This window comes from Arachis ipaensis, chromosome B3 (assembly GCF_059453495.1).
Source record: "Arachis ipaensis isolate K30076 ecotype BB chromosome B3, ASM5945349v1, whole genome shotgun sequence".
Taxonomy (NCBI): domain Eukaryota; kingdom Viridiplantae; phylum Streptophyta; class Magnoliopsida; order Fabales; family Fabaceae; genus Arachis; species Arachis ipaensis.
The window spans coordinates 4028802-4090092 of record NC_142438.1 but is presented as its reverse complement, the minus strand read 5'-3'; the positions used below and the strand labels follow the sequence as shown (position 1 = coordinate 4090092).

The 61291-nt window shown below is 31.2% G+C and overlaps 6 protein-coding genes and 1 non-coding gene across 27 annotated transcripts; 3 read left to right on the top strand and 4 right to left on the bottom strand.

The window, feature by feature from the left end:
- The first annotated feature begins 4019 nt into the window (after positions 1-4019).
- Positions 4020-6677, top strand: LOC107629160 (transferring glycosyl group transferase (DUF604)). Its single transcript, XM_016331871.3, has 3 exons — positions 4020-5196; positions 5361-5903; positions 6307-6677. The coding sequence occupies exons 1-3, from the start codon at positions 4264-4266 to the stop codon at positions 6412-6414; spliced, it is 1584 nt and encodes a 527-aa protein (XP_016187357.1). The 5' UTR covers positions 4020-4263; the 3' UTR covers positions 6415-6677.
- A 36-nt stretch (positions 6678-6713) lies between these two features.
- LOC110269894 (Serine/Threonine-kinase RLCKVII protein) lies at positions 6714-7558 on the bottom strand. 2 transcript variants are annotated; one of them, XM_021117813.2, is made up of 2 exons: positions 7273-7558; positions 6714-6909 (listed from the first exon to the last, which is right to left on the bottom strand). In XM_021117813.2, exons 1-2 carry the CDS (start codon positions 7556-7558, stop codon positions 6719-6721), a joined length of 477 nt encoding a protein of 158 aa, XP_020973472.1. In that variant the 3' UTR covers positions 6714-6718. The 2 variants fall into 2 exon arrangements, with proteins under 2 accessions (XP_020973472.1, XP_020973473.1); XM_021117814.2 differs by having other exon boundaries at positions 6714-6906.
- A 1816-nt stretch (positions 7559-9374) lies between these two features.
- LOC148569673 (putative serine/threonine-protein kinase PBL7) lies at positions 9375-13042 on the bottom strand. The gene is made up of 5 exons (XM_088509882.1): positions 12731-13042; positions 11725-11978; positions 11383-11572; positions 10902-11293; positions 9375-9894 (listed from the first exon to the last, which is right to left on the bottom strand). The coding sequence occupies exons 1-5, from the start codon at positions 12825-12827 to the stop codon at positions 9595-9597; spliced, it is 1233 nt and encodes a 410-aa protein (XP_088366008.1). The 5' UTR covers positions 12828-13042; the 3' UTR covers positions 9375-9594.
- An 8035-nt stretch (positions 13043-21077) lies between these two features.
- LOC107629161 (two-component response regulator-like PRR37) lies at positions 21078-29698 on the bottom strand. Of its 20 annotated transcripts, none has more exons than XM_088509874.1 (15): positions 29178-29413; positions 28947-29029; positions 28559-28636; positions 28386-28478; positions 28191-28278; positions 27462-27927; positions 26569-26730; positions 26331-26464; positions 25808-25969; positions 24171-24351; positions 23639-24086; positions 23502-23529; positions 22193-22963; positions 21515-21588; positions 21078-21412 (listed from the first exon to the last, which is right to left on the bottom strand). In XM_088509874.1, the coding sequence occupies exons 6-15, from the start codon at positions 27799-27801 to the stop codon at positions 21346-21348; spliced, it is 2367 nt and encodes a 788-aa protein (XP_088366000.1). In that variant the 5' UTR covers positions 27802-27927; positions 28191-28278; positions 28386-28478; positions 28559-28636; positions 28947-29029; positions 29178-29413; the 3' UTR covers positions 21078-21345. The 20 variants fall into 20 exon arrangements, with proteins under 20 accessions (XP_088366000.1, XP_088366001.1, XP_088366004.1 ...); XM_088509875.1 differs by having other exon boundaries at positions 28386-28439; XM_088509878.1 differs by having other exon boundaries at positions 28559-28613; positions 28970-29029.
- Positions 29699-38135: 8437 nt separating this feature from the next.
- ATMPK13 (Protein kinase superfamily protein) lies at positions 38136-41177 on the bottom strand. The gene is made up of 6 exons (XM_016331874.3): positions 40873-41177; positions 40670-40799; positions 40462-40599; positions 39305-39637; positions 39009-39192; positions 38136-38930 (listed from the first exon to the last, which is right to left on the bottom strand). The coding sequence occupies exons 1-6, from the start codon at positions 41019-41021 to the stop codon at positions 38755-38757; spliced, it is 1110 nt and encodes a 369-aa protein (XP_016187360.1). The 5' UTR covers positions 41022-41177; the 3' UTR covers positions 38136-38754.
- An 11582-nt stretch (positions 41178-52759) lies between these two features.
- On the top strand, positions 52760-55728 carry LOC107629163 (rRNA 2'-O-methyltransferase fibrillarin 2). Its single transcript, XM_016331875.3, has 7 exons — positions 52760-52893; positions 53277-53590; positions 53739-53834; positions 53937-54014; positions 54095-54271; positions 55164-55232; positions 55390-55728. The coding sequence occupies exons 1-7, from the start codon at positions 52878-52880 to the stop codon at positions 55564-55566; spliced, it is 927 nt and encodes a 308-aa protein (XP_016187361.1). The 5' UTR covers positions 52760-52877; the 3' UTR covers positions 55567-55728.
- Positions 54783-54853, top strand: LOC148569672 (small nucleolar RNA snoR60). Its single transcript, XR_015908953.1, has one exon. It is a non-coding gene; the product is annotated as a small nucleolar RNA snoR60 (small nucleolar RNA).
- Positions 55729-61291: the final 5563 nt, after the last annotated feature.

Below are 61291 nucleotides of genomic sequence, written 5' to 3'. Positions count from 1 at the left end.
TATATATCAATTATGCATCAAAGGAATGTTCCGATCCTTTATATATAGTAGTGATAGTAGAGTTAATATAGAATACAATAGTATTCAAGAGTAAAAAACCTACCTCACAGGGATAAATGGCTAACAATGATTCTTCTACTGATTCTGTTGCTTCCTTCATTATTCTTAACCTTTTTTATATTACCTTGAATCATTTCTTCTCCCACCAGCAGTAACAAAATGTTAAGTCTTCTTAATATATGTATATCAAAAATACTTGGAGGCACCAAAAATCCGTCACCGAATCCTTCATAATGTATTTATGTATGAAGTAAAAGTTTAAGGGACCAGCAACTTTTTTAAATTATGGCCAGCATGTAACCAACAAAAAAAAGTAAGCCATTGGATGAAATCTCACACCATTAAAATCATTATTGATGGCTATTTGATGACTACAAATCACAAAAATTGCTGGCCTCCTAACATTCCTCATGTATGAATATATATATATAATTTAATTTATTTTTAATATATTTTTTATATTTTAAAATATATTCTATAATAATAATAATAATTTTGGTAATTGATTTTAATATACACCCAATGTGATTATATATATATATTACATGTTATGTATAAACTTTTTACTGGTCCTATATAACTTTTTTTCGAAAATTTATCAGGGAAAAAGAACAAAAAAAAAAAAGAAAAAGAAAAACAGGGATATATAGCATTATTCATAAAATTGGAGCTTGTCACAAAGATATGATTGATTGCAAGGTCCACGTGAGACCACACATTATATGTCTTCTACATTATTAACTAATATATATGATTTTAATTTCGTAAAATAATTTTGATGTTTACCTATTTGATGTAGTGATGAATAAACGTAACCGAATTTCAGTTAATTCAATTCTTTGATCATTTTCAACTTCGTGGTGATGTCTATAGTTGGATAACTAGGACATATAACTAGATAAGTTATAGTTCAACTATCAATCAATCATAGATACCTCCCAAGTCCCAAGTTGCAAAAAAGAAAAATATATTATATTATTCAATCATTAAGTCAATCGTTACATTCTAAAGTATGATAATAATTGGTTGATGAGAGGAGATGAGATGAGATTTGTACATTTAATTAAGTTTCTAATTCCAAGCAAATATCTCTAGAATATAATTAAAATCTATATATCTATTAATGATTAATATATTACTTCATATAAAAATATTTTCATAAAAAATAATAATTAAAATATAAACACATGTTATATTAAACAGTATAACGATTCTCAACTATTTTTTATTGCCCTAACCTTACCTAATAACCTGTTTGCATGCATGGCTGAAACTTTGTTTTGATTTTGATTAAAAGAATGTTGCCTTCTTCGGACACTATGCCACCTTGTTATTCATGATCTAAAATGATACTTTCTAGTTTTAAATTTGTTGTGAATGTTTTTAGTGTGAATAGTGTATACGAGACAATACAATAATGTCAAAAATAAAATGAATTATCCAACTCATATACATGTATATTAAAAAATGTAGAGAGTAGATAGAAACGATGAGTAGGCGATGCCCCCAGAAATGTTGGTGATGAGGTCCCATAACCATGTGATGAATTTGTATAGAGAAAGTTTAGGGGTAAGTAATTTTTGTGTTTTGTGGCCAGTACTTAACCATCAAAAGAAAAGTGAGTGATCTTTTACCATTAAATGTAATCTCACACCATTAAAAACACTATTGATGACCAATTGATGATTACAAAACATAAAAGTTGCTGGTTCCTAACACTCTAAATTTGTATATTATGCAAATTGGCCGTTGCATAAGTACGAGGGCAATTTTTTTATTTTTTTTATCATGGTCAAATATATTCAATAAACCGAAGCGAGGGAAAAAATGCTACGTACACCGACTATATTATTATACGATGAAATATGAAAGTTTTATTAAAAGGAAAATATAATTTGGTAGAAATATATATGTTCATGAAAATGTATGTATATATGAACGAGAAAAGATTTAAATCAAAATTTTTATTTTTTTACAAGTATTTAATACCATTAAACTAATAATTTTATTGGCTAATAATTTAAATAATATTTGATATTACGACTAAATACTATGAATGAAAATAAATTTATTTTTTACGAATTAGGTTAAATTGATTAGATTGAAAAAATTAGGATGTAGGCAAAAATCATACAAACTGGAGAATTTAAACAAATGAATAAAATTAGGAAAAAAATTGGGTTAAGTACGATTTTAGTCTTAAAGTATAGGCCGAAAATTTTTTTGGTCTTCAATCTTTTTTTTCATAAAAAATCGTCCCTAAAGTTTAACTTGATTTTAAAATTGTCTTTATTTTAGAGACCAAAATTGGTGGCGAAAGCAGAGATAAAAGTGGATAGTGGTCAGCTTCTTCTTTCTTTCTTCCTTCTTCTTCCTCCCTTCTCCTTTTGCAAGAGTAGAAATACTCTCTTTCTCTTTTTTTTTTTTATTTTATATTTTTTTTGTTATGCGTAATTTAGATCAAAATGTTAAGATTTAAGTAAAAAGGATGATTTGTATGAAAAAACTTTTTGGCCTATACCTTAGGAACCAAAATCGTACTTAACCCAAAAAATTCATATGTAATTATCTTCATGTAATGTTCATAGTTGATAACCGTTAGATAATTTCATAGATTTGACTAAATTGTCGTCTAACAATTTTCGATTATCAATTTCACATAAACACAACTACATATAAATTTTCTATATAAAATTAAGATGAAATTTAAACTCTATCCTCTCTACCTGTCACCCAAGTGTCGTTTGCCTTAGATCACTTTCAGATTGCAGCAGCTCCTTCTAGTCCTGAGTGAATACTATATAGTGAATGGTGATAGTACTTATTGCTCTTCATAATTGGACTTTTGGTGGCGACAAGATCCTCACATTATTATTCATTTGATTATACTGCCACATGGGTTCTGTCGTTCATTTTCATCCCTAATAAGGAAATAAAGACAAGTGATGCAGAGATCCACATACAGCAAATGTACGTGTGGATCTGGGAAATTAAAAGAAATCAGGAAAATTAACAGTAAGGACCACTAACATGATTCGAAATGTGAGTCGATTGATGCCGAATCTAATCGAAGGTTAAAGTAAAGTGGCTAGGTATTAAGGTATATATATGAGATGTCAAATCAAAATAAATCTTAAAAGAATTGAACAATTGAGCTCTAATAATCTTCATACGCACAATTATATGTTTTGTTCACAATTTTTGTATATATTGATACAAAGATATTGCTCATGGACAAAGATAGGAAATTAGGAACACATGAATATGTATCATCATATTATGCGTCTAGTTAATTTTATAAGAATTAAAGTTGTGTAAATATTATATTTTTAAAAAAATTCTTTCTTTATTTGTTGTAAACAACTTTGGCCCGTAAGAGAATACTATGTCCTACCAAACTAGTATGCTGCATGAAAATAGGTCAACACGACCAAAATCACTAATGAGCCACAGTTGCGACACCATCTATACAGCAAAAATATTATATACATTATTTTTGTGTACTTTTATTATATATTATTTATTTTAGTAATAAAAATAATTGATAAAAATGACAAATTTATTTTATGCCACAAAAAATATAAAAGTGATGCAAACATATTTCTCTTTTTACAATTGAGTCCAGCCCAAAATTTCAAAAGCATGAAAAAAGCTGTCCACAAATATACGATAGAGCCATAACAAAAACAAATGAGAGAGCATTTGAGCTAATCTTTTTTTTTTTTTTTTTGGTAAACATTTGAGGTAATATATGAGAATGCCTTTTTTTCTGGTAAAAAAATCGAAGAGTAGAGACCAAGAAAAAAAAAAGAAACCCAAAGGATGATCCTTGTTCGTTTTGGGACAAGGGTTGAGGTACTACTATACATGTTAGAAAGCAAACATGTAATGCAACTTTCAACGTTGTTTCCATTTTAACCGCATTCAACTTCGCTTCATGACACAATAACCTTGGCTTAGAAGCACACCCACAAACATCTAATCCATAGAGGAAACAAAATAGCAATGCCCCTCTCTCTCTCTCTCTCTCCTTTAGTGCGATCCGAACAATTCTGAGTTTGAATGCCTTTGTCACCACCCCCTTTCTTCCATCCCTACACTTGGGAGCTGAAATAGTAATGCAACAACCTGAAAGGAACTGAGGAAGCTAAGGACTAATTAGGAGGAACAGATTAATCTCACACATTAAACTGGAAGAACCAAATGCCCTCTTCTTTCAGGCAACGCTTCATCACTTGGTTCATCCTTGTCATGATTTTACTATACATCCTTTATTCTTCCAATCTTTTCCTCTTCACAGGCCATAGGAAAAATTGTCCCACGGCGGTGCGAAATTTAGAAGATGAAAACGCCACGGATGAACGTGTACTTGAGATTGCTAATAACATTTCCAAAACTATAACTGCTACGGTTGAAGATACTGTTGTTCATGATGAAGTGAAAAAAGAGAAGGAAGAGGTGGTGGTACCTGTGGTGGTGGAACGACAAGAAGAGGAAGATGAAGAAGAGATACCCATTGAACAGTTATCCCAAAGAGATGACACAGAGCTTAAGCACATTGTTTTTGGGATAGCGGCATCATCAAATTTGTGGAACATAAGGAAGGAATACATCAAGGTGTGGTGGAAGCCTAATCAAACAAGAGGGGTGGTGTGGTTGGATGAAAAAGTGAAGACAAATCCAAGCGAAGGGTTACCACAGGTTCGGGTTTCTGCGGATACATCACAATTCAAATACACGAATAAACAGGGAATGAGATCTGCATTGAGGATTTCAAGGGTGGTAACGGAGACGCTGAAGCTTGGGATGAAGGATGTGAGATGGTTCATGATGGGAGACGATGACACAGTGTTTGTGGTTGATAACTTGGTTAGGGTTCTGTCCAAGTACGACCACACACAGTTCTATTATGTTGGAAGCACATCCGAAAGCCACGTCCAGAACATATTTTTCTCGTATGCAATGGCATATGGTGGAGGAGGATTCGCTATAAGCTATCCATTGGCTAGGGAGCTTGCAAAGATGCAAGATCGTTGCATGCAGAGATACCCTGCATTATATGGCAGTGATGACAGAATGCAAGCATGCATGGCTGAGCTAGGTGTCCCAGTAACCAAGGAAGCTGGCTTTCACCAGGTAATTTATGATTAACACCAGGTAAATTAGAATGAGTCTAATGTATGTAAATAGATGCTATATCTAAAACAAAGACAGTGGTGGTTATATTCAAATAATTAGTGATTATTCAGAAAGGATCGGGAATTGAAAATTGCTTATATCTATCTTGGTTGCTTATACAGTATGATGTGTACGGGGACCTGTTAGGACTTCTAGGGGCACATCCTGTGACTCCACTAGTGACATTGCACCATCTCGATATAGTGCAGCCAATATTCCCAAGCATGAATCGAGTGGAATCACTACGACACCTAATGAAAGCCGTGAAGCAAGACTCGGCTAGCATAATGCAACAATCAATCTGCTTTGACAATAAAAGGTATTGGTCCATTTCAGTTTCATGGGGCTATGTCGTTCAGGTTCTGAGGGGAGTCATGTCCCCTCGAGAGCTAGAGATGCCGACTCGGACCTTCCTGAATTGGTACAGAAGAGCTGATTACACTGGATATTCATTCAACACAAGGCCTTTCAGCAAAAACGCATGTCAGAAACCTTTTATTTACTACATGAACAGAACTCGATATGATCCAGTCAGAAAGAGAATTATTGGCACTTATTCTCGCTTGAGATCCAGGAGTCTTGAGTGCAAGTGGGAGATGGAGTCACCAGAGAAAATCAATACCATCATTGTTTCAAAAAGGCCAGATCCTCTCCGCTGGCAACGGGTAGGGATACTCCAAACCTCATTCATATGCATGCTTAGTATACAATAATGACACAACTATCAACTTAGTTTGTTTCTTCAGTATATTTTTAAAATTCTCCTATAGCAAGAAACCCATAAAAGAAAGTGAAAACGAAAAGATTGCTGTGCCGAATGTCATTTATAGCTTAGCTCTATAATTAGCTATCTAGCTTATTTCTCACATTCACTATATCTTGAATGCAATAGCAACAGTGTAGCATATTAAATTCAAGCATGTAAAAATTTCTATATCTTTTCATTTCTATCAGAGTGTACTTTACTATGACATGTTTGTGTTGACATATTTTGTGCTAAAATCAATATCAAAACATTGAGATACGATTCTCTTACTGACTGAACCATATGCTTGTATTATTTTGCAGTCTCCAAGGAGGGACTGTTGTAGAGTCCAGCCATCACGCAAGAAGTCAACTATGCGCCTATGGGTTGGACGTTGTCGAGAAGGAGAGGCCAGTGAGTTGCTTATTTAAAGGCTAAACCCCGATCTTCCAAACTACTGTTAGTTTGCCCAAATTCTTGGCCGTACCTGCAATTAGATAGCGCACAGAACACAAAATTCAGCTATGCCATATTGATCATGATGTCATGCCAAATCTAGAGTTTCTACAGTTTTCACCATTTTTTAAAATTTATTGTATGTAAATTCAACAAAGCATGTTAGCAGCAGTTATAGTTTTCTTGTAATGCACTCTATGTAAGAAGTTCCTGAAGTTCATCCAAAGAGAGTTCAAAATTCTTACCAAAAAAAAAAAAAAAACAGATAGCACCAATCCTTCAATTAGGCGAACTTGCTGGATTCAAGTTTGTTTCGTCCTCGCCGGATGACACGTTTTGAGGAATTGAAGGAATCGGTGATGCTGTTGAAACTGCGAGTATTGTGAGATCAATACGAGAATCGTTAGGTAGCGGCATGTTGATCTGCCTTATGGTTGTAATCCTACCATTATTGATCTCCACATCAACTGCTTCAGAATAGAAAAAGGAAAAAAGATTTCACTCAACAAAAACGAACGTAATTCAATTCCAAATCAACACATACGTTGAGAGGCAAGCCAATCAGTTTCAGCAAGCAATTGCATCGCAATTGATACTAGAAATTTGTGATAAATGCATTTTGTTCTAATTTAGAAGCATAACTGAACAATATTACTTGCGGCTTGTTCTATTTTCACATAATCTTGCATCCGAAATCTGAATACAAATCTTGAGCGTGATAACATGGCCGGCCAAATAAGGAAAGATAATAAGAGAATAAACTTGAAAGAACATCACGCGCGATAGGAATATATGAGATTGAAGAAACAACTAAGGAAGTTACGTTGAGGTACCTGGAAAAGAGAACCACCAGAGAGTGAAGAGGCAGAGCAGAACGAGCGCCGGGATAGCATGAATCCATTTCTCCGGCGGCAACCGCGACGAGCGACTGGAGAAATCCCTCCGGACGGGAGCTGCGGTGCGGAGGTGGTAGATCGGGAGGCCGTCAAGGAATTCGTTGTCTTCAGTGGTCTTTCGGCGCTTGGTGTGCTGATTCTGCTGCTGCTCTGCGGCGATGTTGATGGCTCTGTGTTCGTCGCCCGTGAAGCGCGAGCTCGAGCTTGAAGATCTCTGCTGCATCTCGAAGCACGTAGAGAAGAAGAAGGAGAAGAAGAAGAAGAAGAAGAAGAGTTATGAAAAGTGGAAGAAGAAGCTCGCGATTTTGTTTTCTGTCGCGGGTTGTTACGCCCGTTAACAACTTTTTGGCGGGAAAGTGTCCGCATGTGCAACTCACGTGCTATATTAATATTATTATATTATTTGGATTGGATAATTCTCCTTTTCTTTTAAAAATATATATTCTCTTTTTAATAGTGTTAAATTTGAGTTATAAAATAGAAAATGGAGGATGCTCCTGTAAAGACGCATAAAACGTCTTTTTGTAAATATATTTATCTATTATTAGACGTATTAATGAATCGGTTATTTTTAAATTTTTTAATAAATCATAATAAAATCTATTTTTTTATAACAATAACAATAAACCTAATTATTATCAGATCCGGTCGAATTGACTAATTTACAAAACTCACTAGACCATGATTTTTTTTAGCTTTTTTTAAACAAAAATCAGTGATATATTTGTCTTTTTATCAAAAAATTTAAACATAATTCGGTTCAATTTGTGTAAATCGATCGGATTAAATCGGATCTAATAATTATAATGCAGACAATTGGGTTTATTATTGTTACTATAATAAACCGATTTTATTCTGATTTATTAAAAAATAAATTATTAACCGATTTAATAAAAATGTCCAATAATATCATAACATATATAAACATCTTAAAAAAAAAGACATTTTTAATGTCTCTATTAAAGTGATCTCCATAGAAAATAACTCATACTTAGGTAAATATATAGTTTCCGACTTTCTGGGATCAAATTAGTTACATTCATAACACTATTAAAAAGAGAAGTAATTTTTTTAAGTTAATATTATTTATTTTTTAAAAATTATTTTTATATTAAATTAAAATTCTAAATATTAAATCTTCAATTCTAAACTTTAAAATTTAAAATCTAAATTCTCAAAAAAATAAAAGTTTTTATAATTAAAAAATGACTAATATTAACTAATTAAAGATTAGTTGTCTATATTTATTCATTTTAAAGATGTTTTTTTCATTTTTTGTTTTTCATTAAGAATGAATCGATTCATATTACATTATTACTAGTAAATACATCAATGTAATCTGATACTTACGTAATCAAAATAAATTACAATTATTGATTTGTATTGTTTATGGTAACCATTCAACAAGTTGGATCATCATTTTGTTTGCTTCTCCTAAGATTTGTCCAAGTGGTTTTAGATTTAGTGTTTCAAACAAATAGAGAATACTTCTTTGAAATGGCAACTCTAAATTCAAACTCAAGATTGCAACTACAATTTGTCACATTTTAAAAAAGGTTTAATTATTCTTTTGGTTTCTATAGTTTCGTGAAATTTTCAATTAAGTCCCTATACTTTTTTTCTTTTTAATTAAGTCCCTGCATTAATTTTTTTTTCAATTAAGTCCCTCTTAGTAGTAATTAGCTTAATTTTATAGGGACCCACTAAAAAAAAGAATTGGTATAGGAACCTAAATAAAAGGAAAAAAAGTGTAGAAACCCAATTAAAAAAAAATTTGTGCAAGGACTCAATTAAAAGGAAAAAAAGTATAGGAACCTAATTGAAAATTTCGCGAAACTATAGAGACCAACAGAGTAATTAAACCTTTAAAAAAAAGTTTCATGATATTTGTGATGGGTTGTGGTATCCATTTTTTACTAACATACAAATCATTCTTCAATATTTGGTGTGGATTCCCATTGAGATCTATTGAGCATGTAACATGTTTCAAAATAAATTACCAAAAGAAATACAAAGAAAAAAGCTATAGTAGAGATCATGATGAAAGGAGCTGAGAAATTTTATAGAACAAGATAAGCTCGAATGTACACCAAGGAGTACTCTAAAAAGGTGATTTTTTTTTTTTTTTTTGGGTTCTTTTTTCTGTATGTGAAAGACTTACATTTGAGGCACCAGTTATCTTTCTATCAAACAAAAATTGATAACTAGGCACATTCCCATTATGAACAGAGACAAATATACCAATCTAACCTACCTTTCCTAGTTTACAGATTTCTCTGACTCATTCTCATTACCGTCATCATCCCTTCTCGCTTTCGGAGAATTCGGACCTCTTCTAGAGCCCTGTACAGGAGGAATTTGAGGATCGTACTTCTGCGATGCGAGGTAGTTCAGAGCTGTAACGACGTCAACTATAACCGGCCGCATGTTAGGCTGCTCTTGAACACACATCGCCGCGATAGCAAGAGCTTGGTATAAACCTCTCACGGGGTATTTCCCTTCAAGCAAAGGATCGACCATTTGTGAGAACTTCCTCCGGTCTCTAAATAGCGGTCTTGCCTGAAAAACAAATAACAAGTACTCTAAGTTCATAGGTTCTCGAACTGGTAACTGAACTTCACACAAATCACGAGCAGAAAATAAATTAACAGCATACAGAAATGAGATAGAATGCGTGCCGTATATGCACTCGGCATGCTTAAAATGGGAATATGGAAACTTTTTAATGCTAGATTACGGCATCAGACAGCTGAAAATTAGAACACATTATTTTTCGAGAGACTAACAAAGGAAAGGCATACCACCAAGCATTGAGCTCAATGTGGCAGAGAGGATTTTCACTTCACCATGAGAGCTAAGATCGGGTTTGTTTCCTCACCAAGATGCTTGATGGGCTAAGGCTAACCCTAGGCACCGCTTCGCACAGCATGGAATCGCTCCAGCTATTAAGATGCATAGTCCCCATGCTTAATACATGCATACATAGTATTACCTTTTTGTAACAGTATTTCAAGACTATGAAAAAACATTGAATGTACCTTCTTTCAGACTAATTGATTAAAACTTGTAAATTTCATATGACAAAAATTATAATCTTAGAAAAAGTGCGAGGGGGATGGGGTTTTTTTCATGGTCAAGCTCCTAACTAATTGTCTAATAGTTTTTGAAGGAGGAAGTGCATAAAATGAACAAGGATCGGAAAAAATGTCTAGCTGCCAAACTTTACGGTGTCCCTGAAAGAAAATTCACAACAACAAAAGAAGCTGATCTGTCTGCAATGGTTCAGAAGAGTCAGTAGTGTCCTATAAATCCCTACTAGGATATTTTAACTAACTTCCCATGCCAATTAAATTATAGGACACCATCGAAAATTCGAAACATGAGAGAAGATAACAAAGAAGTAACCACAAACTTAACCAAAAGTAATACCACAGATATACAACTAATTATGCTCGCAACTCATTTGTTGGCAACAGCAATTCGACAAGAACAATCACTACAAAGGTAAGTGAACAAACAAGGAGTTATCGGTTAAGCATAAATATAGGTAAAGAGCATTGACATACCCAAGCAACCAGATTTTGCTCTTTGCCGGATTTCGTATGGTCAATGGCCTTCCTCCCCGTGATGAGTTCCAAAAGAACAACCCCGAAGCTGTAAATATCTGACTTGAATGTCAACTGACCTGTCATCGCATAATCCGGGGCACAATACCCGTATGTACCCATCACCCTTGTTGAAACATGTGTCTTGTCACCACTCGGGCCTACTTTTGCCAACCCAAAATCAGATAACTTGGGATGATACCCCTCACCTAACAAAATGTTAGAGCATTTCAAGTCACGATATATGATGGGAGGCTTCATTTTATCGTGCAAATACTCCAACCCCCTAGCTGCACCGGCTGCTATTTGCATTCTTGTATTCCAATCAAGTGGTTTTTTACCGGGCGGAAGGTCTATAGTTACGAGAAAGAGAAAATGAGATGGACCAGACAAAAGAGCGTATAATTGTATTCTATAATAAGAAAATTAAGATAATATATACCTAGCAAATGATGCTCGAGTGATCCCAACGGCATATACTCGTAAACCAACAGCCTCTGATCTCCATCAGTACAAAACCCAATCAGCTTGACCAGATTAGGGTGGTCTGCCATACTCAGTGTCAACACTTCAGCGGCAAATTCCCGAACTCCTTGAAGTCCATTAGGGTCTAATTGCTTAATGGCTACAACCTACAAATCAAAGAAACTATAAACACGCAATCTAACACGATGCCACATGAATCCATTAATCTTATAAATATGCAAGTAAATGACAAGAGTAGAATCAGGTTCAATACATCAGCAGTTCCATATTTTGCTCCCAACTTTTTTTTTTCACAAACCTGGTCTATTCTCTGCAAGTATCCTTTGTAGACCTTGCCGAACCCTCCTTCGCCCAAAAAGCAATCCAATGCAAAATTTCTGGTCGCAGCAGTAAGTTCCTCAAAAGTGAATATCTCTGCCCGATTACCGCTGTCTTCTCCTTCAATGGAAACATTCTGTTTCATATTCAAATTCCTCACATCCTGAGCAAGTTGATCACTCTTTGGAGTATCTTCTTTCTTAACATTTGGTTTCAAATCAACTTTGACCTTATCTGCAACACATCAAAGAACACAAAACAGAGAGATATCAAACAAATTAGCACATACAAAATTGTTTAAAGAAAAAAGAGAAGATAAAAAAAAAAAAAAACAGATAATGCAGCCACCAAAGTTTGAAGCTAAATAAGCCACAAAAATGACAATTTACAGCTTGGGCTTATGGATCAAACCGTCAACCAGAAAGAAAAAACAAATTGAGCTTGATGATGGTGATGACTATGATCATTATTACCGAGCCTTCAAAAATATACCGTTCAACGTTCAAAACTCATTGAATGAATTCCCAGAAGAGAGAGAAAGCTTATTAAAGTTAGCAGAAACTGCCATAAAGGTGCGTTACAACCGAATAACAATTACTAAAATTAATTATGTTGTTGGAAACAATTCAAACAATACCAAAGTGTAATCTTTCTCTTTCTTTTCCCCTAAAAGGTAATAATTCCAGTGAAACGCGCTTTCCAAATTGAAAACACAGAACCATTCAACAATTCTCACAAGAAAAAACCCAGTGACTAAAAAAGAACGAAACTTTGATCAGTCTAAGACATACCCACAAGCCACAACCAATAACTTCATATTAAAACAAACAAACCCATTTAGAAATTTTAAAAAATATATATATATATATCATGATCACAGATAATGGGCACAACAAAAATGGTGCCTTTTTTCTCTGTGTGTCAGTGAAATGCATTTCATCACAGAAACATTCAAGTAAACCACGAACTGAAGAAAGAAAATTTACCTGAAGGAGAGAGATTGGAGGGTTTTTGAGTGTGGGTATAATCATCAGTCTCAAGCTTCTTCTTGCTTGATTTCCCTGGCAAACAAAAGCAATTCATGTTCTTTCTCTAAGGGGCTCTATCTATCTGAGCTTAGAACACAGAAAAGAAAACCCCCCAAGAGCATGAACAGGGAAATCAAAAGTGTTATAGAAACTGAAGCTTAGAGAGAGAAAGAAGAGAGAAGGAGGGGTTTTGATGGAAGTTGTGGGCAACGTTAGAGGGTCTAATATATTCGGGGCTTCAAATATATGAGGTGGAAATGAATTCTAAACAAACAAATGTGCCACAAGTCACAAAACAAAACAAAGTACCCAAAAGGGTGTTTTCGTCATTTCATACTCACGCGGATATGATAGCCTGCCTCGCATTCACCAAACGCCTATGTATTCGCGTTTCTTCTTTAAAAAAACTCTTAAGACTTTTAGTAATTAAAAAAAAAATTGTTCATTTAGTTTTTTTTTTTAAAGGTAGAAATGAGATTGGAATCCGAGATGTTTAAATGAGGATGAAAAAATTATGTCATTTGAGCTATATTTTGTTGGCAAAAAATTTGTTTATTTAGTTTTTATTTTTTAATGTGTGTTTATATTTGAGTAATTTTGGGATAAGGTTTTAGCAAATATATTAAGAAAGAATAAATTATCATTTGTACCCATAAAAGATACAGACGCTAACAAATATACTCATATAAAAATAAAATGACAATTGTAACTACAGAAGATGGCTTATGTGTGTAAAAAGTACCTTAATAGACCAATTACATGACGAACGTCCGGTACATTTGTCAGCATCTGTATCTTTCATGGTATAAATGATAATTTATTCTATTAAGAAATTGTTAAAATATAGTAACGTATATATAGTAAATAATTTTTTTGGTGTCATAAAGTAAATAATTTGGATCAATTAAATAAAGTTTGAGATTTAAAAGGTAGCAAAATTTGGATAGGTTATTATTAATAATAAATAAGCTATTTGTACCATTGTACCATGTCATTCATTGTTTGATAGGTTAGTAATGCAAAATTTTGGTTTTGTTTTAAGTTAACTTCTAAAAATAGCTATTAAAAATACTAATAATATAAAAAAATTTAACTAAAATCAATATAATAAATTTACATTGTTGATATGTTAAACAATAAATAATATAAATCAAATAACATTTATTCTTGAAACACAAAAAATTATCAAATAATTTTATGATCAAATTAAGTGGTTCATTTTTTTTTATCTAGTAGTGATGTTTTATGTTTGACTACTATTTATTTTTCTCCGTGTCTTTGATTAAAAAGTACTTTTGACTATTCAAATTTTAAGATAATTAATTATTTAATCAAATAGTTTTATTAATATAATAATATACTTAATTAAAGCTAATGTCTTTATGTTTAACAATAGTTATTATATTATGTATACGTAAAGAGAATTATGTTAATAATATTATTTTTTTTATAAATTATGCAACATATAATATAAAAATATGTGTAAAATAATATTATAAAAATAAAAATAATATATATATATATATAATTAGTCAATTAATTAATCACAATCACACGTACAAAATATATTTAAAACAATATGTATATTTATATAAAAAATATAATAATAATTTTTTTTGTGTATATAATATTGTTTAGAAAAATGATTTCTAATTTAAAATAGGAAAATGTGGTGAATAATTTTTTTGTTTTGGTTATCCGCGGATTGGCGATATTTTCAATTTCAACCGGTAAAAAACTAATTTATTGCAGATTCTAAATTTTATTTTTAAATTTTTGAAACTTGTTTAAATAGAAATGAGCTGACCACTTAAATAAGGTGGAAATTCAGGTGCAATCGATTTCATGTGAAGTTAATACCTGAAAGCTGTTAGATAATTTAACTGATTTAACTAAATTTTCATCTAACGGCTCTCAGATATTAACTTTACGTGAAGTCAACTTTATCCGAGAGCTTTGAATAATTAGCTTTCATCTTTCCCTCAAGGGTAACAATTTGGTGACGTGGCTGCCAATGATTGGCTCGGTGGAAATTAGTGGAAGTTCGTTCGAAACACAGATCTTTGTCTTTCGCCGGTGGCATTGGCTCATACAAATCACATTGATTAATTACACATATATCATCTTTGAATAAATATACGAATTGAAAAGAGGAAAAATAAAATTTAAAAAAAAAAAAAGGTCAACGTCTCGAAAATTCAACTAGGCCCCACATGATGACGTAATAATGTGGGACCCACTTGCCTACGCGTATCGCACTTCATCGGTTTCCAATACTTGTGCTCTAACTCTAAACATCAGGGAATTCAAAAATAATTATTTATTATAGATTCTAGTATTGTATTCTACACTCTACCAATCTGACCGTTTTTAAATGGAAAATAATTAACTTTCTCTGTAAAATTTTCTTTATTTTTTGCTATATTTTTAATTTAATTAGCTAAAAAATAGATTTGAATTTTATTAAGAATTTATTATTAATTAATAAATTGTTAGATAGTGCATATATAAGATAGAGTTTTTTAAACGTTAACACTCACTTAAGTAAACGAATAATTTAATTACTTGACTAATTCATCAAATTAATTTTAAGTATGTTAATTTGGACATTAAAAAAATTAGATTATTTTATATTAGTTTTTAAAGTATAGAAGAGTTAATTAAAGGTGAATTATACGGTAAAGATGTAAGTTTACATATTTTTTTTTTAATAGAATGAAAGAGAGATTAATAAAGGTAAGACTCACATTTTGAATAATAATAAAATAATAAAAAATAACTATAAAATGAATTATATTCTCTCTCTATACCATTTTAATCTGTACAGTAGAACGCCACATAATTAAATTATAGTTTATTAGTTAGATAATAATTTGTAACAAATAATTTATAATTTAAATGGCATAATCTTCACATACTCAATGAAAAGGTTGCGGATTCGAATCTCCTATCTTTTGGTAAAAAAAAAATTATATTAGTTGTTATTCTAGAATTAATATGAGTCATTAAATTCGGTATATTAATGTAAATTTATTGCTATTAAAAAGTTTAGAAATTAAAATAATTGTAGTATTGGAGCTGAAGACCGAAGAATATGAAAAGGGAAATGTAGGGATAACCACGTTGCATGGTCGGTTCACCAAAACAAAACAGAATAAGTAATCTAGAAAGTTCCATTTTTTCTATATATATATAGTGCCACTATTCAAATTCCAAATTTCAAGCACTACCTATTAAGTAATGTGAAAAATTAAAAATTGTGGTGACAGCAATTAGCTTTGGTTAATTATTACCAAAAAGGAACAGGTTTATGCCCACGTATTGCTTAGAATAATCTCAGATTTTTTTAATTATTAATCATTATTGTATGTCATTAATTAACAGATAAGAAGTTTATGAGCAAAGTAGGGGGGTTTGTGAAAGAGACACATGGAATAAGATTGGTAGTTGATTAATTTGGTACGCATTCAACCGTTTTTATCAATGTATGTTATTGCGACATTTTTTGAATGATAATAAGACATGAAAGGTGACAAGAGATACACACACATGTCATTAAATTTAAGGTGGAAACTTTTAAGTTCGGATTAATGATGCGGAATATATGATTAACCTTTTAAGAAGATAATATATAATGCATGGATTACTTTGAAGAGAGCACAATAATTTTTGTTTCCTTTTACTCTCTCTTATTAATGTTATTTATATTTTTAAGTTTGTGTGGACGGTCCTTGATGTTGATAGCCACATAGCCACATATCATATATGTATATAATTAAGTACTTTGCAGGCTATTCATATTTAACTAAATAATCTTTTCCTTCCGGTTTAACTAATTAAATTAAACTTATGTATCCACCAGAAACTCGTAGCCGACAATTTTCTCCAAGTAGTTAGTAAGATAAAGAGTAAATACCCATCCGACCCTGATAATTACTTCGAAAGAACAACGAGATCTTCAAGAAAAAAAAAATCTAATCTGATCTTATTTTTTTTTTTATTGATTAATTTCGGTGCCAAAAAAAATAACATTGACTTTTTTTTTTGTACAGGAACTTCGTTGTCCTTTCAAGATAATTGTCAGGAGCCGGATTAAGTTTTTTTTTTTTTTCAAGGATCTCGTTGTCTTTAGAGATAATTGTCAAAAGCTGTTTTAGATTTTTCTCTACAAGAAACAATTATACATCATTTAGTTCCGAATAAAATTGTTTAAAGATTTTGAATCATTTGAGTCAGGGATTTTTTGTTTTTTTTTTTTTGTTTTTATGGTAGATATCTTTTTTCTCTCTCTATCTCCTTGTTTTTATTATATATAACTAAACGACATTTAAATTTGACTTTTTTTTTACTTAAAAAAAATAAGGATATAGTATCTGTTAATTGGTGTATTGCATTCATTTTCTCTAAAATCATTTGATAATAGTAATAACAATAATAATAATATATTAAAAAAAGAGGTCAATATCATATTTAATTATCCAAACAGTTATCTTTACATTTTAAAATACAAGAATTTTAACTATCATAACCTAAATTTCCTTGTGATTATAATGTATTTGATTGTTTGATAATAAAAATTTGTAAAATTTATACCATGTTAGCAAATTAAATATGTTTTTTTCTGTATAAGCAATACATTGCCACATGAGGCAGTGTTTAATTTAACCACCGACTCTTTTATCTTTAAATTTTATAATAAAAATACTTAGTTGGTTGAATAAAAATCCAAAGCTCTTTTTTATAATATATTATTATAAATTAAAGAGAAAAAGATAAATAGGTCCCTAACTTTTTACTCTACGAATATTTTTGTCTCTAACCATTGAAAAATACTTTTAAGTCCCTAACATTCACAAAATTTGAACGGACCAGTCCCTGACAGAGGCATTTGGACGGATCAGTCCTTGATGGAGGCATTTGGACGGAGGGACTGATCCGTCCAAATTTTGTGAAGGTCAGGGATTTAAAAGTATTTTTTAATGGTCAGAGACAAAAATGTCCGCGAGACAAAAAATCAGAGACCTATTTATCGTTTTCTCTAAATTAAAATTATATTCATTTTCTTCTTATTAAAAAATGGCTTTTTGTTAGAACATGTGTCCGCAAGAGGTTCCTTTTAGTTTACGCTGATAGGGGAGCAAATCTTTTATTCAAGTAAACATTGATTGATACCGAATTGACTAAGGAAGAAAATTACTTAATTTTTTTTTTTTTTGGGTATTCGAAAATTACTTAATATTAATGTATTATTATAGCACACTAAGCCTATATAGCCAGCCACCTTTATTATTCTTTTGAAAAAACAGAGATCCTATGAGATATCCATATCCCATTTGTGCCAATGCAAGGGAAGCTGATGACGAATATGCCCATATCTCTGTCTCCACCTCACTACAACTATAGCTCTTAGTGGAACAAAGCAAATTTAATTTCATTTAAGGAAAAGTATGAGGAGCCAATGGAATATTTGTACAATTTGTATAATGGAGGATTAAGAAGTATTAAAGATATAATTATTAGTGTTATCTTTTGCCATTAGCTGAAGTTTTTTGGATGAGTGGTATCATAACATGGTATTAGAGCTCTAGATCCAAAAAGTCAAGAATTCGATCATTAGTAAACTCCAAAATTAGTTTACATTTTTGGGAAGATGTTTATTATTCCAGGACTCTTCATTTAATTTACATAGCATTATAGTGCATGTTCGAATTATTAGTTTCAAAGATAAATACTCGCATGCAATTATTTTTATTATATGAAATTGATAAATGAAAGATGTTAAATAACAACTAAATCATCTAATGATTTTCAATTAATAACTTTATATAATAAAGACAACTGTACTTGAATTTTTTCTGCTAGTTTTAACTTTCAAACTATTTATAAACCGAGTTTGTCTTAGATATTTTAACTTTTAGATTTTGTCACAGTTGAAAACCTTCTTAACAGATGTTTTTGCTAAAGTGTTTACGTACCTTAGAATTTTGAGAATTTATTATAAAATAAATGTAAAATCACTTAAACTCACTGAAAATTTAAGAATTATTTATGTCAAACTGTAAAGAAAATGGAGTACTATTTTCAAATGGTTAACAGCACATATATGATATATGATATATGAATGGAAAATGGAGAGAAATATTCGCTTCTATTAATTTACGTGTTCTTAGCAAAAAAATATATCAACATTTTAAAATGACAAATCTATATTATATATAAAGAAAACATAGACGAAAGTTGGGTATACATTTTTTCAAAACATCTTTCATCATATATATAATTTATAAAAAAAATATTTGAATACACGACCTTTTGATTTTAATATAACATACTTACTGTTTTATTTGATTTCAAATTCATTATTATTATTGGTAGATACATAAGTACTTCATAACATCTTAATTACATTGGTAGAAATAGTATTTGAACCTGAAACTTTGTACAAACTTCTTGCCATTATATCGTTTTGTAAACGAATTGAAGTTCCATTGATTCAAGTATTTCTTCCAAAATTAACTTGGTTAGATATTCGTAGCTTGAGGTTGTGGTTTCTTTAAGCAACTTTTTTTCTTTAAAACCCCACAAAAAGCAGAAGTGGAAAGTGGAAACTGTGCCTATTTGGGTTGCCAAAGCACGAACTTTATTTGTCCTATGGTATTTTGGCTATGTACTCGATTTAGTGAAGGGATTCTCCAACCCACCATCATTTTAATGGTAGCGCCAATATGGCTAATCAATGAAAAAGTGCATGTGCTCCACGATGGAGGGTATGGACCTTTGTTTAGTTTAGGGTCAAAGAAAGAAGAAAGAAAGAAGGTACCTCTATTACTAGCTAGCCCACTTTGAATCACACATTTTAGTGTTTTACCCTAAATATGTTACTTAAACATAGTATAACCATGTCAATTCGAACACTTTATTTTTAGGGTAAAAAAAAAATGATCCAATTTACCCGTTTTATTCCCTATGTAGGGCCGTAGGGGTATTATAGCAATGCAACTGGATTCCCAACAAGAGATGATGCCCCTCTTTCGATGGACGTAGGTACATGGAATATGGGCAAGTGCTTAATAACCAATAAGAATGTTTGTGCCCTGAGAATGTACTACTATAAATCTGCTATGGTTCAGAGTTCAGACATCATTTATGACTAGCAAGTGCTAAACTCCAAGGAAGTTGATGAGCTACAAACATATATAGGTAGGTAGGTAGGCATCATTAGGTCGGCTAATGAAGCAAAATAGCATTGGTTTGTAGTGTGGTCCCTAATGTTTCAACGAAACCAATTGGATCTAACAACTTGCTTTTAATAATTTTAGAATCCAATCCAGAGAAGAATGGAAAAAGGAAGGAAGGAAGGAACCCTCTCTGTTGCATTCCAACCAGCAAATTGAGAGCGGTGACATGACATTTCAGAGTATCATAAGAAAATGATTGAACATACAGGGATTCAAACTAAAACAATCCTTGCTAGGAGCTATAGGTATCGTTTAGTTCCATCTTTTAAAACAAATGTTTGAAAGAAAATAAAATATGGACTAAAACTTAGAATTGTCTTTATGATAGTCTTTGTATTTTCAAAATAAAAATATATTTAAAATAAAAAACCGAAAAAGTGACTATTCAAATAAAAAAATATTGAAGATATTTTTATGTAAAAATATGAGTTAAATGACTTATACGTGTCATATTACGGTTCACAAAATAACTGATTTATATTTAAGAAACAGTTCAATTGTAATATAAAAAAAAAATCGATTTAATCATTGAACCTCTATTTCCAAACGAAGACAATTCTTTTTTTTTTTTTTAATATGTGTTTCTCTCTTTAAAATAAAATAAAAACCCCCAAATTTTACATTTCTGTCTCTTATCTGTCAGAGTCAGAGGACATGAAACCAAACACTGAATAACATAATTTATTATTGACTTGTTTGTGTGTCAGCTTTTTTTTAAAATAGTAAAAATTTAAAAGAGGAGTTTTGCCATTTGAAGACAATCTAGAAGAGTTAGATTTTCTTTCATTTGGATGAATGTGAACATGGTTGAAACTTGAGACATGAAATGGACTTGGTTTTTGAGGTTTGACACATTTGCCTTACGTGTAATTCACACACATGCACATGATTGAGACATTCCCCTGAACCTCACGCGCTTCCTAGTCATGAACACATGGCAAGGTAAACCCTCTCCCATTTCGTTTTCAACCACCATAACTAAACTTTAACTAATTCCACTTCCACAAGACCTAACTCAGAAGTGGGTCTCTACTCTCTAGAATAACAGTTAGCCACAGAGAATGCACGCTAACATGATAAAATTTATTTCATCAGAGGTTAACCTGTCCAAAGGCAACCACTTCCATGGGTCCATTGGAGTTTTTACAAGTTTCACAGACATAGTAAATAAAATATAGAGCAATGTCTTCAGGTCTCAAATTAATAACGGTGTCTCTCACACAACAAAGGTAGACCTACTCACAGATTTTTCTAGCACAAACCTTCAAAAATCTTTGGAGTTGAGCGTGTAAGTGGCTAGTTTTAATAAGAAGCATCTTGCGGGCTCAGCTGTTGTCATTGGAGAGCATCGCTTGAATCCATGTTGTGGCTTTGTATATCTTTTTCTTCTTTGGGGTCAGACCTGAAGGGAGAAAAAGAATGGACAGAAGTTAGCCCAGCACTTCCATAAAGATGCGTAAAAAAGAGAAAAAGATTAAATTAATTCAAGAATGTGGCAACATACGCTATCCGTCGAACAAATTGTCCACGGATTCGTGGCCGCTGTTCGGCTAGCTTTTTCCGGCTGTGGTATCGAACCTGGAAAGAGTAAAGGGAAATTCCAGAACATTGAAACAAGTCAAATTTATGTTAGCATATAAAACGTATGCACCTAGTAATAATGAGATCATGTCATTGACCTGAACATGAACAAGCATATCTTACAACGAAAATAAATTTTAGGAAGATATCTTCAGGGTAAATAAGGCAGAAAGAATTTGAAAAATTAGCTGAAATTTAAATATGCAGAATGGAGAGTAGAACATTAGGCCACAGAGAGATAACATCCATGGCAATAAGAATGGATCTGCTCAAGTGAAAATTTACATAATCCAAACGTTTTCACCAATCCAGGTGAAAAGCCAGATAACAGCGCTTGTCAATGGTAAACATAACCGAGGCATACGAAATTTTCATACAGGATATTATCATAATAGGATCAGACTCTTTCAAACAAGTAGATCTTATTAACAGCATCTTCCATCTTGGTGGGACTTCCATGAGCTATCAATCCAACTAGGAATTACAAGATGAGCAGCGCAGAAAAAAAATCCTTAATACTCAAATTGAAAAATTCTGCAGGCTACAAAGATTTCAGCATATAACAGATATATTATGGACAATGTAATTAGGAATAAATCACCTTCTTCTCAAAGCATCTTTCTTTTCTCTTCTGACGAAATTTTGTCAAGGCAGCCTCTCTCAATGCCATTCTTTCTTCATCTGCACCATTCCCAATGTTTTTCCTATCATTGCAACCTCCTCCATTGCTCCCACTTGCTACATTACCGTTTTCCACATTCATAGTTCTAACTGTCAAGGTGTTACTGCATGCATCCTGTCCATTGCTCCCATGATCACTCTCAGCAGCATTTCCATCTATGCCGAAATTTGCAGCATTACTTTCTGCTGGCCCACCAAAGACATTTGATGATACACATTGCTGGGCAGCCTTGGAGGAGCCTTTCATCGAGGGATCATCGTGACCTGACCGGAGATCTAGAGCAGCTTTGTGAGCGATGTGATTGTAATGATGAATTTGATAGTGATTTTGCTGGAGTTGTAATCCTTGTTCAGAGCATTCCACTTGTCCTTTAACAATTTCTGCATATTCTCCTTGGGCAGAAATTTTCTTTTGAGATGAAGTGATACTATTGTGCTGCACAGTTTGCAATGCGGAAGAATTAAAAGAGCCAATCCCTCTTGCAGATTCTGGCTTTTTGTCCAAAGTTTCAGGTTTGGTCCCAAGACATGCATTAGTGGAGGCCATGTCATTGGTGTTGTTGCTCCCATTAGACTGCTGATTTGGAGGAGTGCTGTTTGAATGAGATGGGAAGTTGTGTAATGTCTCTGCATTTGGTGCAGCTAAGCTATTGTCAAGTGGTGAACAGCTTCCAACATTTCCAGTTTGAGCCTGATAAAAAGCACAGATAAAATAAGGTTCGCACTAGGATAGAGGTTTGGAGCTGGACACTATTCTCCAGCAACCCTACTGGCATTTACTAGCCAACCAACTATTAAGTACTAAGAGTCACAGCATGTTTATCCTTTCTTAATCCTGTATGTGAGAACTATTATGATAATTTAGTTATTCTTTTACTATCCTGCTCCTTGTTGGTTAGACATAATTGCACATCATATCTGACACATATCAAGGAGTATAGCAATAACTACATAAGTCCACAAGATGACTGGAAATTGGGCAGAAATATGCATATGAAATACAAAAACCTTAGGATGTGTTTGTTTTATGTTTTCATTTTCAGTGTTTTCTGTTTTCAAAATTTTGTTAAGGAAAAAGAAAAAACAATGAAAACAATAAAATCCTGTTTTCTGTTTTCACCACCAGTTTTCTCTCCTTGAAGAGAGAATATGAAAACACAAACCAAATGCACCCTTAATTTCTCTCAAATATATATGGTTCCTGCTGTTTAAGGACCACAAAACATCACCTGGTTAGCAGAAGAAGCAGTATTATATCTGCAAAAGGAAAAAAGAGAAACACATTATTAAGTACTAACCAGTATAATACAGCAAATATTTATACTCATGAGTCATAAGGTAATCATGCTAGAAGATTTCCTCTTACTTTGAGAATGCCGACAGATCTGAATGTCTCAAAATATTGCATTCATCACTTGTGACAATTTTAGCATCTCTTGCTTCTCCAAGTCTTTTCAAAGTCAGTTCAAGGGAAGGATGCTGTTTAAAGGAACAACTTGCTTTAGTTTGTGAGAAACCAGAAAATCCATTTGGAGTATTCAAGTCTCTGCTTTCAGCCTGTGGACTGCTGCTATCAGTAACATCAACAACATTCATAGCCTGATTTTCCCGAGGCCTGTTTTTATCGCTGTTGAAATCCAGTTGTCCTTTTTCACAGACATTAATATGTCCCTTGTTGAGTTGCTTACCATCTACATCAGACATAATATCTATCCCTTTACCCGAAGGATTGCTAGACAACTCCTTGGGTGCATGCTCTAGTTGCACATTCAAAGTTATTCCCATAGCTAAATCTTTACCCATTGCAACATTATCTGTAAAGTGACCAAGAGGTTTATTTGGGTAAAGTATGCAAATTTAGATAGATATGTGATAAAATATATACTACCAATTCATACCAAAATGGTCAACCAGTTCATGGCACTCTTTTTCTGTTGCATGCATCCACCTACTACTAGCTTTTTCAGGCTTTGTATGCATCACTTCGGCACACATGCTATCAGGGGCATCAACCAATTGTTTATGAGGTGAAACTGGATAAGAACTGCCAACTTGAACTAGACACTTAGTCCATGAACTCTACATAAAATAGGAGTGTTACTATGATTTTTTGGGTAATTACATGAAAATTAAATCATTAAATAAGAACTCACAATTTACGAATCCCTAGAAAAAATATTACTTGTTTATTCATTTTAGAACAATCACCGACAAGTCATCAAAGAAGTCGTATTGACATATCAATATGAAATGTTATATCCACTTATGGAATTCAATATTTTATTTTTAGAGGAACTTATGAAACACCTAAGAGCATGCACCATGGCATCATATCCCTAGTGCCTCCAACATTTAGAGCATTAATCAATAGATTTTAGACAAAGAAATGATAAGTTATGGATAATAAGACAGTTCAATGACGCTTGTTGTAATGGCTAATGGACTTGATCAATGAAAGATACCCTGTATTCATGCCTTCTTTATTGATCACTCAGGTTAACTACCAAAAATAACAATTTAGACTCTTTGCTATGTTCGGGAGTTCAAAAAAGGGTGGAAGAGAGTCATCAATAATGGAATGCAATGGTCAGTTATTGGGGAAGGTAACAGTGGAAAAAAAGTATAATTGTTTTTTTTTCCTCCAATACTAACCCTTTTATATTATGGGTGTACTTTTTTATATGTACATTTAATAAGGGTGAAAGCTATGGTGTCCCCCCGGGGGGCCTTCCCCCAAAATTTGGTGGGTCTCTAAAACTCAATGTTTCAAGAGGGGGGGCACTCTCAACCCTCTCCCACCATCCCCACCAAATAAAACACTCCCATACACATTTGAAACAAAACTTGCCGCCCTTCCGCTGAAACTTTAAACCTGCTCAAATACATCCCATAATTTTGATCTGTCATAGTACATAGTTACAGACCTTCTACACCTATACAACTCCTCTAGAAACTTTAAACCCGTTTCCCAGGCACCAAAATTTACTACAATTGAATTTATCCAGTTCAATTCCTTTTCTCTTATTGTATATTTTGGCTCTCAACATGTCGGAGTGGGAAAGTCCTCTAAAAAAATAATGAGATTTTACACTAAATAGAGGCTAGATGTTTAATTTTATCCCATAAAACTTGTTTATCTGAAAAATTAACAATAAAGGTGCATAAATTGCACTAGAACCAAATGCTCTAAATAATGGCGTATATTGCACATTACCACATAGGGATTGGCATGCACACAAAGGGATAAGTTCAATTGTGGTATTGAGCTTGAGCATGTTATCATATAACATATAAATGGATCGGGATGCATTTTTGCAAGGTTTATCTTTTGTATTTAGCCTGTTTTTGGTTTCTTTGTACGAAACCTTATCCTCTTTTGCACTCTTTCCTTCTCTTGTAATAAAATTTCTGAATTATTTTTTTTTTCATGAATAAACAGGTATATTGAGACTGGATATTGCTATAGGTTTACCTTCAGATAGAAAAGTTTTTTCTTTCAAAACACATCTATTTAAGTATGAGAGTTGTCCAATACCTGAGTGCCACTTCCATTGTCACTTCCATCTCGAACAGTCAAGCCTCTACTTCCACAATCATTCTCATCACTGCTGTCAGTATTATTTTCTGAGGCATCGTTACTTCTTGTCTTGGCAGATTTTCTGTTATGTGTCCCACTTTCGCTCCCACTACCACTAGACTGAGGAGCATGTTAATCCAAGTTTAGAAGTGACAATCATTTTGACAAATAAACTTTGATATCTAAGTTATCAGTGAAAAGACCCACAGATGAATTATCTTGCCACAGAAATACGGTAAGCTACGTTAATTCATTACTGCTTCTTTATAAAGGAATAAATATATGTCTAGTAAATCCTTAGATCAGTTGACCATGATATTATTAAACGGTGAGCAGAATAGTTTGATATTCAAGCTCGTCAACATATGATCCATAATATAAACTGGAATTATGTGCAAATTAGATAGGTTTTACATGACAATATATCTACAGCTTTTTTGATACATCAATCTCTACATAAAAGAAATGTAAAGCATCTCACACTGTGGCATCTTCTCCAAACGTGCTGCCAGAGGTTTCTAAGTTCATTCCTCCGAATAGGTTTCACTAAAAAGTCAACTGCACCTTTTGACAAACACTTAAACGCTATGCCCATAGAATCTTGAGATGACATCACTGCATTTCAACGTGAATGGAAAACAAAACACCAGATGAAAAATAATTACTGAAAACACATACTTAAGTTTTGATATAAAGTATAAGTTTGGAATGGGACTTACTAATCACAGGAATATTTTTCAGTGTTTTGTGGTTCATGATCTTGCACAAAAGACCTATTCCAGATAAAATCGGTATAGCTACCTCTGTAAGGACAAGATCAATGTGATTTCCTGGATCTTCTAGGATTTTCCATGCTTGAAGACCATTGGAAACAGCAGTGACTGTAAATACCATAGATAAAGAAAATACCGTTTTAAGAATTATCACCTTCATTGTTCAAGCACTTTTCCTTAAAGAAAGAAAACTAAGCTTACATCAAGACCAAAATGTTAAACATGTTATGAAAACCACCCCAAGGCTTAAGTCTTTCCATTTATTAACAGTTTTTACATGCAAAAAAATTTATTGAAACTAATCCTTGCACTGGAAACTAGGGAGTATTATCCTCACATTTTAAATTTGAAACTAAGTACATTATGTATAGGCTATCAAGTTTCAACATAATATCCATAACTATCTCTCAGTTCACTAAGGAAACATGTAATACAGATCAGCACAGAGGTTAGATACCCATACTGAAATTTCCCACTGGGTCCGAAGCCAAGAATATGCAACTGCCAGAATAAAGTAAATTTATAAAGAATGCACAAGAATTGAAACTACCCAAAAAAGAGTTACAAGATTACTGACTTGTATGTCAGAAACTATACTTAACAGACTCTAAGCTATAAGTTGTTTTCTCAGGAGCTGATACTTAGCAGTTGAGCATCTGACTTCGGCAAAACAAAGCTAAAGACTATCAACTTTTTTCCCCTAGTAAAATTGGACTGGATAATAAAGTCATGTTTGTGTTGTTTTTGTGTCTCGATCATGTTGGAGTTACAAGTGGACAGAAATGCACTCCAGTGCCAAGGAACGATTAACCAGAAATAGGAACAGACAACATTAATACCTTCATAACTACAATTTCGTAAAAGAGCTCGGACAACATGGCGTGTTGAATCATCATCTTCCACCAGCAGAACTTTTATGGATCTTATAGGGAGAAATCTCTCCCAGCATATAACTGGTCCTTGAGGTGGTTGTTGCGAAATCTGCATGCTGTCATGGACTTGAATTTGTCCCCGCAACCCATTGTTTCCATCCCTGGTTTGTCTGTTAAATCTTGTGTTATCATCATTTGATGACCCAGAACCCAGCTCTCCATTAACTACTCCATTATTGAGCCTCTTATTGTCAAAAAACTTATGATTTTGTTCTGCCAGACCTCTTTTCCCAACATTATTGCTCATTGGACCACCCTATATCAACCACACTCAAAAAACATGGGTGAAGAATTAACAGGATTACACAAATGCAATACCCTCATCAATTCACCCATGGATTCTCCACATCCTAAGCACTTCAACTATCAACTTCTGCAAACATTAACTATAGTTATCAGTCAAGTCAAAACTTTATCAAACATCACAATTCTGAAGGACAGAATACCCTATACCTGGGGGTACTCCACCCAAGAGAGGCTCAAACAAAATAATACACGTATAAACACATCACACATATCACAAACAGTAGTATCAGCAGCTGCTAACAGAATATATAAAATAAAATCCTGAATTGACTATACAAACATAAATGTCCTTTGGAAGAAAGTTAACATAGAAGTTTAAAAAATTCATACCTCCAAACTCCAGCCCCCAGACAGAAACCAAAAGCCCAAAAACTAAAATTTCAAAGCAAATTTAATGAAATGGAACGACAACCTGTTCCTGCATCAAAGAACCCTCAAAGCTTCTGAGTCCTTACTCAGCACAAAGTTTTACTTTCCATTCATACGATACCCTGAGAAACGAATATAACAATTAAACTCACTTACCATTCCTACAGAAACTGCAGACGAAATCCGACATGACATGCATGCATAGTGAGACTGGTCACATATTATTTTACAGGGAGACATCAGCAGGGACTTCAGAAATTCAAACAGTCAATGGCATATTCATCAAGACAAAACATACCACAAGTTTCATAAACCATAATCTACAATACCTTCTTCTTTGTTTTCTCTTTCCCTTTCTTTTACTTTACAGTAATTTTTATCCACCTATTAACATGGAGCCGGATGCACTCCAAGGCAGGAAAATGGAAGATCCAACAATAGATTAATTAATAAATAATAGTAATAAATAGATTAATAATAACAACAACAACACAAGGACCACCAAAAATCTGACAAGCATCTTCTATCCTATGAAAGAAAACTATAAAACATTACACAAATTCAGATATAGCAATAAAGCTTCTATGTCTTAGTATCACAAATTCAGAATTACAATCTAAAATAAAATTTCTCTTCATTATTTTCTTTTTCCTTTTATGATTATTCTTTTCCATACACAAAAGCTAGCTAAGAATAAATCATAGTAAAGTGAATTACAGATGTGGCGTGACAGAACAGACCTTCAAAGCTTCACCGTGGAGAACCAAACCTCCATTTTCTCGCAAAGCTCGATTCAGCAACTTGGAAAAATCAAAGTTCCAAATCCAAATAGAAACAAAACAAAAATTAAATAATAGTCAAAGCTCCAAATCTAGTTTTAAATATCAAAAGACCGAAAATAAAAATTTAAAGAAATAAACAAATTCAGCAAGCAAGCGAGGTTCTAACATTTATCAGATGCAACAACCTCTCTTCCGTAAATTTTCTTCTTCCTTTTTTCTCCTCCTCCGTTATTCTGCGAAAACCGAAAAATGCTTTTGCGCTGTGTTTGTGTGTGGAAAAATACTTGACTGGCAGAGAAATAGCGAAGGCTTAAAAGTTTTTTTTTTTTTTTTTTTGCTTAGAGAGAGAAAGAGTGTTGAGAGAGAAAGAGAGAGAGAGAAAGAGAAGATATTATTCTGAGGGAAGGGAGGAGAGGTGATGAGGTGGACAAAATGAAGGCTTGAGTGGCTGGGGAAGTCCACGTAGGACGATGACGTGGCGGGTGTGAGAGGCATTAGATTGTGGAGTGAGGTGGAGAAAAATCAAAAGCTGAGAGAAGAGAGAAGAGAGAAGAGAGAAGAGAGAGGAGAGAGAGATGGAATCAAATGCGATCTTCCAGATCTGGAACCCACCACGTGGCTCACTCGTTTGGAGTATAAAGGTTCGCTCTTCAAACCCACAAGCCCCTCACTATGCACAAATAGATTATAGTTTCGGTGCCACCTTCTTCCAATAATAGTATACAATAACATGGGCCTCCAATTGGGCTTACCACCACACCAAAACAAAATGAGTCTGGTTAATTTTCTTATTTCTAGCTAATGTGTTTTGAAAAAAAGTAGAAACTCAAGGACAGTTAAATTCATGTAGAGTTGATAGTTAAAAATTGTTAGATAATAATTTAAGAGAAAAGGACAAATAGGTTTCTAATTTTTGGTCCCGCGGACGTTTTCATCTCTAACCATTGAAAAATACTTTTAAGTCCCTAACCTTCACAAAACTTGGACGGATCAGTTCCTGACGGAAACATTTGGACGGATCAATCCCTGACGGAGGCATTTAGACGGAGGGACTGATCCGTCCAAGTTTTGTGAAGGTCAGGAACTTAAGAGTATTTTTCAATGGTCAGGGATAAAAATGTCCGCAGGACAAAAGGTCAGGGACCTATTTGTCCTTTTCTCATAATTTAATTAAATCTATCAAATTATTTAATGATTCTCAGCTATCAACTTCACATGAAATTAACTGTACCTGAGTTTTCACCTTTCAAAAAACTAGACATTTCAGTATTTTTTATGCAGTAAAATAACAAATAAACTCCTAAAAATTTACATTTTCTTAAAAAAATATCAATAAAATCTTTTAAGATAACAGATATAGACACACTAATTTTAAATTAGCTCCTTATAATTAGGATAGAAGGTCTTAATTTGAATTAATTTATCCACGTTTGTTATCACTTTATTGATACTTTTTTCTTTAGAGATTAATATGTTCAAAATGTAAATTTTTCAAAATTTATTTGTCACTTTACTCTTTTTTATAATATAATTTAACTATGAAAAGTAACAAATAAGTTAGTATTTTTTTAGTTTTTATATTTTATAATATTAAAAAAATAGTTAATCTTATTAGCAAGTTATTTTTTAAACTTTTAGACTATTAATATAAAATATAATAAATACATTATTAAAATCTATTTAATTAGTAAGGATTTTTAACGATGAGTCATATTTTATTGATTTGATCATTATATTAGTGAAACTTGTTTATATTGAATTTTATCAAACCAAAGATCAATATTTGTAATTATTTATTTATTATTTTTTCAATTTTTAAACATTATAGATGAGCATTGTAGAGTTAATTGCAATTGCTTGTTTTGGAAAAAGTGTGGCAATTGTTTATATAGTATGTATTAAATATGTTTTAAGAATATATAATATTCTCTTTTAATAATTAAGGTGTTGTGTAATAGGAGAGACGAGACAAGGTTGATTGGATAAGGTGATCTTTGTTCTTATTATTAAAATAGTGTGTTTGGTAGTTAATTAGAAAATGACATAAATATATTTAATTTTAAATATATTTTTGTAAAGTATTATCCTTGTCTTGTCTCTTAATTGACTATCAAATAATCAAATATTAAAGATGTAATTATGAGTTGAAATTTTGGAGGCGGTAATGCTAGATATTAGAGATAAAAAAAAAAGGGTCAAAATTTATTTTATTTGTATTTATTAATAATTAATAAATACTAAATAAAATAAATTTGGCTAATTTTGTTTATTAAATATTTTTGTTTTAAAAAATAAATAAAATGAAAGACTCGACTGTGATATCAATAATTTTTTATCACAAAATAACAATATAAATATCAATCATGGAGCACTGCTTAAAAGGTATGAGAATGATGTTACCATGCTTCACATATTGGAGGATGAGAATGAGAAGTACATCTTTATACTTAGATGGTCCTGGGGAATTTGTGTTAATTGGAGGGGGGAAAAAGTTGTCAAAGTTAAAATTATTCTTCATGGATGCTAGTTTTGGATATTTGTTTGGTGTCACTATTTTATTAGTGTTTAAGAGGCTGGAGTTAACCTAAATGTTTAACTAGGTTAACTCAAAAAAAAAAAAAAAAGACTTTTAATTGAAGATAATTCAATAAATTGGTGGTGGAGGGGCTATGTCAATCTCACGCTTTTGATTTTTCGTGGGAAAGAGAAACGTGTATGATAATATGGTGTGAGAAGAGAGGTGTTTTATTTGGCTATGGGATGACACAAATTAGAGGCATCGATTTGTTTGCATTGTTTTGTTTTTTAAACAAACAATCACAAATTGGACGGTCCGATTTGTGATTTCAAAAATAAAAAAAATTTAATGTTGAAATCGGACCATCCATTTCTTATTTTAATAAATAAAAAAATAAAAAATACAAATCGGACCTTTCAATTTGGAGTTTAATTTTTTTCTTTAAACAAATCGGACCCTCCTATTTGTAATTTATTTTTTTTATCAAATAAATCGGACCGTCCAATTTGAATAAAACACCATATAAAAAAAACATCTAATATTCCAATAACAATATATTACACATATATTTAATCAATATAAAAAAAATTAGCCTGAATCTCACATCGATTGGAGAGAAAAATGAAAAAAAAAATAATTTATAGACGTATTTTAATGGGTGTGTGAAAAATTTTAATATTTTATATTATCAAAAATAAAATCCTGAGATTTGAAGTGTAAAACAGATAATATTCACAAAATGAATAGATAAAATTAGTATCCATATCGATATGCTAACGAAAACGTTAGACTCCATATTAAGAATAGTATTTGAAAGTTCGTTATTTTTACAGGAGATATAAATTTATTTGGTAATGTAATTTTTTGGTGGAGATTAAAAAGTTATGTATTTTTCTTTTCTTACAAAAACTGTTGTAAAAATAGAATACTAAAACAAAACTTTTTTTACACTTTTGATTTCGTCTTTATATTCATATTTTGTATCTATCTTTAATATGCATGTTACTATTTCTATCTGTATTTGTATCTCAAACTAAATCAATTTGTACGTAGACATAAATTACGGACTACGAGTTATTTATTTATTTATTTATTTATTGTCTTGTGAATATTATGTCTACACTTTGACATTGGATTTTTTACGTTCTTATTTACGAAGTGTTTGGTGATGATTGAGATGAATAAATATAACCTATGTAATTCTTTTAATTACAGGATGAGAATTCTACTTTGGAAAATTTGTATTGAAGATGGTCTAGTTAATTTTAGGTTTCATAATAATTAAAATTTAATTTTAATATACTGTCATGCTGTCAGTGTAAAATTATTGTATACGTATATTCAATCACATAATATCACATTAATAAAAATAATTATTTTTTATATTAACGACATAAATAGTCATCTAAAAAAAATTGTAATTCTACGACTATTTGTTAATGCATTTAAATGTTTAATCAATATTAATCTATAATTATATGTTTAAAAATGAATTCGTGATAATAATAATAATAATAATAATAATAATAATAATAAAAAAGGCTACCCTCTTTTTATTTTATTAAAAAAAAATACCTCCTTTGAAAATAGTAAAACATAAGATGACGTGAATGGTATCAGATAAAGGTATTCATAAGAACGATGAGAAAACATTTTTGGACCTTTTATATAAACTATGTAATATATACATATTCTAATAATATTCATTATTATTTTTCTCCCCCTGTGATTTCTGCAACCAATGATTTTATTATTTGTTGAAAAATATTTCCATATTACCATGCATGTTCATTCATGTGATATTCCTGGATGTAATGATTATATATGCAAGTTGCCAATGCAAATACTATTAATATTAATAAATGAATCATAGATATTTGCAACATGTTGTCTCCATATAGTTTCATGGCATATAATTAAGCCACGATGGTCCCCCACTATTGGCTTCTAAATGAGGTTAAACTCTCTAGCTAGTAGCATCTATATTAGTAAACCAAATAGAAGTTCTTTTAATATACCACTTTAAGATGTAATATTAGGGTTATAATAATGGAAGAATTTTAAGTGTACCGAAAACATCGATATTCTAATTATTTTAACCGTTGATTTAAATTATAAAAAAATATATAATATAGAAAGAGTTTTAAGTATATCGAAAACATCGGTGTTTTAGTTGTTTTAACCGTTGATCTGAATTATAAGAAATATATATAACATATATTAATTAAAATCAACGGTTAAAATAACTGAAATACTGGTGTTCTCGGTATACTTAAAATTTTTTCTATAATATATATTAATTGAAATCAACGGTTAAAACAATTAAAATACCGGTGTTTTCGGTACACTTAAAATTTTTCCTATAATAATCTCTTTAAACTAAAGATATTTCATGCGTTAACTTAGCCGAGTGATCAGTTTTTCATCCGTTTAAGTAAGTGTCAACAAATTTAAATTCTACTTTATACATATAGTAACTCATTGACTAACACGACTCTATTAAATAGGAATTTGAATTCTCTAAATTTTAAATTTTCACCTTAGAAAGTAAAATGTGATCTCTCACCCTTAAATAATTTCTCTATCATAAAACTTAAATCTGGAGCAGATTAATCCTTATCCTTTCAAATTGAGAGATATCCTAGACAAAAAAAATATATATTATATGCTCAACTCATCAAGGATTGCACTAATAATAATAATAATAATAATAATAATAATAATAATAATAATAATATACTCTTCAAAATATTTTAGTTATTTTTTCTAATTTTTTACTAAAAAAATTCAATGTAATTAAATGTCTTAAAATCATTTAAAAATAAAAATACTCAACTTTTTTATTTAAGAAGATTAGGAAGATAGTTTAATAAAATAAAGTTAGAGAAAATTATTCATTTTAAAAGAAACAAATTTCCTTGTCTACGTGAATGACATGCTATATAACTTCTTTTGCGTGGTAATTAGAACTACTGTCCATCTTCATTAAAATTGAAATATTTGAAAGTGATTTCTTATACTACAAATTAACAAAATTATGAATGAATTATTCCTAAAGGGTAGTTAATTAAAGAATGAGTGAGATATGAGTCACATGGAATTTAACACTAAAATTAAATAAAATATTTTTAAAAACTAATAACGAATTAATTTGATGTACTTATACTGTAAAATAATTTTACATAATTATTCAATAAAATTAATGCATTTAAATAATTTTTTATGTTGTGAATTTAAAAACTAATTTTTTTTATAATGCGATAATATACGATTAAATTTACATAGTATGAAAATTAAATTCAACTAATAATCACTACATCATTAAATTCAACCAATTAATATTTGAAAGTGATCATATTCAAATTTTAAAAAGTTGAGGAGAAGGTTAAATTAAATAGTCAAAGGTGGTGGACCATTACACCCTCGTGAAGGGATCTCCTTTTTTTTCTTTTTTTTTTTTTTTCAAATATGTCTTATTTTCTTTGTTTGTGCTGTTACTTTTTTCTTTATCATCATGTGCTGTGTACCTATCTACTTTGCTAGAAGAGAATATTGGTGTAATTCTTAAGATGCAACCAAAGAAACACCACAACCACAAATTTGATGCAACTTTCTTTCAGGGGATTCTGTATGGTTGCAAAGGTGGAAGATATGACCACAGAAAAAGCTAAGCTGAGCTACCTTGAGTGATGAACAGACAAATGAAACACAACCTTTTGATCTTGTACAAAGATATATCGAATAATAAAAATATTACGTGTACATTAAAAATCAGTTATTAAATTAGTAGATAAATATATACGTTATTTCATAAATTTTTAATATATATTTTATATTATATGTATAAATAATTAATTTAGTAATTATTTTTTGTGTACGTGTAACATGATTGATTTAATAATATTACTCTATAATTATGTCACATGAATTTTTAATTTAAATTATTTTATTTCTTATATATTTGTTCCTGTATATTCTGTTTCATATAACGAATCAGCAAAAATCAATTATTAGGATCATCTTTTCGGCGGACCAATACTAAAGAATAGAAAGATATACTTTAAAGATATAAAAAGGGAAAAAGTTAATTAAGGCAGGAGTTTAAGCAAGTCAGATTTATGTATTATCCATTAGGGTATCTTATGTGTCATTTCATTATTTAACTTCTTAAGAGAAATAATTCATTCATGATATAAAATAAATTTTTAGCTAATAAAGTAATTCACCGAGAAAACGTTCTTGTTAAGTGTTGCCGACATCACTCTTAATAGAAAAGTTCATTTATGTGTAAGCTTAAACATTTATGGGTATACTTTTCTCGCTTTAACTTAATTATTTAGAATAATATTATTTATTCACTATATACAATTATACATACATTAAATATGCAAAGTATTTTATGATGAGGTTGCTATATATATATATATATGTGTGTGTGTGTGTGTGTGTGTGTGTGTGTGTGTGTGTACGCACTTATAATATGTATTTTCAACGTATAAATAAAATTATATTATTCAATAGTTCAAGGATGGTTCACAAATAAATAAATTTATATATAATATAAATATAGACAAACTAAACAAAAAGAAATGATGAAGGAATAATAATTGAAGTGGAAATGAAAAATAATATCAAGACATCGTTGGTCACTTCTTCGTACATAAACTTTTTGTTTTCCCAAATAAAATTGCTTCTCTTTAATATTGTAGTTTTGTTTAGATATTATTGTAATTATAATAAGGGGAAACTAGGGCCGGAAACTTTGTTATTCATATTCGGTGTCTGATTTTGCTGGGAATAAATATTTTTTTTTTCAACAAAGAAAAAGTAAATTTTTACATAGTTTTATCTTGTATGATCTCTGAAATTTTTCTTTTGTTATATGTCATGTTTGAGTCTCATTTTTTAGAATTAATGTGAAGAATTATACCTGACTAAATCACTTGGGAAAATATATTCTATTTATTTGTTTATTTATTTCGAGAAAAAAAAAACGTGGCTTTTAAAAAGGCACTTTTCTCACCCACTTTACCAGTTTCATGCATTAGAATCTTTCTAGGATGTTATATTACTTTTATCATCATACACTTGTAGTTGTAGAACGATGTTAATATGTGCTTAGCTAATAAGTGTTTCTCTTCTGGAAAAAGAGACAGAAAGAGCATACATAGCTTTAATTTTCACAATATTTAGATTAGGTCTTAAGTGACACATATTTTCTCATTGGGGAATGCTAGGGGGACAATGACTTTGGTGAACAATATGAACAACCACCAATCAAATAAAAACACACTACATCTCCAATTTAACCCTCTAAATTTTAATATTAAAATAACCATCCGTACACTAGTAAAATAAACATCCGATATATCTATTGTTTACATTGTTTAATATTTTCATTGTTCACCTATACTTTTCCTTTCTCATTTAGTCATTTTAGATGTGTTTGTTTCAAGCTTGAACTTTTCTTTTGATAAAAATGAGCTTTTTTGTCTAATAAATAAAAGAGAAATAGAGCTTTCACATATTTTAATAAATCTTATACAATATTTAGATGTTAAAAAAAAAAAAAGAAAAAGCCAAATAAAATATCTTCTAATAAAATTAGTTTTCAGCTTTTATTCAACTATATTAAAAATAAATTATATATTTTTTGAAAATAAAAATTACACACAATGTACATAATTGTAGTGCAAAATTACTTCAAGATAACATCTTCAACTATATTAATAATGTTATATTGTTATGTAATTATAGCTTTTGTTAAATAATTTTAAATTATTATATCTAACCGGTGAACATGCATTAAGAAAAACTATTATAAATAAATAAATAAATTCGAGAGCTAAATGACATTCAATGGTTAATTCATATAAGTCATGTTCCCATGTTTTAATTTATATAATAATGGTCCTTAATAATGTACTCCTACATAAATCATAACCTCTGTGCTTAAAGTAACTGAATTGAACAATTAAGTTATAAACTAATGTATGCTTGAGAATCAAAATGAAATTAGATCTACACCAAACATAAAAGAATGAATGATTAGCAGCTCAATAAAGCTGTAGTGAGCTTAAATAGTTAAATGCTCGGTATAACTGAGATTTAAAAAAGTAATATAAAAGAAAGTTACCTGAACACAATTGAGACAGTTTTAAGGTCTAGCCTAAAACGTCTCTTAATCACCGATTAAAAAAAAAATCCTTCAAGTTTCAATAATCATATCTTAATTTTTAAATAATATAACTCGTATATAAAACAACAATTTCACTTAACGGATTATGATTTCTGATTTTAAGAAAAGAGCATTTCAGAGGCTTAAGCTAAAGAATTAATTATAAGAATTTATTTTGATACAACAATAGTAAAAAAGAATTTTAAACATGCATCTAATTATATATCATCCAAAGATACACATATAATCAAATGACTGTAAAATAATTTACGGTCTTGCATAAAAATATATGGCTTAACCGATGAAATCACAGACGAAAATTCAAAGTGTGGCATTTAGGTCTACAATTACAGCAATTAAATCACTTCTCAGCAAATAAACGGTCAGATTTATTTTAGAAAACCAATGTATAAATAAATTCGAGAGACAAATTATTATATCACAATCAACTTCAGAGTTAATTTCTTATTTATAAGTAAGACTAACAATAGAACCAGTTTAATTATATCATCAAATCAAAATGTAAAACATATATACAAAAGATTTCAAACTTTTCAACTTAACCAAGTGAAAAGACAGACAAAAAACAAAACCAGCGTTATAAGCAATTAAGCACTGAAACACCACTATATTGTGGGCTTGTGGCTTATCTTAAAGCAACTTTGCATGCTGCTATATATGGATTTATATTTTATACAATGCTAAGCCAAAGACAAAGGCCTTAAAGGCATATGCGCCTTCCATTTATGTATACCAAACCAACAATGCTAAGCTGGTACTAGAATCCCCCCAAGGAAAAAACAGAAACAAAAACACTTACTTTATCACTTGTCCTCCGAGGACAACGGAGCTGGGAGGATTCATCTTCTAACCACTCTTCCTTGACTAGTAACTACAGGTTACTAGAATCACATACACCACTAAGAAACATTTTCATAACATGTTTCATTGAATCAAACCACTTTTTGCACCCAACTCTGAACATGTATTATGGAAGTCCATAGAATTGAAAAGATAAAAAGGAAAATGACCATCTTGCTTACTGATTTATTCAAGCATCTGATCCTGGCTGAAGTTCAGAGACTCTTGCCATATGAGCTCCTTTATATCTTCTTCATTCAGACTTGTCTGTTCAAAATCAAAGATGAATGGACTCGGGCAAGTGGGCTCCTCATTGATCTCATGAAGGCTTGCCAAATATGGGTGATTCAGTGCTTCCTCAACTATAAAACCATATAATATTAGTTAAAATGGAAGGAAGAAATGAGTGACGATGATAAAATAAGGATTGAATAACATACCAGTTATGCGTTTTGAGGGATCAAAGACCAACATTTTCTCAGCAAGATCAATTGCCAATGGAGACACATCAGGAAACCTCAGCGCAAATGGCTGCTTTTCTACATGTGGGAGCTGCTTAACATATTTCTTTGCATTCTCACTTCTGAGGAATCCAAGATCCGATTCATCTGGTGAACCTAGTAACTGTTTTGGGACAAAATTGTGAGGACTTAGCTCATCAAGATTTCACCATTTGCAATTTTGCAAAACTAAGTTATTCTAAAAAATTTCAAGTATTGAAGACACGGACAAATACCTCAGTTATAAGTGCCAACTGCTGAACATAATCTTTACCAGGAAACAAAGGCTCCCTTCTAATTATTTCCATCAAAATACATCCAACAGACCAGATATCAATCGCTGCAGTATATTCTGAACAGTTCAATAGCAATTCAGGGGCTCTGTACCAACGAGTGACAACATATTCTGTCATAAAATCTGTCTCAGATGTTGTTCTGGCAAGCCCAAAGTCACATATTTTGAGATCACAGTTTGCATTGAGAAGTAAATTGCTTGGCTTTAGATCTCGGTGCAAAACATTGGCAGAGTGTACATACTTTAATCCTCTCAAGAGCTGGTATAAGAAATACTGCAATGACATTCAACACATTGCTTTAGCTTTATCCCCCTTAACAATTTCTTAGTAACAAATCGAATCTACAATGATCAAAGATTCAACGAACAACGAATGAATTTGAATTTGTAAGCTACTAATTCCATATGAGCTTCCAGTTCAAATATCAAATACCAAATCATAATATAAATCTGCAAACAACCATAAATGATATTACAAACCGAGATAACTACATGACAATTTTAACTGTTTGTCTATTTGAGATTAGCAATTTAGCATCAACTTTCTGTTACTAAAATGTCTCTAATATCGCTTAGGAAGTTAGGTTGAATAAACAAATGAGAAGAAATATTTTGTTCTGTTCTCACTTTCTTAGACAAGGTTATATAACATTTACTAAAACAACTCCCAAACTTCAAAATCCTTTCACAAAACTCCCATATCATTCCTCTTCTCAAACAAAAAACAAGGCTTTTTCATCACAGCACAATCAAAATCCTTTTTCCCTTCACAAAAACACCCACATCAACTCTAAAGCACATTTCTACATTCAACAACTTCTGTCCCCATTTTTTTTCACATAAACATCACACTTACAAGTCAAGGAAAATACACTCAATGTCAAGCACAACACAATCAAGGCATGTGATGATAGTTTGGCAATCAATACTCTCTTTTGGAAACGAAGCAATTCAAGTACTGTGTACACATAATTGGAGTGATTGATATTGATCCAAGCTACAAGCTCTGTGTGCTGAGCCATTGCCACGTTCACGCTATAACTTAATTACATTCATTTCCTTCACACAGTCACAGAGACAACGAATCGAACGAAGTACCTGGCAGTGATCATCAGTGAGAGGCTGGTTAGACTGAATAATCTGATGGAGATCAGTGTCCATCAGCTCATAAACTATGTACACATCATTGAACTTTTCCCTCTCCGCTGGCCTTATTATATCCTTTATCTTAATCACCTACACACACCAAAAACTTCAAAACCAAAACCTAATCAAAAACTGATTAGAGAAAAATGAAATTGATTACATTATCATGGTCCATGTGACAGAGGAGCTTGATTTCCCGGAGAGTCCTCTTGGCATCGATCCGGTTGTCAAAGGCATTCCCGATCTTCTTGATGGCAACACCTTCTTTGGTCTCCGAATTCGTCGCGCAGCTGAAAGAGAAAGAAGATGAGGGAAAATTGAATGAAATTGAAAAGAGAGAGAGAGAGAGTTGAAGAGAGATACCAAACGACGCCGTAAGCGCCACGACCAACGGGTTGAATGGGAGGAACGTAGTGAGCATAAACGTCGAACAAGTTTCCAAGAATGTTGTAGCGAACGTATTTGGAATCAAGTGCGATATCGCCGTTTTGGTTTTCCTTTTCCATTTGCATTTGCTTCTAAGATTCTTGCTTCCTTGATTTGTGAGTGGACAAGGCTTTTACGAAGCTCATCGTCATGTTGGTGGGGTTTGCTTTTTTCCTCTCCAATTTCAAATTCATTCAATTCAATTTTCAAATGTGAACGGGGGATTATGTTATCTATCCGTTATTTTTTAGGAAAAGTGTAGAGAGGCAGCAACTTTGTTAAATTCTGACCAACATGTAACTAGCAAAAAAAAAAGTGAGCCATTGGATGAAATCTCACACCAATCTCATACCATTAAAATCATTATTGATGGCTATTTGATGGCTACAAATCACAAAAATTGTTGATCCCCTAACATTCCTCTATTATTTATTCATAATAATATAATGGTAAATAATATAGTGACTAAAAGATGATGATTACTTACTAAAAAAAAGTTAAATATCAATATTTAATTTAAAAGATATAAAAATAAATAATTTTTAAAAAATCAAAATTTAGTATAAAAGATAAGTTAGACAAAATTTAAGTACCAATTAATAAATATCATAAAATTGACTTAATATAATATATTTAAAAATTTGTATATATTTATACACATAATTTTCTTATTTTTTTAACTAAATTATTAACTACTAAAATAACTAAATATGTTATAATTTTTGTTAGCATTTAAAACAAAAATTGTAAATCTCTTTGGAAATGTGTGTGACTTCTTTTTTTTTTTTTTTTTGGGTCCAGCTAGTCAGATACGTCAAATATCTGTATGTCTAAATAGTCACATATCCAATTATTAAAGTTTGGGCCCAAAGGTAAGCCCAATTGAGAGGGCCTTAAGAGGCTAAGAGGAAAAACAAAACGAAACAAAAGCCTGTTTATCTTTCTCAAGGTTTGTGATCTCTGACCCAGAAATAAAAAATGCTGGTGCTTAGCAGGATAAGAGGAATGGATTCTCTCAATTGTTAAAAAAAATAAGAGTGTAAAGTGTGATCTCTAATCCTTTATTGTTCTTTCTCATATTTATTTTTGGTCCTACTTATAAAATTAATGGTAAGAGATCACACTTTACTTTCAATTGTTAAAAAAAAAATTGAGAGGATTCATTTCTCAGGATAGGTAGTCAGTCTTGATTGCAAAAATATCTTTAAAAAACTAAAATGATAAAAATTTTATAAAACCAACTTAGTTGGTGGAATAGCCACTTTACTCGTCTGCTTAAATAAATGTTGAGGTTCGATTCTAAATTCAGATTAGCGATAAATTAATTTTTGACCTGTCATATTAAAAAATATTATGAACAGCCCAAAAATTGAATCCGAATCAACTATTAAGATAAAACTTAAAAGAGTTAAAATTTAAAATAAGATAACTTCTAGACTTGGAATAAATTTGATATACATCAACTGTCTTTTTCTCTCATATCAATTATATATATTAATATGTGGTTGGCTAATAAATTGTTATATTAAAAAAATAAGATTCAAATTTTTTATTCTTGTTTAAGTGAATAAATAAACTCATGATTTGACAATTTTTGTTTCTTCTTATTTTGATTTGTAAATAAACATTGAAATGTGACCTCTCACCCATTTGTTAGGCACCACATGCACTAAATAACGCGCAAATTGCTCATAAGTCTTACTTGCCTGATTTATCAAACCAGTATTCAGAAATTTGATCTATGAATAAGCACTTTCCTTGCTGCGAAAGGAACTGAATAATAACTAGAAGTACATCAAGAAGAAGAGGAGAGGATGTGATGATTGATGAGCACGTGAAGTAGGACTACTTGAATCTTAATTCAATTATTCTATAATTCAAGCTTTTAATTTGCATTATGTGCTAGTTGACGCACGCCTACACATTAAATTCTAGAAATTCTCTCCATATGGGTCAAAGGCAAAATTCAAATATCTATTTTTTTGTTGTCTAAAAATTAAAATATTTATGTCTTCAACTTAACACGATGATGTCAACTTTAATAAATTTCCAATGCATTGAATAATGGACAATGATAGATATTGTATGAAGAGTCTAGGGTGAAGTATTCTCAACATTGTCAAGGAGTAATAAATATATGTTGTGTTTAGAAAAAAAAAATTCCAATGCATTGAATAATGTATCAAACTTTTTTAAAAATTTTTGTTCACTGTATATTTGCTCTTGATAAAAAAAAAGTAAATAAAAAATTTAAGGAAGTTGTTAAGAAAAATACTTGTTGAAATTTTTTATATGCATGCATTACCTTCATAGTTTTGAAGAAATTATTAACTTTGAAATAAGTAAACAATCAAATGGTAATAGGTACATAGTCATATAGACAGAATTAAGAAGAGATAATATTACACTATCAGAAAATAAGGGGATTTGTTAGAGATGATTGTCGACGGATACATAAAAGTGACAAAATCAGACCGTGTCTCAAGTTTGGTACTAGGATGCACATGAATCGGGTGAAGTCGAGTTTGATGTGATCCAGTCTCGATTCGAAACATACGTCGGGTCAATTTATTAGACTCAAATCCGATCTTAGACCCGATGAAACCAACACACTTTTTGGCGACTAGGGGTGTGCATGGGTCGAGTGAAACCGGGTTTGATGTGACCCAAACCCGGCCTGAAATATATACCGGGTCTATTTATTAGACCCGAACCCGGCCCTAGACCCGATGAAACCTATACACTTTCGGGCCATAATTATACCGGGTAAAAACCGGGTGAAAACCGGGCCGTTAACATTACATTACCTTGATACCTTCTTATAAGCTAGCATGTGAAAATATCCAAATTTCCAAGACTCCAACCATTATATTATTTGACATGGTCAAATTCACTTAGAAAAATATAACAAGAACCAACTCTTCTTAAAATTAAAGCATAACCATAATCAATACTAATATTGTCTAATAACACCAAATATTTAAATCAATATAAATAACACATTATTATGCATTAGTCTAAAATCTTATGCATTTTAAACATAAAACATTAACTTATAGTCTTATAATAACTAATAACATAAAATATTAAGGTTTACAATACTTAAATTCCACATAAGAATAGTCATCATCCATCACTAATAACACAAAATATTAATTGTGTATGATGATCGGGCCACCGGGCCGACTTCGGGTGACCCGAGTCATGGCCCGGATCCGACCCAAAATAATGACCGGGTCTATTTTTGAGACCCTAACCCGGTCCTAGACCCAGTGAAATCACACAAAAATAGCCCCTAAAGTGTTCGGAACCGGGCCGGGTCTTCGGGTCGGGCCGGGCCATGCACACCCCTATTGTCGACAATTATACCGGGTAAAAACCGGGCCGTTAACATTACAGTACGTTGATACCTTCTTATAAGCTAGCATGTAAAAATATCTAAGTTTTCAATACTCCAACCACTATTTGACATGGTAAAATTCACTTAAAAAAATATAACAAGAACCAACCCTTCTTCAAAACTAAAGCATAACCACAATCAATACTAATATTGTCTAATAACACTAAATATTTAAATCAATACAAATAATACAATATTATGCATTAGTCTAAAGTCTTATGCATTCTAAACATAAAACATTAACTTATAGTCTTATAATGACTAATAATACAAAATATTAAGGTTTACAATACTTAAATTGCACATAAGAATAGCCATGATCCATCACTAATAAATTATATATGATGACCGGACCACTAGGCCGAGTTCGGGCGACCCGAGCTATGGCCCGGACCTGACCCGAAATAATGACCGGGTCTATTTTTTAGACCCTTACTCGACCCTAAACCCGGTGAAATCACATCAAATTAGCCTCTAAAATGTTTGGGGTCGGGCCGGATCTTCGGGTCGAGCCGGGCCATATGCACCCTTATTTGGTATGAAATCAGGTTCTATGGCAAAATCGTGCTTTGGGTTTTTGATTTGCAATCCTAGCATGGTCTCCATAGCTGATTATTTGGGCAGCCAAACAAATTACAATGTAATCTCTATTTTTTTTATTTTTGTTCGATTATTTTCTCTGGATAGTGAAGAACCCTAGCCCCAAACCTCCTTGGAAGTCGCAGCTACCATCCCCCTTTTTCTCTGACTCAAAGGTGAACCCAACCCTAACCCCTTTTCTACAACAGCATCCAGCCGCCATCCACTCTTCATCTCCGAACTCTTCTCCTCGGCGGGAGGGTGCTCTTGCCGCCGGTGGGGATAGACCGTGGGTGCCATCATCGCTCTACATTCCTCTTCTCCTTGCCCTATTCTCGTCGTCTGCTCATGGTTGCTCGATCCTCGTCTCTGTCTCCCTATTCCTCACTCACCGTCGGCTTGGTTCCTCCATCGCCAGATCTGCTCGGAGTTATTGTTGGCGTCGCCGTCTCTGCCCTCGTCGTCAAGCTTGTCTCTATTTTCGAGTCCCCTCTCTCCCTCTCTGTGAACGTCTCTCTTTTGCCGCATGGACTCTTTGCCATCTCTCTGCTGCTGTGGAATTACGGTGTTTGATTATGTTATTCTCTCTTTCATCGATTAGTTTTTTTATTTTGTTAATTATAATAATTATAAGTTGCTATAATTTTTATTCTAGATTATAGTAACTAGACAGAATAGATTTTAGTTGCTGTATGAAAATTTGATTAACTCTGTTGATTAATTTTGTTACTGGATAGAATAAATTATGGTTATTGTTGTTTTTTTTGCCTTATTAATTTTTATGAAACTGAAATAATTTTATTGTTGGTTAATTTCAATGATTTAAGAATGATTCTATTAATGGTGCTTCATTGCTTTGTTAAATTTTGATTTCAATAATTTTGTAATTTTAGTTTCAATTCAGTTTTGGATTTCTAGTATGATAAGACACTCATGTTAATTAACATAATAGGAATTAGTGTGATATAAAAAATACCATGTCTTTATTAATTAAAGTAATTAATTCTTTGGTGGATGGAGTCTCAATAGTTGGCTTGTATATGGTTATTAAGAGAGGTGAAAGAGTTTTGATGTTATGCAATTTTATTTGGTTGAAAATTATGGTTCAAGCTTTTATTTACTGTTTTCTTTATGTTTGTTTCTATTTATGTGGTTATTATTGGACTGAATCTAGAAGCATGGTTTTTACTGTTTTCCTTTATACATTAATTTTTCCTTTTCCTTGAAATACTTTAGTTACGGTTTTTTCCGTTGCTAAAGCCCATTTTTTGGTAGGATCATATAAATTCTAGTGCGACAATAGAGAACCCATGAAAACGATTTTGTCAAAAAGTACGTAACTAAATTCAGTAATGTTAAAAAGATAAAAAAAAAAATATTTTATTTAACATTTATTAATTATTATTAAAATTAATAAAAATGTTAAATAAAATAAGTTTCGACAGTTTTGTTTTTTTTTTTTTTGTTATCAAACATTTCGAAACTAAATTTTGCACATTTTTATTATCTTAGCCATGGAGCACTCATACTATAATTAAATTCAAAACTACTTGAAAAATACAAGAGGATCTTAAATTTCTGTCGAATATATGGTGGGCAGTTAGTTTTATCTTCTTATATATATCTCAGCTTATATATATTATCTTCTTTTTACTTTTAAAGATGCTAAACACAAAACACAATCACCAAATGAACGTGACAATTTATACGTCTGCTTATTGTTTCACTCCATTAAGTAATTAAGAATAAAATAGGAGTGTTAGGAATTAATATTCTTAATAAAAAATAAAGAGTTAATGAAACAAATGTTAATTCAAGTGCAAAATAAATTCAAACAAATATTAATCAACACGCCTAACGTTTTTATAATAAAAAATATAAATATATCTTCTAACGATTTTATAATATAATCTTTTTGTGGGGGAATGAGGATTCTTCTCATTAATTACTAGATATATGCTGCATATATAGTTTTTTATTGAAATATGCATATAAAATCGTAGAAGTTAGGAGATACTCAAATGTTACTTGTGTATACAAGCGATGAAGTTATGAAGAAGGGAATATAATTATTGAAATGGGAACCTAACCAGATTAATTAAGCTCGTAAAAGAATCTAACGAACCATAAAAACGTTTTAGTAATTGATTGAGATCGGTAATATTAGAAAAAAAAATAGTCAAAGTTTGTCTTATTTAATATTTATTAATTATTATAATAATTAATAAATGTTAAATAAGCTAAATTTTAACTGTTCTTTACTAATTCTTTTTAATACTAAACATTTTCAAATTGAGATAATAGTAGTGATTAAGAAATATTCCAACTGTGGTTGTTCATTAATCAACAAAGTGCTATAATAATTTGCATTGGTCAAACCTCAAAGAATCCACTTTTGTGTATGCTTGTCATTTTCGTTTCACAGTTCATGATTAAGACAAAATCACGTGATGGATTGTTTACTTTAAATAATGTTCCCCCATCAAAAAGCTTTAACCTAGTAAATAGGATAAAACGTGTGCATTTTATTCCTAATATTTTTTGTTTATTTTAAATTGTCTCTAATATTTAATTTGAATCGTCAATTTTCTCTGAATGTTTGTATAAAATTTCAATAATTTTATCTGTTATTAATTTCTTTTTTTTTTTAGTCAACAAGTTAATTAGTTATATATTAGTAATGATTAAGGCAAAACTAGAAAAAAAAACTAATTATGGACTGTAAAAAGAATAATATTAGAAGTTGAATTGAAATTATTTTTAAATTTTAAGGACAATATTAAATCAAATAAAATATTAGAAATAATTTTTAAAACATTTGATGAAAATATTATGGACAAAAAAAATATATAATGTTTCTTATTCATAAATCAAACTTCTCCTGAGTTTTCAAATTTCGCAAACAAATAACTTAAATATTCTCAATTAGTTTTAGTAAAAAGTAAAAACTTTTGAGATTTGTAATATAAAAATATTGGAAAAATGTTAGTAAGGTCAACATTTTTAGAAAATAAAATAGGATATTGGTAAGTGTTGACTCAAATTTAAGAGAAAAATGTTGGTTGTCTATTTTTTCCCCCAAATATTAACAATTTAAAACATTTTATTCGTTTAATTAAAAAATCTATTTTAAAATACTTTTAGATATCGGTGAGTAGCATTTGATATTGTATGGACATATCCAGTTAACGAGTCTATGAAAGGAATCCCCAACATTTTTTATATTCGATAACAAAATATTTAATTATTTATTTTGGTACTACCTGTATTTGACTATTTGAGCAAACTGAACGGTGATGTTTTTCACTAGTGACTTGGATCATTTAATATTGTGTTTTATGGTGAGAGATTGAAATTAATTTTTTTAAAAATTAATCATATTTCAGTATTTAAAAAAAAAAAACAAAAAGAATTCTTATTTAATTGGTGTAATTTAGTCTCTCATTCAAACGTTACCAAAAAACCATGTCAATATCTCATGTGACAAGGGTACAATTATTTATTTATTTTGAATTTTGTTGCAAGCTAAAAGATACTAATTTTCCTAGAAACGTTACCAAAGATGCTATTATTTCTTCACAATCAATCATACAATTGGTGTAATATCCATTCTCTCCATGTCCAAAGAAAAGAAAAAACTATCCTTAAGTTGTATTTTTCTTATTCATATAAAAGAGTATATTAAAAATTGCATATAAAACATTGAGATAATATTAAATTTGATCTCTAAATTTACAATCGAATCTCAATTTAGTCCTTGAAGAAAATTAATTCCCAAACTTTTCAATTGACTCTGTAATGAAAACTCACTGTAAATTGAGTATTCAGAACCAAATTGAGTATTTTCTCTAAAACATTTCTTGCTAATCGAAGCAATGTTTGAACTTTGAATAATGAAGTTACCAAATAACTACTACACTAGATGAAGCGCTCTTGGCCATTGAATCAAAAAGTCAAAACCAGCAGAGAGCATCACAAAAATCATCATGATGTTAATCAAGAACACTAATTCACACACACACACAATACTGGAAAATTCTTATACATACAGTACAATTTATGAGTTCTTAGCTTTCCGATACATAACAAATTAACAATCACACCATTCATAGATCAATCATCCAAAACCCTAATTCCCTTTCTAATAAGGCTATTATGAATCGGAGCTATAGCTACGTGGAGTTGGCGGAGAAGAGCTCAGAGGAGCTCTGTTTTCTTCTTCTTCTTCTACTTCGTGTCGTTTTGTGTGGGAAAAGGAGCCAAACGACGTCGCAGACTTCACCACTGCCTTGAGAATATTCAGCTTGATCCGGTTTTGGCCCCTTCGAGGAGGTACCGTCTGCGAGTACCTCCATTTTTGTGCTTCCATTATTGAGTTGCTGCGAGCCACAGATGAAATCGTAGTAGATTCTGCCATCTACTTCACCGGATTCGAACTCCGAAATTTAGAGTGAGAGAGTGAGAGAAAGAGAGAGAGTAATCAAGGTAAGTTTATGGTTATGGATGCGCGGTGTTTGAGGTTATTTATACAGGGGGAGCGAGTTCATGCGATGTGACTCACTAACTTGGGGACGAAGGCTCCTTGAGTCACTAACTCGGTACGGCCTTTTGGAATATTCTGTTATTAGTTACTTACACTCGTTGCTTGTGTGCTGAGTAAGAAAGTGAAGTGAAGTGACGTGGAGTGAAGTGCATGGGCTCAGTTTTCTTTTAAGTTCAAGTTGGGCTTTAATTGTTTTTGTTTGGCCCAATATGACTATTTTTTTACTTGCATGGGCTCAGTTTTCTAGTTCAAGTTGGGCTTTTAATTATTTTTGTTTTGCCCAATATGACTGCATGGGCTCAGTTTTCTTTTAAGTTCAAGTTGGCTTTTAATTGTTTTTGTTTGGCCCAATATGACATTATTTTTTTACCTGCATGAATTTTCAGGAAAACAGGGACCATATAACCAATTTCTTTTATTATAAAAATTAATTTTAAATAATTAACTAATATTGACTTAAAAATTTAGTTCTTTAATTGAACTAGATTGATCACCAACATGATATAGCATATGCGATGTGTATACATGCACCGTATAACACACATGACACAACCACACTTTTAGAATATTTACAAATTTTGAATAGAGAGTCAATTTCTCTAGCGCGGAAATTAAAAAAAAAAATAAAAAATCTTGAAAGTAATATTGGACCAGGTGGAGCCTAGGGGTGTTATCGGTTCGGTTTGGTTTGGTTTTGGACCAAAAACCAATCGAACCGATATGTTCGGTTCTTACAGATACATAATCGTTCGGTTTGCTGTTTTAACAATAACCGAACCAAATCGAACTGAACCAATAGCGGTTTGGTTCGGTCGATTTTTTCGATTTTTAATTTCTAATGAGGAAAATATGAAACACAATAATTAGATGTTTAAAATAGTTAATAAACTGAAATAATAAGAGTAAAACATTGAAATAGTTAGAGGTTGGAGATTTTTGTTGTTAGGTTAAAGGTTAAAATAGTTAAAACATTGAAATGGATGCATATCTTCGGTTCGGTTTCTATCGAACCAATCGAAAATCGAATCGAACCGATCGGTTTTGTCAGAAAAAAAAAACCGATTTTTTCGGTTTTTAAATCGATTGTTATAATTTTTGATTCGGTTTTGCAGTAATTTTCGATCCGGTTCGATAACTTACACCCCTAGTGGAGCCAACACACAAAGCAGCTAATACTTGATTTGCATTATTATATAACACTTAGAAGAAAATTACATTGAAAGCGAAGCTAGTAAATAATTTAAGATACAAAGAAGATAGCATAACACAACAATAATGCTGTAAATCACGATCCTGCCCAACCTCAAAAACATTGGTTTTGCAAGCCATGTTATGTTATTCACAGCACAAATCCACTTTATATAAAAAGTATATGTGGTACTTAACTACTTATAGATGGACAACATTATATGACTTAACTATAAAAGCAGCTTCTGTCTGCAATTAAAAAACAAACAGACACAGATGCTTCTAACTTAATATCATAAGCTTCAATTTTAGTATATTCTTATATTAAAGAATATACCGGTTATAACATCAACATTTATATTGTTATAATAATGATGAGTTACTTTGATTCATAGATGGAGTTTGGATTTCACAAACTTGAGTAGGATGTTAAATATTTCAGCTTTGATCTTGCCCCTTCTTGGGGGAAACCTTGTTGTGATCTTCTTGCATGGTTTGGAAGTTGAAGTTGGCATTCTATAATCTGTAAAATAATGATGAAACATCGATCAGAAACAAAAATGAGAAACTAACGATATAGTTACTAGCTGAAGTTTTGGAAGGAACAAAAAGGTAAAACATGAAGAGTGTATGATTCTCTTCAAAGTCTTTTCCTTTCGTTTGTTATTTCTCCAAATTTTCAACATACAATTATAAAAGTAACTTCATAATATAAAGACTACCAAAATTTAGGATCAAACTTTAGAAACAAAAGCAAACTATAAAATGCAATGTTAAATTTAACAGCCTCTATGAGGGGAAGAAAAGGAGAAAGGGGATTTTTTTTTTTTTTTTTTTTTTTTGAGTATTGGACTTTAGCATTATATAGAAGTGAAACTATGTATGTAAATTTATAGGGCGACCCGAAAGAACATTTTAAAAAAAATTCTAACTATACGAAGCTAGGAAGAAATAATGTAGTCATATGTGAGATACCAAATTACGTAGAAATTAAAGCAGTTGGTGTTTAAGATACCATTAGGGATAATGAACAAGAAATTTCCCTTAAAATTAATTAAATTGGTTGTTGACTTGATACAAGGAGAAAAGGGAAACTTGAGTGGGCCAAGTAATCACCGTCCAAGAGTTCATTTTAGTCACTTTTCACACTCTTCGGGTTTGATGAGTGGCTTTATCAATGTGGCGGCCATTGACAATGTTGCATACTTCTAGTTCTAGATAGTGATATTAAAGAGTAAGAAGAACATATCAGTAATACAAAAAGGAAAAAAAAAAAAAGAACGTATCAGTATCATATGTAAAAATAGAAACTAGAAAGAGATAATTCTGACTTATATTAAATGTATTTATTATTTAGATACTTGTCATCTTTTCAATTATATGTATAGAATGGAGTGAGAATTTTATCTTAAATATGCTTTACGCTCTAAAGACACAAATTAATGTATCATTGTCTAAAAGAACAGTTATTATAAAAAATAATTATACTCCATGTCTATTAAAAAAATAATTTTTAATTATTTATTAAAAATACATATTATAATTAAAACATATATAAATATATTCGTGAAACAACACATATAAATTAATTATGTTACATTTATATAAAAAAAATATTAGCCATTAAATTAGATAATTATATAATATATATTATAATACATATTGAAAACATCCATACACACATGTATATATATGGTAGCAATTTTTTTCTGATATGAATATAGTATTTTTGTATATAAATATATTCAAATACATAATAAATAATTTGATAACTAATTATATATATAATATTTTTGTATTAAACAAAGTAAAAAAAAGAAGATATGACAAACTATATGAAAATCTGGAAAGATTCTACAGTTAGCTTTGAAAAAAAAAAGGCTTTAATTTTTTTGTTGCCATTTTCTTTTCGGCTGTGGTAACTGTTATTTTTTTGGGCTTGGTCATAGTAACTGATTCAATCATCAATCAAGAAATGATTTGGTCTAGACCATTGGATTTTTGTTATTTAAATGGGCTTACCCACCAAAAACTTCTTCCCCATATTTTCTTTTGTTTATTATTATTCGTTATTTTATTATACTTGATTAAAAAAAAAAAAAAAAAACACAAAACCCTAATCTAAACCCTAACTTTTTCATTCAGCTATAAAAGCTTTATATCTCCTCTGCTTTTCTTAGGTCAGTTCACTTCGTTTGCATTTCGCCGTTCACTGCTTCCAACTTTTTGAAGATGGCTCCTCCTAGAGGTAACTGAAGTTATTCCCATTCTCTGTTTAGGGTTATCTTTCCATTGATTCATTCCTCAGAACAAGTCTATTGCATTTGTAGCTGAATGTGTCAACTTTCATTGTTACTTTTTGGCTTATTTGAATACAAACTTTGGATTTTTAGCTCATTGAGACCGTTTTTGAGTGTAGAACTGAAATGACGTTAGGATATTTGGGAAGTATTTTAGTGTCTTGAAGAAATTTCATTCTTGTTGGTAGAAGAGTTTAGTTATGTAGTGACATTTCTTTTTCCTTTGTTTTGGTGTTTGAACTGTTTGTTTCGTGTTTTTATTGGTAGAAGAGTGTAGTGGAGTAGCAGCATTCCTTTTATTTTGTTGATAATGGTGGTTGATTTTGTGCAGGTCGTGGTGGTGCTGGAGGAGGGTTCAGGGGAAGAGGTGACAGAGGAGGTAGAGGGAGAGGTGGATTTGGTGGAAGAGGAGGAGATAGAGGCACCCCATTCAAAGCAAGAGGTGGTGGTAGAGGTGGCCGTGGAGGAGGAAGAGGTGGAGGTCGTGGTGGTGGAAGGGGTGGAATGAAGGGAGGGAGCAAGGTTGTGGTTGAGCCTCACAGACACGAAGGGATCTTCATTGCCAAGGGAAAAGAAGATGCCCTGGTTACAAAGAACATGGTTCCTGGTGAGGCTGTTTACAACGAGAAAAGGATTACTGTGCAGGTAATTTTTCTTTCTCATCTTATAGCATTATGCACGCATGATTTCAAATGATATATTATGTGTATGTGTATGCACTTGTGTGTTGTATATCATGATAGTAATAGTGATAATAGTAATATGCTGACAATGAAATTGTTATGATATGCAGAAAGAGGATGGTACAAAAGATGAGTATAGAGTTTGGAACCCTTTCCGATCCAAGTTGGCGGCTGCCATCCTTGGTGGGGTTGACAACATATGGATTGTAAGAAAATTCATTTTGTTAAAAGACTTCTTATGTTGTTGCTGTGATTCTAATTAGTAACTTCATATCTAATTTATTTTGTATGGTTTATGTCCAATAAAGAAACCTGGGGCCCGAGTCCTCTATCTTGGAGCTGCTTCTGGAACAACAGTCTCTCATGTGTCTGATGTTGTTGGACCGGTATAAAGCAATTCAGATTCTGATAATATTTACATGTATGGTCTTGAGAGATGCTTATATAATATGTTCTTTGTATGCAGACAGGAGTTGTGTATGCAGTAGAATTCTCTCATAGAAGTGGCCGTGACTTGGTCAACATGGCAAAGAAGCGTACCAATGTTATCCCCATTATTGAAGATGCTAGACATCCAGCCAAGTACAGGATGTTGGTTGGCATGGTTGATGTTATATTTTCCGATGTTGCCCAGCCTGATCAGGTTTGATCTAAGTTTCACAATAAATCGATGTACTTCTACCTCTATGTTGCTATATAGCCATGTACAGTATATATGTCTTTGTTCATTCAATTGTTTGGCTGTTGAGTTTCGGGTGGTTCCTTCACATCAATTTTGTGTCTCTGCTTATTCTGAGCTTTTGCATTTGTCTTTGTTACCTGTTCTCCTCTAACTTAAGTAGTGCTATTCTGCATTTCTTTCAAGTTATTTCATATACTTGCTATTGTTGGTAGTCATTGTTCTACTTGGCTGCTATCGTGTGGATTTCAATTGTGTTAGATTTTAAACATTGATCCGCTGAGCAAACTTTTCTTTAATCTATATTTATATTGTATCCCCTTTGATTTAAAACATATTTAGAGGCTTTCAGTTTTCACTAGAGTTCTTCTGTGAATGGAAAATGTTTATCTAATGTTGTTTTGTACTGCTCAATATTGAACTTATCTTCTGACCCCAAGATATATTGGTTATTCCATTCAAAATTTCTTAATCTGTGCTATGATGAGTTAACTCGGATTCCCCTTCAGGACATCATGGATGATGCAGACCCGAGTTTCTGATGCACATAAGTAAATTTAAAAAAAAATGCTTGATTTGTTGTATTATTTAATTATTTTCAATTTTGAAATGAGTTATCAGACAAGTTGGTTTTCATTTGCTACATGTTTTTCCTGTTGTGTCAACATAGCATAGTCACTGTTGGATTAATGTGTTTGTTCATCCATGCGATGTTAAATTGTGCATTTATTTACATTTCAACCTTTGCTGGAGACATGCTGTGAAAGAAGTGTTCTCCATACACTTCCTCCCAGCTCACAAAATCGAATCCAGTCCAAGGATTATTGTCCTTTATGCTATTTGGTGTGTAATGCAGGCAAGGATATTGGGGTTGAATGCTTCATACTTTCTCAAATCAGGAGGCCATTTTGTTATTTCAATCAAGGTTTGTTCCGAAATTTAATATTGCTCTTGTATGCTTCTATCAAGTTTCATCACAAATTAAGACATTGTGTAGTATAAAGAATCAAGCTCATCATAAGAGTCTTCGATCCGGTGTTATACCAAATCATCTTCACTTGATTTTATTGTAATATGTTCAGGCAAACTGCATAGACTCGACGGTTCCGGCAGAGTCGGTGTTTGCCAGTGAAGTGAACAAGCTGAAGGCAGATCAATTCAAACCCTTTGAGCAAGTGACACTTGAGCCATTTGAACGTGATCATGCTTGTGTTGTTGGTGGATACAGAGTGCCTAAGAAGAAAAAAGATGCTGAGTAGATTTGCTTGAAAATTGTATGCATTGATATCAAATTTTCCAGTCACATTAGATTTTCACTGTGTTAATTTTGTATTATTGACTAAGAAAGAATATGCGCTCTTTTTGGTAGTATTTATGCTCTTTTTGGTAGTATTTATGCCTTGGCAATGTTTTGATGAGAATATGTTTTGATTTTACTTTTCATCTACTTTCTTAGGTAGGTTATATAAATTCGGAATATGCTTTCAATATAATATAACTATATTAGTGAGTGTTATATGAATCTTGAAATAGTATCAGACCATATAATGATATAAAAGAAAAAGTAGAGTGATGATTGGACACTTCTCTAAAGTTCAAATATTATTTCTATATTTATAATCATAGGATTTTACTGAAAATCTTCGCAGGTTACTATAGAAAGGTGTTGTTTGATTTGTGAACCTATCAAATGTATTGGTTCCTTTTGTGATCAACTCGTTAACCATATAAATTCCAAACCAATCCAACATTTAATATATTGGGTTAGGCTAAAGTTTTGGGCTAAAGTTTTGGTTTGTATTTATAGTGAAACAAATTTGTATAATATGATTCCAGCCTGATAAGGATTTTGGTCCGATTGATTTTTGAATTCTTTTTAAGATTTGTTCATCGACTTGTCCAAAAAAAAACAAAAATTTTGTTCACCGAAAATGCAATTGTATCCCAACCGAAGCTTGATCATATTTAAATTGTATGCTAATGTAATTTTTTAGGACACGTGATGTACATTGTCAACCCAAAATATGAATGTAGTGTTTAGGTTAAACATGTTTAAGTCATAATATGTTTATCAACCGCATTTAATTTTGGTGGGTTACATGTTATGGTAGCTTTAAAAAGTGTATTCAGTTTGCGTTTTTATTTTTTATTTTTAATTATAGTATTCTTTTGTATTTAGAATCTTTTTCATTGTTCTTTTTTTCTTTCACAAAATTTTAAAAACATAAAATATTAAAAATAAAAAATAGAAATTGTTACGATGGGTAACCGGAGATTATTGGGTTGGATTAGTTTGGCTGGCTCAATCGTCAGAATGAGGAAGTATTCAAGCGGATTGATGATCCAAGGCTCCCGTCCGACTTCGGTATGAGAAAATGGGAGGTGGTACCTGCAAAGACACTCCGATGCCAAAGTCAGCAAAGGGAGCAAAACAGATTTAGAGAGTATTGAGATTTAGTGATATCTGAGAAGTGTCAGTGTATTTATAGTGGTGAACTCATAACCACCGTTGTAGTAGTTCTGCCATTTAAGGTGGATAACCGTCCCTTTATCTTAGGGAGGTTGAGATATGGCTCCTGGAAGTGGTTAGAGAGATTTTAGGGGCAGTTACTCATTTGAATGGGTGTTTATCTGCCAGCTAATCCTCGTCCCGACTTCTTTAGGGTAAGTCGTGGTAAGGACTGACTTCGTAGGACGAAGGTCGGTGTAGGGCAAGACTCAATCCTTTGGATTGGGCCTTTCGTTTGGACCTGTGCCTTATCATTGGGTCAGGGTATGAACAGAAATAAAAACCAACTTCACCCTAATATTTCTAGCTCAAACGAGAGGTAAGGTAGCACATTATACTATGCATGTATAAAATAGTCTAGGAAAAAAAAAGAGCACGTTACACAGTAATAGAAAGATCTTATCATATAAGACAAACGAATATGATATAAACTTACAAAAAGATAGTAAAATTAGATCAATTGAGTTTTGACTAAGTTGCCCATTTCGATCTGATTGGTAAGCCATGCATTTCAGTGATAATCACCATTAAAATGTGCATGATTGATTATACCTAATAATGCTATTATATCTGATTCATTACAATAACCATGCTATAGTAGTGCACAATAGAGGCATAAGCCAAGAAGATGAAGCATTTGATGATTATAATTATAATAATAGTAGTAAAAGGAACATGCAATCCTTTGATCAGATCAAAGGTCCATATCTCTCTTAAATAGTGTTTGTTTTTAGAGATTAAGAGTAGAGGATTGGAATTTAATATTATATTTGATGGTTAAAAATTAGAATTAAAATTTTAATCTCGAAATACAAAATTTTAATCCTTTCAATACATCTAAAAAGTGGAAACACAATATTTCTTTTAAAAAATTATCCTAATTTAACTTTTAAAATTTTAAATCTATCCTTTAATCTTTATATTTATCTTAAACTAAACATAATACTGAGATATATCTCACTTTAGTACATCTTACACCAAATACAATATAGAGACTTAATTTAATCTCTGTCTCTTAATCTATATTTTCTAGTCTCTTAATCTAAGTCTCCCTTTCAAACGCAGTCTTATAGTTCTATGTTAAATCTTGCTTTAATGCCTCAAGGAATTACCTTACATACTAATCATGAAATGGAAAACTTTATTGACTACCCAATTAGAGCTAGGATTTCATACAAGAAATATCTTAGGTTACACTCCATCATGATATCATAAAAAACTAAGGAAGTAAGACATTGGTTGCATTTCTAAACTAAAGAATGCCAAGAACAAATGTTCCTTCTTAGTGCTAACTATTATGTTTTCTTAATTAGGAGAAAGTTAAAAGTACTATGCATGCCGACAGAACCCAAAGATTCAAAGATATTTTAAGGTTTTGTTCTTCCCCTTAAAAATTGAAGAATTCAAACATGATGGAACTTTTATATGACTTTTTCTTTTATGAAAATGTACTTTTTTTAGTTTCTGAGGAAAAAAAATGAACTATATATTTTATTTATTTATTTGAAATTTTGACCTCTTTAGTAAGGGTGTTATCGGTTCAGTTTGATTCGGTTTTGGACCAAAAACCAACCGAACTGATCTATTCGGTTTTTACAGAATACCAATCAATCAGTTTGCTGTTTGTGTAACAACCGAACCGAATCGAACTAAAAACGGTTTGGTTCGGTCAGTTTTTTTGTTTTTAAGTCCTAACTAATAGAAAACTAATCTCAGTAAAACAATGTTCAAAACGATCAATAAACTGAAATAACATTACATTACATTTAAATTTAACACAAATTCAACTCATTCCAACAACTAAACATAAAACAAACACATTTGTTAAGTCTAAAATTTTCATTTCAATGCATCACTAAGCCACTTTTTCGGTTCGGTTCGATTTCTGCCTAACCAACTAAAAACCAAACCGAACCGATCGGTTTAATTAAAAAAAAAACTAAAAAAACCAATTTTTTTGGTTTTCTATTTGGTTGTTCAGCTCGATTTTGCGGTAAATTTCGGTTCGGTTCAGTAACTTACACCCCTACTCTTTAGATATGTGTGTTTTGTGTGTCTGTGTAGGGGAAATATTTTTGTAGTCTTTTACTTTTGGTCTCAAAAGAATTGAAAACAAATCGCCCTCAACCTCTTTTGTCTTTATATATGTCTTATAAGGCATAATCAAACTATAATGAAGAAAATAACTAAAAAACTATAGCTAGTGATGTAAGTCTTAAATCCATATCTATATCTATATTTATATCTATATTATTATTTATAAAGCAAATTCCTTTTGTAATTATGTATGGTGTCTAAATTTCTTGTACTTGTTTGTTATCATTTCAGTTAATTTTCCTATTAAAGTTTGGTCTTAAAAATAAATTTTATGTTTATGCTAAAAAAGTTCCACTAATTAAAATAAAGGGATCAATAATTTTTAAATCAATATTATTTGTTACATATTTTTTTAAATAAACATTGTTGTTAATATTATCAGTAAACTATCTTATGATAATAATATATACAACTTTTTTAAAAGATAGATGCTAAAAATATCTGTCTCACAATATATGTAAATAAATATTCAATAACAATCTTTTTGAAGTAGCAATGGATGTAGTACTCTTTTGAATATATGGACAAGATATAAATTATTCCTTCTTAACAATAAATGCAAAATGAAAAAATAATTTATTTTAGGGGTGAGCACGGGTCGGTTTGGTTCAGATTTATGGTAAAATTAGAACCGAATTGATCAAAATGTAATTGGTTCGGTTAGGTTCGGATTTGCATTTTTTTGGACATGTATCCAAATCAAACCAAACCGATTAAGAACGGATTGGTTCGGTTCGGATAATTGGGTACCCGATGATTTTGAAATTCATAAAAAAAAAACCAAATTTTTATCTTAAAAATTCAACAAGTACAATAAACATGTAGCATCAATAGAAATAATCCAAACATGTTAAACACTAAATACATTAAAAACTAAACTCATTAAAATCCAAACATATTAATAATGAATAATTATTATCTAATGAAAAAGCCATATATATTTTTTATTTAATTAATATATGATCGGGTTCGTGAGTTGGTTCGAGTTCCGCACCCCCAAAATTGATACCCGAACCAATTACTAACAAAAGTCATCGGTTTGGTTCAGATTGAACCCGATTACCCGTTGATTTCAAAACCAATTTAATTGGTTTAATTTAGGTTCATACGAGTAATCGGGTACCCCTACCCGTGCTCACCCCTAATTTATTTAACATGAAAAGAAAAACTAAGATGAACAATGTGATTACCTCAACATAAAGGATACAACTCATTTTATTGAATTTTTATATGATAATATTAAATATGCTTGTATTTTAATGTTATTATGAGAAAGCAAATATTTTTTAAAAAAAATGACTACAAAAATGAGTATATTAAAAAAACTGGTGACGAAAACAATTGAGATTTGAATCTATCATATATGGACAAACAATTAAATCTAAGCCACTAAATCACATAATATTTTTTATTTTTTCAAACTCATATAATTAGGTTTGGACGGTGGTGGTCTTTAATATAATAATATCCTTGAAATAAATGTGTCTCCTCTCCTATATCAGTTAAATCGTTTCATATGATTTTTTCTACTCTTGCTAGGTTAGAACTCACTCTAGCTATAGCTACCTTATCTGAACAATTAATGTAGAAGTGGGGTGAAAAATTGAAGAAGATATGGCTTGATTTTGACAATTGCTTATTAATTAATAACCTATAAATAACTATATGTCTAGATTTGGAACACAACTAAATTATATAATGAATGAGAAAATCATTTCAGAATTTATAAAAAAAAAAATTCTTAATTTTATAATTTGAAGATACATAAATTTTTAACTAATTAAAAATATAAAAATATCTCTTATTTTTTAAAATACAAAATATTTAAGTTCATCTATCTAAAATATATAAAGACAAATAGATTCTTCAAACAGACTTAAATGTCTCGCATTTTGAAAAAGTAAAACGTTTTTATATTTTTAATTAGTCAAAAACTTATTTATCTTCGATAAAAAATCAAAAAGTTATTTGTTGTTTTTTCAAATTTATATAAAATTAAGTATTTAACTTGATTTGAGTTAGATTAGGTAAAGTTTCATAAATTATGAATATTGATAGTTTACACTTTACACCAACGAAAAATTATTAATATTAGCAAAAAATTAAAATTGTGATTTGTCATTATATTAAAAATGTTTAAAAAAATCACTTCATCTTTTTTTTTTAAATATTGTTTTAACTATTTTAATACACTAAAACTTGATATATAAAAAAGTTAAAATGTAAAAACTAACTATAGTTGTTTTGAAACGGAAAATATAATAAATTAGTTTTATTTTTGTTGCATCAAAATTTAAAAAATGTTTTAATATAGGAGAATAGTTTTTAAAATTGGTTTCTCAAGAAAAAGACAAGAGAGGATGTTGATGGAGTACTTT

Excerpts from the sequence above, each read along its gene's own strand:
- ATMPK13 (XM_016331874.3), bottom strand. The coding sequence starts at position 41,021 with ATGCAAATGGAAAAGGAAAACCAAAACGGCGATATCGCACTTGATTCC. Across the intron at positions 39,638-40,461 it reads TCACTGATGATCACTGCCAG|TATTTCTTATACCAGCTCTT; the intron begins GTACTTCGTTCG and ends ATGTCATTGCAG. Across the intron at positions 38,931-39,008 it reads TCCCTCAAAACGCATAACTG|TTGAGGAAGCACTGAATCAC; the intron begins GTATGTTATTCA and ends ATGGTTTTATAG.
- LOC110269894 (XM_021117813.2), bottom strand. The coding sequence starts at position 7,558 with ATGCAGCAGAGATCTTCAAGCTCGAGCTCGCGCTTCACGGGCGACGAA. Across the intron at positions 6,910-7,272 it reads CTGGTGGTTCTCTTTTCCAG|CAGTTGATGTGGAGATCAAT; the intron begins GTACCTCAACGT and ends TCTATTCTGAAG.
- LOC107629160 (XM_016331871.3), top strand. The coding sequence starts at position 4,264 with ATGCCCTCTTCTTTCAGGCAACGCTTCATCACTTGGTTCATCCTTGTC. Across the intron at positions 5,197-5,360 it reads AGGAAGCTGGCTTTCACCAG|TATGATGTGTACGGGGACCT; the intron begins GTAATTTATGAT and ends TTGCTTATACAG. Across the intron at positions 5,904-6,306 it reads ATCCTCTCCGCTGGCAACGG|TCTCCAAGGAGGGACTGTTG; the intron begins GTAGGGATACTC and ends ATTATTTTGCAG.
- LOC107629161 (XM_088509876.1), bottom strand. The coding sequence starts at position 27,801 with ATGAGCAATAATGTTGGGAAAAGAGGTCTGGCAGAACAAAATCATAAG. Across the intron at positions 26,731-27,461 it reads ACGAAATTGTAGTTATGAAG|TCACTGCTGTTTCCAATGGT; the intron begins GTATTAATGTTG and ends TGGTATTTACAG. Across the intron at positions 26,465-26,568 it reads GAAAAATATTCCTGTGATTA|TGATGTCATCTCAAGATTCT; the intron begins GTAAGTCCCATT and ends GTTGAAATGCAG.
- LOC107629163 (XM_016331875.3), top strand. Across the intron at positions 54,272-55,163 it reads ATGTTGCCCAGCCTGATCAG|GCAAGGATATTGGGGTTGAA; the intron begins GTTTGATCTAAG and ends TGTGTAATGCAG. Across the intron at positions 55,233-55,389 it reads ATTTTGTTATTTCAATCAAG|GCAAACTGCATAGACTCGAC; the intron begins GTTTGTTCCGAA and ends TAATATGTTCAG.
- LOC148569673 (XM_088509882.1), bottom strand. The coding sequence starts at position 12,827 with ATGAATTGCTTTTGTTTGCCAGGGAAATCAAGCAAGAAGAAGCTTGAG. Across the intron at positions 11,979-12,730 it reads CTCCAATCTCTCTCCTTCAG|ATAAGGTCAAAGTTGATTTG; the intron begins GTAAATTTTCTT and ends GATGTGTTGCAG. Across the intron at positions 11,294-11,382 it reads ACTCGAGCATCATTTGCTAG|ACCTTCCGCCCGGTAAAAAA; the intron begins GTATATATTATC and ends TCGTAACTATAG.